The sequence below is a fragment of the Amia ocellicauda genome, chromosome 17 (genome assembly GCF_036373705.1).
Source record: "Amia ocellicauda isolate fAmiCal2 chromosome 17, fAmiCal2.hap1, whole genome shotgun sequence".
NCBI classification, from domain to species: domain Eukaryota; kingdom Metazoa; phylum Chordata; class Actinopteri; order Amiiformes; family Amiidae; genus Amia; species Amia ocellicauda.
In genome coordinates, this window is record NC_089866.1 from 19901715 (window position 1) to 19961876 (window position 60162).

At 42.6% G+C, this 60162-nt stretch overlaps 1 protein-coding gene across 1 annotated transcript; it reads left to right on the forward strand.

Moving 5' to 3' along the window:
- Positions 1-40646: 40646 nt before the first annotated feature.
- ggt5b (gamma-glutamyltransferase 5b) lies at positions 40647-58751 on the forward strand. Its single transcript, XM_066688952.1, has 12 exons — positions 40647-40886; positions 48664-48791; positions 49264-49359; positions 49830-50025; positions 50275-50435; positions 51150-51296; positions 51874-51986; positions 53145-53332; positions 53678-53769; positions 54209-54321; positions 56349-56459; positions 56788-58751. Exons 1-12 carry the CDS (start codon positions 40714-40716, stop codon positions 56932-56934), a joined length of 1665 nt encoding a protein of 554 aa, XP_066545049.1. The 5' UTR covers positions 40647-40713; the 3' UTR covers positions 56935-58751.
- The last annotated feature ends 1411 nt before the right edge of the window (positions 58752-60162 follow it).

Here is a 60162-nt window from a genome sequence, read left to right on the forward strand (position 1 = left end):
TGGTTCTGGGAATCTTCCTCAAATTTGCTGAAAATAATTAGCACAGTGAGGAGCAGCGAGGATGTGGAAACATGTTTTGGTTTGGCTAGGCCTGTTTGTCATAGAATCACAGTGTTTGAGAAAAAGGGAAGAAACCAGCTGTTCTATGGCTCCTTTTTCCTGTGAGGTATTTTTGGAGTTACATTTACCTTGTAAAGCAAAATTCTAGTCCAACTAGAATTACTCCTACACAGTTAATCTTTTTCGGTCACTGGATTAAGGTTTAGAGTTTCAGCTCCCTTTCTTTTATTGCAGAAAACAAATGTAATGGAGGTTACCGAAATAACTTAGATTTATTTTGTGTTCTGTTTTAGTGATGTCAGTGCTTTGGCTATACACCACTAGCATCCTCTCTGTTGCCTGGTTAAAGAAACACTTCCCGTGTGTTTTGCAGTTATTCACAGGGGACTGGTGCTTCTGCAGGTGTTGGATTTCCACTTTGCATTCAGGACAGATAAATGTCGTCTCTGTCCACTGCTCTTCCCGGGAAGTGACTGAATACCAGAGAAATTTGCACTCATTCTCTGTGTAGCTTCTTTACTAACTCCCAAGTATGCAAACAGGAGGGGGGTGGGGGATTCTGTTTAAATGTAGACTTAGATTTTTAATCAGGCTTTAACCTGTAGCAAATTGAATAATTACAGTAAATAACAAAATTGCAGCAGTAACACTGCACTGTTCTATTGCATATAGGTGGCAGGTGATTTATACTATTATATTCCAGGTCTACATGCTATTGTCCCTTCTGAAACTTGCTACACAATGAAGCAGCTGGTAAGAACTTTATTCTGCTTGTTCTTTGAACACCTCAGAAAAGTCATAGTTTACATGCATGATAACAGAAATCACAGACAGATTCTTACTTGTGAATAATTTATTTGGCGAAATAATGACATTTTAAAAGCTCAGTCAGTGTGTATGTGATACATACAGTGGACAAATACAGTAGGACATTTATTTAAATATACATGTATATGTACAGTGAGGGGAAAAAAGTATTTGATCCCCTGCTGATTTTGTACGTTTGGCCACTGACAAATAAATGATCAGTCTATAATTTTAATAGTAGGTGTATTTTAACAGTGAGAGACAGAATAACAGCAAAAAAATCCAGAAAAACACATTTCAAAAAAGTTATACATTGATTTGCATGTTAATGAGGGAAATAAGTATTTGATCCCCTATCAGTCAGCAAGATTTCTGGCTCCCAGGTGTCTTTTATACAGGTAACGAGCTGAGATTAGGAGCACTCTCTTAAAGGGAGATCTCCGCTAATCTCAGCTCGTTACCTGTATAAAAGACACCTGTCCACAGAAGCAATCAATCAATCAGATTCCAAACTCTCCACCATGGCCAAGACCAAAGAGCTGGCCAAGGATGTCAGGGACAAGATTGTAGACCTACACAAGGCTGGAATGGGCTACAAGACCATCGCCAAGCAGCTTGGTGAGAAGATGACAACAGTTGTTGCGATTATTCGCAAATTTAAAGAAACACAAAATAACTGTCAGTCTCCCTCGGTCTGGGGCTCCATGCAAGATCTCACCTCGAGGAGTTTCAATGATCATGAGAACAGTGAGGAATCAGCCCAGAACTACACGGGAGGATCTTATTAATGATCTCAAGGCAGCTGGGACCATAGTCACCAAGAAAACAATTGGTAACACACTACGCCGTGAAGGACTGAAATCCTGCAGCGCCCGCAAGGTCCCCCTGCTCAAGAAAGCACATGTACAGGCCCGTCTGAAGTTTGCCAATGAACATCTGAATGATTCAGAGGAGAACTGCGTGAAAGTGTTGTGGTCAGATGAAACCAAAATCGAGGTCTTTGGCATCAACTCAACTTGCCGTGTTTGGAGGAGGGGGAATGACCCCAAGAACACCATCCCCACCGTCAAACATGGAGGTGGAAACATTATGCTTTGGGGGTGTTTTTCTGCTAAGGGGACAGGACAACTGCACCGCATCAAAGGGACGATGGACGGGGCCATGTACCGTCAAATCTTGGGTGAGAACCTCCTTCCCTCAGCCAGGGCATTGAAAATGGGTCGTGGATGGGTATTCCAGCATGACAATGACCCAAAACACACAGCCAAGGCAACAAGGAGTGGCACAAGAAGAAGCACATTAAGGTCCTGGAGTGGCCTAGCCAGTCTCCAGACCTTAATCCCATAGAAAATCTGTGGAGGGAGCTGAAGGTTCGAGTTGCCAAACGTCAGCCTCGAAACCTTAATGACTTGGAGAGGATCTGCAAAGAGGAGTGGGACAAAATCCCTCCTGAGATGTGTACAAACCTGGTGGCCAACTACAAGAAACGTCTGACCTCTGATTGCCAACAAGGGTTTTGCCACCAAGTACTAAGTCGAAGGGGTCAAATACTTATTTCCCTCATTAACATGCAAATCAATTTATAACTTTTTTGAAATGTGTTTTTCTGGATTTTTTTGTTGTTATTCTGTCTCTCACTGTTAAAATACACCAACCATTAAAATAATAGACTGATCATTTCTTTGTCAGTGGGCAAACGTACAAAATCAGCAGGGGATCAAATACTTTTTTCCCTCATTGTACATGTACATCCCTTATTGCCACCAGAAAAATGAGCACAATGTTGCATGTAATTTGGAAGCACACAAAGCACACAAACATTTTGTCTTCTGCTCATTATACGATTTTAATTATGTGAATGCAGCCAATTGTATAATAAGTGCTATTTGTAAACTTAAACCAATGTCTACTATTTATAACATGACAGGGTACAGGTTTAGACTGATTCACAGATAGGTCAAAATGCAGTATGTTGTGTAAGTTTACATGCATGTGTATTATACTTATTTATCATATGATTCAACTATGGTAACTTAAACATTGCATTATAAGTAGACATAAAAATATAAGTCAATGCCTCTAGCTGCACTGAATGCACAGCTGTGTGTGTTTTAGGAGAATTACATTACAACAATAATTGTGTCTAATCTTTTCCCTCTCCGTTTCTTCTTTTGCACCTGCTAAATTCAATAGACTAATTCATGGACTGATGTTGGTATCAATGTATACTAAGTCTCTTATCAGACTGGACCCCATGAGAACTCAGGTCTGAGTAAAACATTCAGAATGGTCCTCCCTATTATAGTCTGTGTATAATCCCAAAGCCTTTTAAGGAGAACACAGTGTTTTTATTCAAATCCTACTGAAATGGGAGTACAGTCCAGGTTTCCGGTTGTTCCTTCAGGCCGACGTGAAGCTGAAAACAAGGAATCAGCAGATTTGCTCGTGTCACAGTACCTCCTGTCTGAGTCGAGCATTAAGACTGGTGTCCCTTCTGTTGAGCAGGGCTTGATTACAATCAGGGATATTTTGTGGCTGAATTCCCCAATCTTGCTTTGCTCCTGCTAAGCCTCTTGTTGTTCCCACGGAGAGACGCAACTGCCGGGGGTAAAGTGCCCGAGCCCTTGCAGAGCGTTGTGCTGTGAGAAGCAAGAACATGGAAATCCTGACTTTCCAGGAGGAGCAGGCTGTTGCTGTACTTCTCTCTGGAGATGTCCAGGGTCTCGGATTTGGAGCGCGGCCCCATGGAGGCAGGCAGGGCGGTGTGGGGGGTTATGGTGGTCATGGTGCGGGTCAGGACCCGTGCTCGGCCAGGGAGCAGGGACGGCACGGAGAGAGACTTCCGCTTGTCGTCTAGATTCTTATTACTGGGCTGGGGGGGCTTCGCTGGCTGGGTCATTTTGTGCAGGACGCTCTTCCAGGGGTCTGTTTTGTGTGCCGAAGCTTGGGGCTCCAGATTTTTCACAGCACATTTGCAGTAGGCTTTCAGCTCTAAGCGCAGCTCAGCTATCTCTGATTTAAACTCAGTCCTCAACACCTCCATGCTAACCAAGAGTTCATCTCTCAAAGCAGTCAGTCCTGCAACCTCCCCTTGCCCCTCCACCCCTACCTTCTCAGTTCCACCATCCTCTGGAAGTGCCTCCTCACTGCCTTCCTCAAGACTTGTACCCTGGCTCATCTGCTCAGATTCCCCCTCTTTAGATTTTTCCAGCTCCCTTTGGGTGGCTCTCTGAACCACATCTAAAATCCCCTTTCTGTGTAACTCTATGCCGGCCTGTGCCCTTATCTGTTTCCGCACCTGTGTGAAGAGTGATTGCATTCTCACCTGCTTCGATCCCAGGTGGGAATCACAGTCCTCCTCAGTGCTCGGCTCAGCTGTCTTGTCTGCCCCAGCATCAAGAGCAGAATTGGTGCAGGAGCCATTTTCCATCTCCTCAGGGCTTGGATTCTCATCTTCTGCAGACGCTCTATCCGATTCCGGTTGGTTTTCTGCAGTTTCTTGAGGTGCTTCTTTGTTCATATCCGAGTCCATGCTTGGTTACTGTGGTGTTTCTACAGTATCAGACGGCAGCTTCATACTAAAATAGTGACGGGCTGCTGATGAGGTGAACCTTCAGTTCCAGAAGGAATTCCCTGCCATCCAATAAAGCAGAGCTCGGTGCCTCCACCACCCACCACAATCACACCTATGAGCTAGAGGGTGTCTGTACACTACCTGGGGAATCTGTCTGTAAATGTACTAATGAGAACTCATCTCTGCAACCTGTGAAGTCAGCATGATGTATTATTTAACTCACAGAGCAAGTTAACAGCATAAAGGAGAAAAGCTACATCATAATTAGAAGACACAGTAGGCTAATGGCCAGTGAGGATATGTATTTTATGGGCGGGGGGTTGAACTTTGTAGGCCTAATTTAAAAGTTACACAGAATGTTTTAATTTCCTTGAATTAAGATGACAGGTTTGGACAGAAGATGCAAATTGTTATTTTTCAACTTGCAGTGCAGTACGCAATAAAGTTCAGCCAGCTGAGAAATAAGTTGAAACATTCCTAAATGTTAAAGATTTTAGACGTTCTTTTGTCAGTTTTTGTTTTATATTAGTGACTCAATCAACAAAAATCAGATGCACTCATCTATGTTCAATAGAAAGTGAATGTGTGAAGCCACAAGGGACAAATGCACATTGGTTATAAAACGAATGGTTGATAAACTTGATAAATTGAAATCCAGAGAGATTTGGAAATAAACACATCTAGTAAAACTTACATAAGGATTATAAATGATATATACAAACACATTCTGATGTATTCCTTTATAGACTGATTAAAATATAATCAGAGTTAGACCCAATCCACAAAGACTTTACACTTGAGTTTATGATATGGTTACTCATTCTCAGTATTAATATTAATTCTGAGAAAGAGTAACCATATCAAAAACTTGGTGGCATAAATCATATACTGCTCAAGTTTAAAATCTTTGTGTATTGGGCCTAGTAACTGAGTTCAGGTTTTAATTGCATCTCTTGGTACTTACACCATAACAAGAGGTCTCAGGGCAACAGGGGTAGAGAACACACAGTCTTTCTGAAATGACTGCACAGGGAATAGTGTCACAAGAACCATTCAACAAAGATAACACTACATTTTTAAAAAGGCATTCCTTCCCATTTTGTTTAAACGTTTGAACATTTTCACTAGATTTCTGCTAGATGATATAATGCTGTTTGCAAGACTTTTAATTCTACTTCCCTGTGCTAAAAACAATTCACATAAATATGAAGAATATATCATTGTATTGCATTTAAAAGCAGTATCTACCTCTCTAATATAGGATCTTTTGCATCTTTGTGCTAGGATGTATGCTTTGTATTTGTTTTATTAACTGTACTTGTGCACTTTTGTAATTCTTTAATTGTCCTTTGGATTAATGCTTCATATGAACTTGTATTGCATTGTATTCCTGTTCTTTTGTACATGTAACCTGTAAGTCACCCTGGATAAGGCTGTCTGCCAATAAGTTACTAACTAACTAACTAAATAATACTAATACTTAAGACAATGCCCTCTTCTCCCCCCTGCTAAGCGAATCTTTCCCCCACGCCACCAGAAGTTTATTGGCATGTGGACTACAGGTAAGTCAAAGACCTCTCTTTTTCCACCCCAGCTATCACCTTTTACAGCAGGTGGCAATAACCACCGGGGGGGTGATGCCAGTGTGTAATTTTTTTATACCCTGCTCAATGGAGCTGCGTGACTGCTTAATCCAGCGCAGTAACGGCTGTTCCCTGTTTAGTTCAGGTAATGAAAAACATGCAATTAATCAAAGGAACACAAGAAGTTTGGAACAATAAGTAAATCAAAACCCACAATAATAAGCGACTACAAAGGAAAGAAGAACAATGCGATCGATAGTGAAAAATAAATGGTGCACACAATAAGTTGGGCAAGTCAATAACAAAGTGTCATAGAGTGAAACTCAACTTTAAGTGGTGGAACAACTTTCCCTGGTCACAGTCCCTGAACACCTTCTAGTATCTTCTCAAGACACACCTGTTCAGACTGTACAAGTGATACGGCACCCTGGGCGCCTGGACAGCTCAGTACTCTTGCTCTCATGCCCTTTCTAATTGACCTATGCTCCATCCTACTCTCAATTTCCTATATCCTTTTAGAACTCCATCATTCAACCGTTGCTCCTCCTGTGCCTACCCCACCCTTCAGCACATACTGGGACATAACTGTATTACGTCTGCACTTCTTAGCTCGTTTGTATTAGGATGTATGCTTATTGTGTTGTGTACTGATTGTATTACTCCACATTAAAATGCTTTGAAAATGTTTCTAGTGTTAACTATAAGCTGGCCTGGGTAAGCGCAACTACTAAGAAAGAAATGTAATTCATAATAGGACTGATGTGCGTCAATGGTGTCTTTTATTTCTTTCTCTTGGGAATGATAGGTGGGGTGTGGACGTTGAAGAGATCATTGTTGTGTTCAGACTACACAAGGATGGCAATAGAGAAGGCTTCATCACATGTTGACCCTTGGCATCTACTCCAGAAAATCCTTTAACAATCGTCTCCTTGACTATGCATTCACAACTGCTATGTTTAATCTTAGCCGAGAGTGCTGTAAGAGGTCCTTGAATGGAACAAAAGTGAGAGGGCTGAATATCCCTTCTGCCGACAGTGCAGGTATTTGGCTTTCAGAGATGATGTGCTTTTTTTTGTCTTAACATGGAGCTGATTTACTGTACACACCACACACAGGGAACCAGAACTTGCCAAGCGTGTTGTCCAGAAGCCGCGTGTCGGGCTGTTGTTTGACGAGAGTGTAACACCAGACAAAGAGGAGGAACAGACCGCCTGTTGGGAATCGCAAGCAGGCTGTTAGCTGAGATCAGACACCGCTGAAACACAACCAAGACACACACTTCGCAGAGCTGCAAGAAGATGCAGCATTTATATGAAAGAGACTGTGTAGAACTGAATTTACGGCAGAGTTAGGAGGCCTACCTCCAGAAGGCTGTCAAATCTGATTGCTTGGCTGTGTTTCAGTTCTTCGAGGTGTTGTACTGTTCCTTTGTTTTTTCTAAACAGTTAGTGAGTAGATAGTCATGTGTGCTGTCACTTTTCAACAGCGAAATGAGCGAGGACTACTCTTTCTGCTAGTTAGTTACATTGTGCCATAATATTGTGCAACAGCCCCACAGTACAGGGACGTGAATCTTCTGGTGATACCTGTATTAAAGCCAGCCTTGCCAAGCAAAGTATTGTATTCCATAAAGGTATGTTTATCTTTCTATTTTGCAACAAGCTGAACTTGTAAGTACAAATACCGTAAGTACTGACAAATGTAATGAACTTGTGTGCACCATTGTTTTAAAAATGCAAATACAGGTTTCATTATTGCAAGTTCAATTTCACCATAGTGAACCTTTGTACAATGTCTAAATCACTCCTGCACTATTTATCTTTCAGAGCTTTTGCATAACCCAGAGTGAAAATGAGTGTCTAAATCTCTCAGAGCCCGTAGGTAATATATTATAACACATGTATGGCATTGAATGAGGGGAATATTGCATTAACTAAGTGTGTGTGTGTCTGTGTTTGTGTGTTGAGAGGGGGTAGGAGGGAGTTTTGTGTTCCCTAGGGTGCTCTCAGTAATTAAGCCCCTTATCGGTGCCTCCTGTGTGGGGCCTGTTTTTCCAGGGAATTATTCTGAGATGGACATGTCCTTTAAAAGTCAAGGAAAGTTTCCCACAGTAATGACCTTCATTCCCTAGATTGCAGCTGGCAGTAGGCACTGGGGCTGACTAAGTCTGAGCTCACTTCAGTGATAAAGGAGATGAGCTCTCCCCACAGCAGGCTAACTCATTACAGCCATTATAGCTTGTGGAGTTGCTCTGTGAATCCTTATTCCCTGCAGTGGTTGGACAGTTGTGAGTTGTCCCATGTAGAAGTTGGGCTATATAATGTTTTATATTAACTGAAGAAAATTATACTAATATTAGCATTAGAAATAATAGCATGTATACAGAATTAGCAAATTGGATTTATCAAGCTACCAAAAGCTATTATTATTATTATTATTATTATTATTATTATTATTATTATTATTATTATTATTTATTAGCAGACGCCCTTATCCAGGTTGACTTACAAAATATAAGCACAATACAAAGTACAATAATACAGTGCAGTTCAAGGCATAAAACATTACAAATTCCATTTTACATATTACAGTACAATTCAAACCATAATACATTTTACAAATGTTAAGGTACATACTCTAGAAGTTCCTCTCTCAGCTTCCACTTCTGTTTTTCTATTATAAGAGAACACCCCATGGACGAACAGCCCACACGTTTCTGCCAGTTTGCTTAGTTTCTGTTTGTTGATTTCCTGTTCTTCTCTCAAGATGTTACCTCTTTGGCCATCATTAAAGAAAACCGTGAGATTGGGCAGTTTGTATGCCATGACAGGAAGTCACCTGGTTGTGTGTTGTTGCCACGAAAAAAAAACAAAAAAACATTGTAGTCAAAGACCATTTGTAGTTCTTTTGGGTAATCTTGCAATACGACAGAACTGGATAATAACTGAACCTATATCGCTCCTGCGAAGACTGATATATTTCATTTGTGTTGTGATTAAACAAAAAACAAATGCTGCCACAAAATATACTATTTAGAAACATGTACCAGACAAAGTGCTAATAGCAAGTGTTGCCGGAGTTCCCTGCTCGGCATTCGAACCACCAACCACAGGAACCGCAGCCACTCCAGCACAGTAGAGTGTACTGTACTGACTTTTTTGATGAGTGGTTAGGTCACTTGTAATGTGCTCATATACCATATGAGCCCCAGTTCACTAGCTAATGGGAACTGCAAGTGTGTCAGACATTGTCCACATTTACTTTAACCTTGGTCTTAAGCATAAACATATATTACAATGTTTGAGCCATGTAAACAAAACTGTGCACAGTATGAGAATGATAGGTTGCGAATGCAACCCCGGTTATCTGAAAAAGGAAGCACTGCCCAAGGGGGAGGGGTCTATGTGCACTGCCGTAGGAACCTGATCGAAACGTCACTCTATCAAAGCTGCCACTAGCCAATGCGCTTGTCACTCAGAACAGGTCCCTTCCCACATCCTGTTCCATAAAACGTGACCTCCTGTAGGGCCACACCTTAGCTCCCCAGTAGCGAGGACCGTAGTCACGCTCTTACCGGGAACTGTCTAGAATCAGCATATACAAATGGGGCTACAGAGGTTAACTCTTACGTCCTCCGCTTACAATAGCAAGGCCGGCTGCTCTACTAGTGCAGCTAGGAATGAGGCCCTATCTACTTGCACAATATCTGGCGCGGGCAATCAAGCAATTTGTGCGGCCTGCGCACATTATCATGGCAGTGGAACCCTGAACCATAGGAACGGGGCAACAGACCCAATGAAAAACAACAGAATATATAGCCAGCTAGTCAACAGAGTAGCCGAGCTGAACAACAATATGCAATATGTACATATCGCGTGACAGCAAGACCTTCATGCTGTCAGCGTGCAGCATAGGAGCATCCTACTGAATACTGAATAACTACACTGAATAGTGCAGAGTGGAAGAGCTCTATTGTGCTGACAATTAGATTTCATACAAACTAACTATATACACCATGGGGCGCAGGAGCCTGCTCATGCGCCACACGTGGGACATCAGAGTGGTGGCCACTTGCTCCACTAACAAAGCTAAGACCGAGGCCAAACCAGCTCTATAATGTCATCACAAATGAAAACTATATACATTGCAGGGAGCAGGAAACTTTTCATGTGCTTCCTGCACAACCACAGAAGCGCTGACCGCCAGCCCTGCTAGCATAGCTAGGAGCAAGGCCACACCAGCTTGACTGTGTCGTGACAAACAAATTATTTACATCACGGGGCGCAGGAGCTGGCTCATGCGCCACATGTGGAACACAGGAACAGTTGACACCTGCTGAATAGCACAGCTCCCGCAGGGCAACTACAGCTTTTACCGTGTGAATAAATGAACTATGTACAAAGCGGGGCACTGGAGAAGCTCAAGCGCCCTCCGCTGGAGGACAAGAGCAGCGGTCCCTTGTGTACATAGCCAGAGCCGGCCACAGACCTGCTGACCAAGGAACTATGTGCATAGCGAGGCAGCGAAACTCCAGCGCCATCAGCCTGACATGAGCTTTCAGTCGGAAAAGGGAGAGACACGTGCGTATGAAGGCAACTCTCTCTGGCACCAAAGGTGCAGTCCGACTAACTGTGCCTGCTGAGTTGGCATCAGACGGCTCTTCTCTCGATTGACCCAGAGGCCCAATTCGGAGAGGTGGCCTAAAATCAGGTTAGTGTTTCTGAACCTGCTCCCTTGAGTGAGAACAAACCAGCCAGTTGTCTAGATAATTGAGGACGCGGACTTGGAAAAAGTGCGTGGGGCTAGCGACAGGCCAAAGGGGAGAACAGCAAACTCGAATGCCCGGTGCTCGAAGGCGAAGCGGAGAAACTCCCTGTGCTGCCCCGGAGGGGGAACTTCGCGGATTGCTAGCTTCTCCAGGAGAGCGGTGATTTTGACACAAAGCGCCGCACACTGCAACGGGTCCCTCACTTGCATCCACACCACGCCCTGGAAGGGGGGTGGACGTGTCTGAAATTGTAGGAAGTAGCCAACTGATATAATTTGGAGCACCCAATAGTCTTGGGTGTGGAGTTGCCAATTTGAGAGTTGCTGGGGGGTGTAAGGGTGGGCCAAAGGCTGCTGGAATGCCTCATGGACGGGGCTCGAGTGGTGGAGGAGGTGGGGTCAGGCCAGGTCCCCTCCTACCATGAGATCGGTCTGGCCTGTGCCCTGGGCTGTGGCCTGGGAGCTGTGGTCGGGGGGCCGCCCCGCCGGCGAGCTGCCGCTGACTGCCTGTGCTGCTGGGGCTGGGGTGGAATGGGATAAACCCGTGCCAGCTGCAGGGACTGCTCCCTCTCCTGGAGGGTGCATGTCAGAATCTCCTCAACAGAGGGGCCAAAAGTGAAGCCCAGCGAGATTGGGGTGTCCATGAGGCGAGTCCTGTCCGCCTCAGGAACCCGCCATGAATGGGACAGCCAGAGCTGGCGGCACACCACCACAATGGCTACCAGATATCGCCCAGTCACCCTTGCCCCCTGACGCATCACTTTGACGAGCTGGTCAGCTGCCGCTGCTATCTCAGAGATAGGACTCGGGTTTCCCTCCAATTGTGAGAGAAACCTTTGTCCAGCAGGGGGCATCGAACTGTATTTGACAGTCTTTTTCTTTTCCTTGCAGGGAGCTGATCCATCAGGCCAGACCAGATGAGACGGGGAGGTGCCGGTTGACAGTGCTGCAGAGTCCTGGGTCCTTGGAGCGGTCCGGAGGCCGAGGCAAGCAGAGATTGGGACGGACCGGGAGCGACAGGGGACCTAGCCAGAGGAGTCGGCGGACTCCTCACGGAGTGGGTCCCATCCAGAAGCCCGGCCGACCATCTACCCAGAGCCCGGCCTGACCAGGACTGCTCCCCGCTGACGTCACCAGCCAGGATCCAGGAGAGGCCTCGGATTCCAGGGACCGACCAGGCCGATCGGCGAACATCCCTGAGGGAGGCCTCCTGCAGCCAGGGCCCGGACTTCTCCCCGCAAGGCCCGCTCCCTGCAAGAGCCCCGGAGGTGGAAGCTGCTCCCCAGCCAGGTGGACTTGCCCCGACCTCCGGATTGAGAGCCTCTGGACCCTTTCCCAGGTAGGAAAGTGCAGCATGGCCCAGCGAACCGCCGGTGCGAGGCGCCACAATGTGGTGCGCTTCAGCCGTGAGGCTGGAGCCGAGACCACGGCCCTCACCCGGCTGGAGTTCAGCAGGTCCGTGCTGCAGAGGGGCCTGGGCTTCGTCCCTTCTGAGCTGAACTGCGTGGTGAAACTGCCTGGACCTAGGGTTGTGTTTGAGGTGAGTTTTAAGAACCCTCAAGTGCTGGAGTGTTTTTGGAATATCTATAGAGAGAAAAAAGAATGTATGCCCCTGAGTGACTTTGTGGTCGACGCCCTGACTGATAGAGAAATTAAAATCGTTACTATTCAGTTTTATAATGAAGCAGTGGCAGAGTACGATGTAGAGGTATGGCTGAGGAGACACTGTGAGATCCTGTCAGAAAGCAAGAGAGTCAATGACGAGGATGGGGTTTGGACCGGTGCTCGACGGTGGCAGGTGCGCCTGCAGGTGGAAGTGGCCGCCATCGGCGGAGTATGCCACCTGCCGAGCACCGTAGTTTTAGGTGCAAATAGGGGGCTTGTCTTCTACCATGGCATGCCCAAATTGTGTAGGAACTGCGGGGCCCTGGGTCATTTAGCCGCAGCCTGCACTGTTATTAAGTGCAAGGTCTGTGGCGGAGAACATCTGACCAGGGCCTGCAAGCAGGAGAGGGCCTGCAACCTGTGCGGTGGGGGAGGGCACCTTTTTAGGAATTGCCCCTCCTCCTATGCAAATAGGGCGCGGGCCCTCGGGGGTGGTGGAGAGACAGAAAACCAAGTGGAGGCTCCTTTAACGCAGATTCCCCTAGACAGGGGTAGAGAGGAAACAGTCCTCAGGAGTCTCATAGGCTCCCTCTCCGACTCTGGGTCGGAAGTGGAGGCAGAGGGGGAGTGGACAGTTGTGGCGGGGAAGAGGAGAAGGATGGACAAGAGGAGCATGGGTGGGGGGGGTGCGAAGAGCAAGAGGTTCAATTCTGCTGGCTCTCCCCCCCCCGCCAGCTCCCCCCCCGCTGCAGAGACCTCCCCCTCTCAGTTTTACACGCCCCACTCCGAGTCCGGAGCGGAGAGTTGTGGGCCTTCTCCACTCCCCCCAGTGGGCAGCCTGGTGGAGGACAGGCCCCAAAATAGTAACATCCCTCCAGCCCCACAACCGAGACTCTCTCAGGGGAGGGGACAGGTATGCCCTCCCGGCAGTAGTGGGAGAGCCGCAGGTCCTCAGGAGAGGAGAGTCAGCGCCAGTGTCTTCTGCCAAGAAGACCTCAGGGCCGCAATGGCAGAGTCACTGGTGCTGAGGGAGGAGGCCTGCGGCAACAGACAGCCAGGAAGGGAGAAACCACCCCTTCCCCCACCCTTAGTTAAAAGAACGACTAGCGGGGTCTATCCAGTCCTCTCCTCAGTCGCACACAAGGCCTCTGCCCTGCCATCTGCTCGTCGGGCCTCGGCTACAAGGGAACCAGGGAGAACCTCCAGCACCGCGGGCCCTGAGCCCTGAAGCTCCTGAAGAACCCATTCATAGAAGTAAAAAAATGTAGGGTGATAGAGGCGGGCAGGTTGGCCAGCCTCGACCTTAAATACAAGGGGCTGTATTGAGGCTGGTCAATGTCTATACCCCACCAGCCAGAGAGAGAGAGTCCTCTTTCTCCCTCAGCTACGCCCGCTCCTGATCGGCACCTTACCGGTTATCATTTCAGGTGATTTCAACTGTGCTCTGAGGGATGTAGACCGGAGTAAGCCCCGCAACGATAGATCCAGCAGGGACCTGGCTGCGTTCGTGGAGGACTTTGAACTTTGCGACGCAGGTCGGGACCTGGTCCCTTTGTTCACCTGGGTGAGTTCTTCTGGCTCCTCCTTCTCCAGGATAGATCTCGTCCTCCTCAGTAAGCCACTGGAGAGGACCGCCATGTCTTCGGTGGTGGTCTTCTTTTCAGACCACAGGCTCCTGACGACAGAGGTGCTCATTCCGAGCACACGGGAGTCGGGGCCTGGGGTCTGGAAGCTCAACACCTCTCTGCTCGATGACCCTCGTGTTATTAAGACCTTTAGCAGACGCCTCGAGGAGTGGAGGACCCTGAAGGACCTTTTTGATTCTCCCATAGAGTGGTGGGAGATGGTGAAGAAAAGGACCAAGGGCTACTTCATTCAGCTGGGGAAACGGAAAGCTCGCGAGAGGTGGGCAAGATATTCCCATCTAAACGCCCGCCTCCAGCACCTGAGTCTTTTACAGCTCAGAGGCTTCGACCTAGCTGAGGAGGTGGCCCGGGTCAAACTGAGTCTCTCCGCCCTCTATCGGGAGGAGCAAGAAAAGATCAAGGTCCTTTCCAGGGTCCGCATCATGGAGGACGACGAGAAGTGCAGCCGTTTCTTCTTCAAGAAAACGAAGGAGAGGCGGCCTGCAAATGCCCTCCATGATCGACTCCTCAGGGCAGGAGGTGGAGGGCAGAGAGGCTGTTGAGACAGTGGTGCGGGACTTCTACAGGGAGTTGTACGATCAGAAGGTGGTGGATCAAAATCTGATCCATCACTTTCTGTCCCTGTTGGAGTCCCGCAACGAGGGGGACGAGGAGGCGGAGGAGGATCCAGAGATCACCACCACTGAACTCCCCCAGGTGATACAGAGTCTTAACTCTGGAAGGACACCTGGTCCCGATGGGATCCCTGCTGAATTCTATAAGATCTTTTGGGAGGTGCTTAAGGAAGATCTGGCTCAGGTCTTGGGGTCGATGTACAGAGAGGGTAGACTGGCCCCTTCTATGAAGAGGAGTATCCTCTCTCTTCTTCATAAGAAGGGAGATCCAAAGGATCTGAGGAACTGGCGGCCGGTCAGCCTCCTGTGCACCGACTACAAGATACTGGCCAAAGCACTGACGCTCCGTCTGCAGCGGCCACTCCCTCAAGTCGTGGGTCCCGACCAGGTCTGCGGTGCCCGGGGGAGATTGGCGGCCGACAACGCCATGCTGCTCAGGGATGTCATGGCCTACTCGAACGAGAGAGGGCTTCCCCTGGTCCTAATCAGCCTGGACCAGGAGAAAGCCTTCGACAGAGTGGGCCACGAATACCTGCAGCTCGTTATGGAGAGGATGGGTCTCGCTCTTGGCCTGAGGAAGTGGGTTAACCAGGATTATATTTCGGTTTGTCTGGGGGAGCAAAATGGAGAGGCTGAAGAGAGTGCAAATGGTGAAGGGTACCCTGGATGGAGGCAGGGGGGTCCCGGACAGTGTGGCTGATAAAGGTGCAGGGGCTGGCCTACGTGGTCAAGAACATCCAGGCTGCTGGCAAGAAAGTGAGTTTTATGAACCGCTTCTACTTTGCCAGCAGCCTGAGACCATTCGGCCTCTGCGCCATGGACAACACCAGGCCGAACTCGTGGGATCCCCCGCCGTTCTACAGGGCGCTCCGAGCCTTTGCGCTCGAAGTAGGCCTCCATAAAGTCGTGACCAGCCGGATAGAAGATTTCCCTCCCGAAACCTGATGGTTTATCTGGGCTAACGCTACGCACGTTTGCCTCAAAAATACGCAGAAAGATGTCTCCTGGATGGCTGTGAGTCGGTGTCTCCCCACCCGAGTGTTCATGCACAGAAGGGGCCTAGCCCCTTATGACATCTGCCCCTATAAGGGTTGCCTTGGGAAGGAGATGGAGGCTCACATCTTTAGAGATTGCCCCTCCGCCTACAGGGTCTGGCTCCTGTTTTCCCCGTTCCTCCACAGGTTTGCCGTTCCTGCGCGGGCGACCGCCCAGCAGATCTTATATGGTCCTGCCAGGGGATTAACATCTTCCAACCTGAGGTGCTGGTGGCGTGTCGTCTGTGCAGTGAAGCAGGCCCTGTGGGAGGGACGGAATATCTGTCTATTCAATAAGCAGGAGCTGGACCCAATCGTCATCGCGCGGAGGGGCATGGTACTCGTGAGGGACTATGTCAATCTGGAGGTCCATCAGAGGGGCAAGGAGGAAGCCTATAAGAACTGGCATATACAAGATCTGGGGGAGCTCAGGATCCCATGATGGGACCCACCTCCGTGGACGGTCATCTCCCCCTGCTGGAGCCCGAGTCCAAGATCTTTTAATCTTTTTATGAATGATTGTCTTTTAAAATGACTTTTAAAAATGAATTTTAACTGTTTTTAAAGATTTAGTTGTTTTTAAAACACTAGTTGTTTTGGTTTAGTTTTGTTATATTTTTTTTGTCAAATACATTGACCGTTTTTGGATTTAATTTTAAATGCATTGGACCGTTTTGTTTTGTTTTTTATTTTTTACCTTTTTAATTGTTTTTTTAAATTTGTCCAGTGCATTTTCAGTTATTTTCAATGTATTTGACTTTTATGTTGGTAGCAGTTTGCTTTAATCACGTTTGTTTTGTTGTTTTGTGCACTTGTTTATTTGAAGTTTAGTATTTTGTTTTCGTTAAATCACTAAGATTTTAAAATTTTTAAGTGATTTTAAGAATTGATTTTTAATTTTTTTTAATCATAAGTATTACAATTTGTTAGAATGTTTTTATTATTGACATGTAAAATACTCAAACCAATAAAACAGTATCTCAGAGATAGGGGGCGGGGTTGGTGATGTGCCATAGTGCTCCGAGGGATCTGCCAGAATTCCTGAGGCGAGCCACTTGGGGAGACGAGAGCGGCTATGGTGGAATTCACCCGGGGAAATTCCACCAAGCCCGCTTTGGCTGCGCCATGGGTCCTGGCATAAGCCTCCCCTCTCCTGGCTAGGACGGGGGCTGTTGCCGGATGGTCCCAGGTGGCCTTCAGTTCCTCAAGGAGGTCAGTCAGCAGTGGGAGGGACCGTGTGGGCCGCTGCGAGCACTGACTCCTCTCGAATCTGGAGCATGGCAGGGCAGGATCAGAGGGCCAGGGGAGCTGGAGAGACTCCATAGCCCTCTGGATCACTGCCCAGAACTCCATGTCCTGTCCCGTAGGAGCAGGAGGGGTGTCCACGCTCAACGGAGGAGGAGGGGTGGGAGCAACAGCTCCTCCTCCATGAGCTCCGCCTCAAGCTCTGAGTCCTCATGGGGAGCCAGAGACAGGCGGTCCTACACCCAGGTGGCCCGTCCACTGCCCTCGTCCTCAGATGGGGCAGACAGACCCCCCTCAGACTCTAATGGTGTGGTGTGAGCCGGCGGTGGAGCATCATGATGTGGGGTGGGGTGGCACCTGTTGCGCTGCCTGTGCGGCCAAGAGAGCGCAGATTTGGTCCATCCTGCTGTTTAAGGCAAGGATGGCCTCATCATGCTCCCTGTCCACAGAGCCTGACCTCCGTCACCAATGGCGCGGCGGGGAGGATGCAGGTGCGGTAGCCAGCGTGGCAGCCAGCGTGGCAGCAGATGCTGGTGGAGACGCATGCGCGGGAGGTGCGGCTATCTCCATCACTACAACCCTGGAGGAGGAGACGGAGAGGCTCGGGGAGAGGCAGAGATCCAGCTCCCCCGAGGCCCCCCTGTCACTCGCCGGAGTGGGAGACCTTTGGGCGCAGTGGCGATTGCGGTGGCGCCTGGTGGAACAGTGGACCCAGAAGTCGCTGCCAAATTGCACCTGCTGTCGGTGCCCAGACAGACGGGGCATAACACCTCCCAACTCCAGGTGGGCAAGGTGCGTTGGCCACAAGTGGAACAGTGCGCATGCACAGGGAAATGTGCAGCAGAGGCGCCGGTCAATGTCTGCACCAGCGGCACACAAGAACTGAAACGCCTCTGCAATAAGTGCAGCTCAGGCTGGGCAGCTGGGTTTCAGATTTTACTGCCGCTGCTAGCGCTCCTGCTGTGGAGGAAAAACACAGCAAGCAGTCAGAATATATAAGGCACTATATAAACACGACTATTATTTTCAAAGTGTAATATTTGTAGCCGAAACTGAGGCCCGGAGCACAGACGGAACAGAGTCGGATTAGCTAACAATAAATACTAATAATAATACAAATAGACACAGAATAATAAATGGTGGTGAACAGCACAGCTATGAAGCCAACCAACCGAATAATAATTGTTAAATAACAATAAGGGTCTAATGCACAGACAAGACACAGAAAGCTCATGTTCTTGGGTCCAGGCGAAAAGAGGACGAACCTGCGTTGACGTCACGTTTATTGGTACAGGATGTGGGAAGGGACCTGTTCTGAGTGACGAGCGCAGGGGCCAAGGGCAGCTTTGAGTGACGTTTCGATCAGGTTCGTACGGCAGTGCGCAAAAACCCCTCCAGCTTGGGCAGTGATTCTGACTTGAAAGATAAGATGAGTTTACTTGAAGTAGCATTGTTTGTGATGACAGAAATAGGTAAACACGGGAAGCTACATGGGTATAAAATGATGCACCTGAAATGCCTTCAACAGGGCTTTGTGGAAACTCAAGCCACCAGATGCCTTCTCCACACGCTGGATCCTGAAGGAGTCATATTACAGTGTCTCACACAAGCAGTATGTTAGTTTATTAACTTTCTATCCATCCTAGCCAGTTCTGTTGTATCACAAGGTCACCCATAAGAACTGCAAATGGTCTTGGACTACCTTTCGTGGCAACAACAAGCCAATATATATATACACAGCAAAAAAAAAAAAAAACGTCCTTTTTCAGGACGCTGTATTTTAAACATAATTTTGTAAAAATCCAAATAACTTTACAGATCTTTATTGTAAAGGGTTTAAACAGTGTTTTCCAAGCTTGTTCAATGAACCATAAACAATTAATGAACACGCACCTGTGGCACAGTCATTAAGACACTAACAGCTTACAGATGGTAGGCAATTAAGGTCAGTTATAAAAACTTAGGACACTAAAGAGATCTTTCTACTGACTCTGAAAAACACCTAAAAGAAAGATGCCCAGGGTCCCTGCTCATCTGCGTGAACGTGCCTTAGGCATGCTGCAAGGAGGCATGAGGACTGCAGATGTGGCCAGGGCAATAAATTGCAATGAGGGCTTGTAGGCCTGTTGTAAGGCAGGTCCTTACCAGAAATCAGGGAGGGGCTTGGGGGTGCCGGAGCTACCCCTAGGATAGCAATAGCACCCCCCTAGCACCCCCAAGAAATTTCTGTGGTTTATTTAGATTTTTTTATTTTTAATGTGTAAATACTATAATTTATAATTTGTAAAAGAAAGAAATGCATTAATAAAACAAACCGATTATTTTTAGACTATTAAACATAAAACCAACGGGTAATCTGATCAGCCAATTGGTGGCGGTGGCACACACATTGAATGTTTGACCTTACCAGCTAGTTTCACCTTCTAGCCAGAGGTAGTGAGTTAGTCGAATATTAGCGATTAAGGTACAAAAATTGATAGTTTTTTAGTAAACAAACATCCACGTGTGCAAGGAAAGGAGAGTGATGAAGGTGTAGACACCACGCCAAAGACAACTGGGCTAGTAGTCACTGAACAGGACCAAGAAAAGCCGGATGGTAGAGATGAGGAAGGAGAACTGCACCTGCCCACCACTTCTGCTGAGGATGCTAGCATTGTAGACGATATTAGCATCCCCAAGAGGGCCCAAGATGGCCAGTTCTTCAAAAATACCCCGCATGGCCATTTGGAAGTCAGCAGAGAAGTTTTAACAAAAGCTGGCTGGATCAATATGAATGGCTGGAATACAGTGTGTCCAAAGATGCAGGGTTTTGCTTTGCTTGTCTGCATTTTTTAAAACGAGGGCACGGATGTCATGTGGGGCCAGCATTTAGTGACAATGGATTCAATAACTGGCAAAAAGCATCAGCATCTCTGAAGAGTCATCATGAAAGTGTGGGACACAAATTTGCTATGGAGACATGGAGTGAGTTTAAACAAAAACAGGCAAACGGCTCAAAAATAGCAAACATGCTTGACAAGGGACATTCGGCGTTGGTTATGGAGAACCGAAAGTACATGAAGGCCATGGTGGAAAGCCTACGCTATACGGCTTGCCAGGGGATCGTACAGCAAGGTCACAGTGAGGGTGAGCAGTCGTCAAATAGGGGTAATTTTCGCGAGCTTCTGCGTGTCATTGGAATGTTTGATGCAACAGTCGAAAAGAAGTTAGCCACCAATTCATTAAATGCCAAATACATTCACCATGACATACAAAATGAGATAGTTACTTTAATGGCTGATATGATACGAAAAGAAATACGTGATGAGGTAAGGGATGCAGTGCACTTTGCTGTTTTGGTGGATGAAAGTAAAGATGCTAGTAAAAAGGAACAGGTTTCAGTGATCGTGCGGTATTTACAGCCAGTGTCAGAAAAAGTGCAGGAAGAGTTTTTGCATTTCACCGCAGCAGATGGGTTAGATGAGGAATCACTACTAGCCAGCATCAAGCGTACATTTAGTCAGTGTAATATAGACCAAATTTTTTGTGTTGGCCAGTGCTTCGACGGATGTCAGACATCGGTAATGTTGGGATGTAACAATGGAGTGCAAGAAAAGTTTAGGAAGGAGGTGCCACAGGCAATTTATATACATTGCCATGCACATAAGCTCAACTTGGTGTTAGTTGATTGTGTGCATATTGTCAACGCTGCAGCAGAGTTTTTTGAGACACTACAAATGCTCTACAAGTTTTTTTCTGGGTCGGTGGTGCATGATCTTTTCATGAAAAAACAAAAGGAACTTGAGCCAACAGTGCAGTCGGTAGAACTCAAGAAGCTATGTGACACTCGCTGGGCATGCCAGTATAATTCAATCTGGGCAGTCAAGAAAACTCTACCAGCAATCCGGGCTACCCTGCGTGACATCATCGGCCAGTCAAACCCGCACCGGAGGGCAGAGGCAAGAGCAATCAGTGCAATCATCGATGAGAGGTTTGATTTGCACCTTATTCTTTTCGAGGATGTATTTAGAATAACCAAGTTTATGTCTGATCAGATAAAGTCCCCCACTTTTGATCTTGTAGCGGCAGATGATCTGGCCCAGTCTGTAATCACTACCATCTCAGAAAAGCACACAGAGGACACATGGAAAGAAATCCAAAAGCAAGCAGAAGGTCTGTGCGCGAACACAGGAATTGCAACACAGACTACACTACGTGAGAGAAGGCAGACCCAAAAAAAGCACGCTTAGACAGCATGGACGACCTGAGAATGCACTCTTTCTATCCTGTTATAGACAGGTTGTTAATGGAGATGAAATGGCACTTTTCATCAGAGACAAATTATGTACTGAGCGGTGTGACAGCCCTAAGCCCCAAACACACATATTTTCTAGACCAACAACGCATACTACCCATGGCCCATCATTATGGAATCAGTGAGGAAAACTTGTCTGCAGAGCTCTACCAGACTCGCCAGCTACTGCAAAGAAAAGAGGAACAGGGACACTCTATCACCAGCACTCAGGAGTTTCTGTACCTCATGAGGCCGTACAAAGATGCATTTATAGACATGTACAAACTCATATGCATATCTCTGACACTTCCCATCACATCAGTAAGCTGTGAGTGCAGTTTTTCTTGTCTGCGTCATTTGAAAAACTACTTGAGGAACGGGGACTGGGGACTCTCGAACCAGTGACCTGGCACTGTTGGATATAAACATTGAGAGAACAAGGGCCATGGACAGCGACAAAATAATTGACGCCTTCGCGATGAACCACAACAACAGACACATCATCTTGTTATGAAGACGTCTATCGGTAAGTTCATGATAATTTTAATACATTTGGCAGTTGAGGTTCCAGCTAAACGGAAAACAAGAAAATATGATGAAGATATTTTAAAACTGAACTTTACATGGAGTTTCTCAGTATTAACTACAATTCAAACAAAATATCTCCTCCGGCTTTCCGTGGAAGATGACTTATGTGTCTAAAATGCAACCCTGAATCCCACTAGTAGTACTTTGTGCATTGAGGAAACAAATACACCCCTCCCACTGATAAGGTAGGAATCATGAATATTGTTACGTGGATTTGTTGCACTCAGTGCATGTTATTATGTGGAACCTTCCTGGTAGTTAGCCAATGGAAGGTTACGTATGTAGCGTAATGTGGGAAGTCCCAAAGAGAGCTAGTGTTCCCCTGTTAGCAGGGTTGGCAGATTGGGGTGGAATTGAAGCCATGGGGGGAAAAGGGGGGGAAATGTTGCATGGGGGGAAACATGGGGGAAAAGGATCTGAAACAAGGGGCGAAAGTAAAAAAACGGTCACTTCACTGGCATCCCCCCCACCCCCCTCCCCCTCAGTTCATCAGGCCTCCCCCTGGACATCACTTGATCACCCTCCCCCCCCCACCTCACTTCAGCAGCACCGTCCCACTACACCCCCCACCCCCCACCCCCGGTCCTCACTTCACCCTTCATCCTTCACCCACCCTCCGGACATCAGTTTCTGAGTATTGGGGGGAAATTATGTGATTTTGGGGATTTTTATGACCAGTTTGGGGGGAAATTAAGGAGAGGACCTGGCAACACTTCCTGTTAGTCACTTGCTTGCAGGTTCACAGTCCAGATGTCTTGGCTTAGGTTCTGGACTGGGGCAAGAGCGTCACACCATATTCTACTCCAACAGGTATTGGTGTGCTATCTTGACATTAATTAATAAAGAGTTAAACTGGATACTTTGTCATGTGGATGTAATTCAACCTCACCTCCAAGATACCCTTAAACTGCACGAATACGACAAGTTGTAATAAATATTGCATGAAGCTGCTGTAACCTTTCGGACTGCAGCGTTAAAAAAAAAAAAATGATTAAGTTTGTAAAGACAGAAATGTACGTGGATGCTATCTTTGCATGTGAAGCTACATCATTTAAAGGAGACGGACCATGCCGAAAGCACCAAGAAATTGGCACAGAGCCAACTGCAGGAAGGGGAGCTGCTGTTAACTGTGTTGTTGATTGTGCTGCTGCATTGCCTGTGTACTAAAGACTAAAATAAACTGTGGAAAAAAAGAATAAATAAAAACAAGCATGCATAACAAAAAGAGAGGAAAGAATGAAAATAAATTAAACACAAATAATAATAATATGGAGTCAGCAGCAGCAGCAACAGAAGCAGCAGACCAGCCTGAGCCTGCGCAGCCCCCAGCCTGGCTAAAGACTTTACTGGACCACCAAACCCGGCAGTTCCAGCAGATGTTGTCTCTAATTCTACATCACCTAGATGCAGAAACTGGACCTAATCCTGGAGCCAGCAGCCCCAATGCCAGAGAGAGCTAACTTCAGCCCTGTCCGCCCAGTAAACGGTTTGGGGGCCACTCCTACCTCACCAGCGCCCTCCTTATTGTTTTATGGCAGTGCACCCAGGCCGTCAAACATTTCTGCTAACAACCAGTTTGCTGGTTTGGAGGTTATTCGACAGAGGTCACACAGCTCAGGCCCCCAAAGAACACTACTGATGTAAAAGTGCAGCATCGAGGACCTGAATTGAGACCCAACCCCTTTACTTCTGCAGGACCAACAAACCATGACAGCAGTGCCCCCCATAGCAGTTCTGGGCCTAGCAACTATTATGACTGGGACAACTCACGTGACTCTGCGGCCCCAAAAGCTAAGCTTGCAACTTATGATGGGAAAGAAGATTGGGAGTCGTTTATTCTTCCTTTTGAACGCCAAGCACACAAGTATGGCTGGAATGGGGGCAGAGAGTGGACAGACTGCATTAATGCCTTCGAGGGCCTGCTATTCATTATATTTGCTCCCTTCCTGAAAACATTAGAGAGGACTACCATCTTTTAAAAGAGCAGCTGTCACAGCATTTCAGACAGGTGAAGGAGTCATCTGCAGAGTTTGGTGAAGAGGTGCATCGCCTAGTCACACTAGCCTACCCTGGAGTGGAGTTATAGCTACAGGACCAGCTAGCAAGTGACGCATTTCTCAAGGGAATACAAAATCAGAAAGTGGCTTATGAAGTCTTGAACCGAGAACCAGGCACGCTGGCTGAAGCACAAAGGCTGGCAGAAGCCCATGTACACCACTATATGGCTACTTTTGGCTGTGACGCTGGTTTAAAAAAGACCCGACGTATGTCATGAGTAGATATCGATTGTGATGTGGCTGACATGGTGCCACCGGTCTCCCGCAGGGTACATGAAGCCCCTTATGTTACTCAGGAACAGTTCTTTATTTTGATCCATGAAGTTGACAAGCTGCAACCAAAGCTGAATCTCCTCAACCCAATGGCCAGGGGCCCGATGAACACAAATGACACAAGACAAGGTCCAAAGCAGCACGGAGAGGCCACTCATGATATGGAGAGAGGAAGGAGACCAGTGCGGCAGATACCATAGACTGAGACCAGGGCTAGGGGGTGGTCACCAAGCCTGAGCAGATCTGCTAAAGGCCCATGTTTTCGCTGTGGAGAGGAGGGACACTTTCATCAGGAATGTTCATGATCTCCTAGCCCTGGCCCTTCTCTGAAACATGGAAAAGACTCAACTCCAGACTCAGCATTCAGTGCAGCTGGCCACACCAGTGATAAGGACCTGGCACCCATCCTACAAGTTGGAAGAACCACCAGTAAGGACCCCAAATTTAAGTCACTGTGAATGCCATAGCAGTTAATGCTGTAGTCGATACTGGAGCAGAAGCTACTGTAATTTCAGAAGAAACATACAAGTTGCTTTCCTTAGAAAATCAAACCAGTCTCATAAAGACCTGCCTCCGCAATGCTGAGTCTGGGAATGAAATGGCTGCTATGGGAGGCTTGAGTGTGACTTTCCAGATTGGAACAAGAACATTTGACTGGGATGTATATATAGCTTAAATTCATGATCCTCTTCTATTGGGACTTGTTTTCTTAAGAGCAGCACACATTACTATTCATGCTTGTGGCAGAGTCTACATTGAAGAGGAGCCAGTGCCAACACAGATAGTTGGGGGTGCTGGGCCAGACTACTCAGTGGCAAGGGCTGTGTTAGAAAAGGACACCACTCTGCCTCTGTGAGTGCCTTGTCTGGGGAACAGTTGACCATCCTAGACCTGGAGTTCCCGCTGTCTTGGAACCAGTGAGTATAATTGGGACAGTCTCCTCAGGCAGTGTTGTCATTACCATGGAGCGCAGGGTCCCAGTCAGAGTGTGTAATCTCTCCTCTGCAAAAGCTGCACTTTCAAAAGGAATCTGTTTAGGCATCTTAATTGAAACTTTTCCTGACACTGTAGTTGACACCCACTGAGAAAACCACCCAAAAACAAGGGGAACTCTATCCAAAGGAGGATCCTACAGCTTCTCCACTGCACCAGATTGGGAGAGTTAAATCAATGACTGCATTGTACCTGCCTAAAAGTTTCCAGACTTTGTACACAGCTTCAAGTGAAGCACTTAGTGAAAACCAACAAGAGCAACTGATTGTTTTGCTTTTAAAGTACCAGTCCCTCTTTGCAACCAGTGACGTTGATTTAGGCCTCTTCTCTGCTATTGTGCACATCAATGACAATGGAGAAGCTAGATCTGTACACCAGCCTGCATGACGAACCCCCCTGGGTTTCTAAGGAGAGAAAGAGCACCACCTCCAAGCCATGCTGGATACAGGTGTAGTAGCACTCTCCAGCTCTGCATGGGCGTCCCCTGTGGTTTTAGTACGAAAAAAAGATGGTGGAGTATGCTGGTGTGTGGATTATAGGCATCTCAACAGCCTAACCCGTTAAGGATGTCTAACCACTGCCGAAAATTGAAGAGTGCCTTCATGTCCTGGGTAACTCCACTGTTTTTTCAACACTAGACCTGCAGTGCGGATACTAGCAGATCGAGGTGGCCAAAAAAGACTGTAACAAGACAGCATTTGTCACCAGGTATGGACTGTATGAATATACAAGAATGCCATTTGGATTCTGTAATGCCCCCAGTACATTTCAGAGGTCCATGGAGCTGGTGCTGCGGGGTCTGCAGTGGGAGACACTCTTAATCTACCTTGATGACATTATCAACTTTGGAGACAGAGCTGATCAAAGCCTGGAGCGTCTGGCTACTGTTTTTGAGTGCTTGCACAGCTACGGCCTGTGCAACTATTACTGAAGGTTTGTTCCTGCTTTTGGGGAAATTGCATACCCTTTAAACATTGGACAAGGACTGAGTTCGATTGGGGTGGGGCACAGCAGACTGCAAACAAAAACTAACAACAGCCCCAGTCCTAGTGTATCCAGCAGCAGAGGGCAAGTTCATCCTTGACACAGATGCCTAAAACTGGAGCATTGGAGCTGTTCTGTCTCAACTCCAAGGGGAGGAAGAAAGAGTTATCTCATATGCCAGCTCTCATCTGACATCTGCCCAACAACGATACTGTGTGACAAGATGCGAGCTTCTCCCCATAGTGCACTACACTCACCAATTCCGCCTCTACCTCCTTGGGCGGAAGTTTTTTTTACGAATAGATCACAACAGTCTGACATTGCTGTTCAGATTCAAGCACCCAGAGGGCCAACTTGCTCGCTGGCTTGAGGAATTAAGCCAGTACGATTTTGAAATTGAACACCGAGCCGGCAGTCATCATTCAAATGCAGACGCACTGTCACGAAGCCGTCAGGAGGGTCCCAGCGCCTGTGACTGTTATCAAGCAGGAAGGGATGTGATTGCATTGCTGTGTGGAGGGTGCACTCACTGCAGAAAACTCCATCAACAGTGGGCAAAATTTGACAGCGAGGTTCACGTTGGTGCATAGAACTGGATGGAACACTGGGACCCAAGCAGGGAGAGACCAACACCACAGCTGAGGGCGACAGTGCAAACCAGCACCAAGCAGAAGAGGAGAACCGCGCAAACAGGTTAGAGGTAAACTGGATGCAGCCCCTAAGTCTCCAGCAGCTGACTAAAGAGCAAAAAATGGACCCTGACCTCTCAGTTTTGCACCATTGGAAGGAACCTGAGACTTTACCTACCAGAGAAGACGCAGCCCTGGAGAGTCCAGCAGTAAGGAAGTACTGGCTGTGCTGGGCCCAGATTGAGCTTCACCAAGGAGTCCTTCAGTACTGGTGGGAGGGTGCTGGTGGATCTAGTTAATCTTTGTGGCTACTCATTCCTTTATCACTACAGAAAATGTAGTTTTGCAGGCTTGCCATGACCCGCCTCAGTCTGGTCATCTAGGGCAGTGGTTCTGGGTGGCACCCCCCAATACCATTTGGGTCACAGGTCGCGATAGCCCTAACGTTTACCAAGGATGAATATACTTTAAAACTTTTGCATTTCACTTTTCACAATTTTATTTGGCTGTTTACTTTGGAATCTCTCTATGCATGAACCTATTCTTACTCCATCTAGTACGGATGAGCCTGAATCAACATAGTTACAGAAGATACAGTAACACTTCCTTTCCATTTTATACAATTTTACTAGTTATTTAATATATAGGATATATATATATACACACTCACCTAAAGGATTATTAGGAACACCTGTTCAATTTCTCATTAATGCAATTATCTAACCAACCAATCACATGGCAGTTGCTTCAATGCATTTAGGGGTCTGGTCCTGGTCAAGACAATCTCCTGAACTCCAAACTGAATGTCTGAATGGGAAAGAAAGGTGATTTAAGCAATTTTGAGCGTGGCATGGTTGTTGGTGCCAGACGGGCCGGTCTGAGTATTTCACAATCTGCTCAGTTACTGGGATTTTCATGCACAACCATTTCTAGGGTTTACAAAGAATGGTGTGAAAAGGGAAAAACATCCAGTATGCGGCAGTCCTGTGGGCGAAAATGCCTTGTTGATGCTAGAGGTCAGAGGAGAATGGGCCGACTGATTCAAGCTGATAGAAGAGCAACTTTGACTGAAATAACCACTCGTTACAACCGAGGTATGCAGCAAAGCATTTGTGAAGCCACAACACGTACAACCTTGAGGCGGATGGGCTAAAACAGCAGAAGATCCCACCGGGTACCACTCATCTCCACTACAAATAGGAAAAAGAGGCTACAATTTGCACAAGCTCACCAAAATTGGACAGTTGAAGACTGGAAAAATGTTGCCTGGTCTGATGAGTCTCGATTTCTGTTGAGACATTCTGATGGTAGAGTCAGAATTTGGCATAAACAGAATGAGAACATGGATCCATCATGCCTTGTTACCACTGTGCAGGCTGGTGGTGGTGGTGTAATGGTGTGGGGGATGTTTTCTTGGCACACTTTAGGCCCCTTAGTGCCAATTGGGCATCGTTTAAATGCCACGGCCTACCTGAGCATTGTTTCTGACCATGTCCATCCCTTTATGACCACCATGTACCCATCCTCTGATGGCTACTTCCAGCAGGATAATGCACCATGTCACAAAGGTGGAATAATTTCAAATTGGTTTCTTGAACATGACAATGAGTTCACTGTACTAAACTGGCCCCCACAGTCACCAGATCTCAACCCAATAGAGCATCTTTGGGATGTGGTGGAACGGGAGCTTCGTGCCCTGGATGTGCATCCCACAAATCTCCATCAACTGCAAGATGCTATCCTATCAATATGGGCCAACATTTCTAAAGAATGCTTTCAGCACCTTGTTGAATCAATGCCACGTAGAATTAAGGCAGTTCTGAAGGTGAAAGGGGGTCAAACACAGTATTAGTATGGTGTTCCTAATAATCCTTTAGGTGAGTGTATATATATATTAAATAACTAGTAAAATTGTATAAAATGGAAAGAGAGTGTTACTGTATCTTCTGTAACTATTTATATATATATATAGTCGAAAATGCAACTATTCGTTAAAGATGGCCACTATCGACAGGTGAATCTAACATTTGATAGTTAAAATAATAATAATAATAATAATAATAATAATAATAATAATAATAATAATAATAATTTCATTTTAAAGCCTGTGCGGTTGATTGGCTCTCTGTGTAGCTGTAATGAAAATTGACGGGAGGGTGGGATTTGTTATTTCTTGTCTGTGATTGGCTGACAGTGACAGATCTGGGAGACTCCGCCAATGGGATCAGTGGAATTCTGCAGATCTGCGCAGATCTGCAGCGCTACAAGAACGCGACCAATGGCTTCCTCTCAGAGAATTTCTGCGTGGAAATACTTTGACAAAGTAAATTAAAACACTGTTAAGTGTATAATGTGTGCAGTGCAATTAATATACCACAAATCTACAGCTGTTAGGTTAACCCACCTAAAAGCCAAACACCCTTCTGTGAAACTAGCGATGACAGAAAAGATGAGCAACAAACAAACTGATTAAAACGCACACAGCCAGCTATTGCTATATATTTTGTTTTCACTGGAACTTGAACGCACAGGTATGTTTCCGAATGTATGTAATACAGTTATTGTGTTAGATGAGTATTTTAAAATAAAGTTCAGAACTTCTTGCAATTGCAAAAATACCACATTGCATTATTTTGCCTTATTCGCTATATATTTTTTGTTAATGCGTTTCCATAATATTGCAGCAGAGAGTCGTGGCGAGCTCCTTTCCACTCGATGACATTTTGGAGCTGCGAGTTATTCTTATGTATTTATTTTACCGTAATTATCACCTCATATAAACTGCTGTGTATTTTGATCTGAAACTACCAATCAGCGTCTCACAGACGCCGCTACCTGACATCCTCTACTCTGATTGGCCGTCTTATAAAAAGAAAAAAATGAATGCATTCGACTGTTTTGTTTTGTTTTGTTTATTATAAATTATTACAATTTTGAATGTTTTTTATTATTTGCTATGTAAAATACTCAACCTAATAAAATAGTATTTTTGTTTAGAAGTGTCAACAATGCAGGGCCCGTAAAATGGCTGGTCCTACAAACAAAGCCAGACTGCAGCACTACCAAGCAGGAGCACCCATTGACCGCCTACATATGGACATTCTAGGCCCATTCCCTTTATCTGTCTCTGGGAACAGATATATTTAGGTCATAATTGATCAGTTCACCAGGTGGGTTGAAGCTTTCCCTGTGCCAGATCAAGGAGCTGAAACAACAGCTGAGAAACTTGTCTACGATTTCATTGCACACTGTGGGGCCCCTCTACAGCTGCATACTGATCAAGGGTGTAACTTGGAAAGTCTTTTGTTTAACGAAGTGTATCGGCTTCTACAAATCTCCAAGACCAGAACAACATCCTACCATCCAGCTTCCAATGGACAGGCCGAGCGGTTTAACCGTACCCTTTTACAGATGATTTGCTGTTACGTTGACCAGAACCAAAAGAACTGGGATGATCACTTGCCTTTTCTCACAGCTGCATATCACAGTGTGCCACATTCAAAAACTGGCTTCAGAGCAAATATATGGATACATGGCTGTGTGCTACAGAGCAGAATGGTGGTGAACTTGATGTTCCAGAATTTCTACAGAATCTGGAAGAAGGCCATAAAAACACTCATAATACAGCCCGGCAGCATCTCCGTATGGCTCAAGTGCGACAGAAGAAGACGTACAACCTGCGAGCCAAGGAGAAGGCATACAGTGTAGGGGAATTGGTCTACCTATGGGACAGTACCAAGAAGAAGTGTTTTAGTCCCAAGCTCCAGGCCCCTTGGAAAGGTCCATTTGTGATTTCTGCATGCCATGGGCCAGTGCTGTATGAAGTTCAGGGTTGCCGCTGCAAACCTCTGACCACAGGAGACCTACCAACAGACTCTGATAGCAGTCATAATGAGTCTGATGTGCCTGGAGCAGAACAGAAGGCCCAGCGGAGACCCAGAAAGAAGCGCCAGCCAGCTGCCTGGCGTCGACGCCAGTCTTTAAAACCGAAGGCCCCTACATCAGATTCGGATGGTGTCTCTGAGACAATGGATGGATGACACAGAGCTGAAGAAGACCAATAGTGGACAACTTGTACACCCATCAGCTCGATTTAAGGACTAGAGTGACTGTTCTAATTGTTTTCAGAATGTTCAGTCTATAAGTTCATTAAAGTTTGTGTTTGTTTTGTATTGGGAATTAACGGGAGCTCTAGTAGCAGGAGTGCCAAAGGGACTCTGCTGGAGGGGGGTGGTGTTACGCAGGTTTGTTGCACTCAGTGCATGTGGAACCTACCTGGTAGTTAGCCAATAAAAGGTTATGTATTTAGCGTAATGTGGGAAGTCCCATAGAGAGCTAGTGTTCCCCTGTTAGTCGCTTGCTTGCAGGTTCCCGGTCTGGACGTCTCCACTTACGTTCTGGACTGGGGCAAGAGCGTCATGCCATATTCTACTCCAACAGGTATTGGTTTGCTATCTTGACGTTAATTAATAAAGAGTTAAACTGGATACTTTGTCGTGTGGATGTAATTCAACCTCGCCTCCAAGATACCCTTAAACTGCACAAACTCGACAATATTATATGGAATTAATCTATCATTGGTTTGTGTCATGTTTCTTAAATGGTTGTACATTTTTATTTTAACTGTTTCAATTTCTACTGTTTTTGATCTCAAAATATATAGGCCCTACATCTGCAACTCATAGGCTACTGATCTCTATATTGATCAGATCCCTACTTTTTTATTCATGATTTTGCAACATATAGTTGTATTGTTTTAGTAAACTATGAGGACTTCAGACACATGATGGGATGCTGCTGACTGTGACTGAGCCTGGGGAAAAACATTTATAAACCAGTAAATATGTGTCATTGTAAACAATGGGATCAGGAAACAACATGGGGGGGTGGGGTCCCAAATAAAATCCTGCTTATGGCACTCAAAATGCTAGAAATGGCCCTGACTACATTCTAGATTTGTAAGGTAATAATTGCAGACAAGATGTGAAGTCATATGGGCATAGGGATTAGATAAGGTGCAATTTAACAGGGAAACTGAGCCCTGCAGGGGAATAACAGCTAAGTTATAGGTACAGTCTGAATAGGTGTATCTTGAGAAATCGCCAGAAGGAGATCAGGGACTCTGCTGTCTTGACTTCAGTGGGAAGGTCGTTTCACCACTTAGGGGCCAGGGATGAGAAGGAGCGGCTCTGGAGGAAGGAGAGTGGAGTGGAAGCAATGCTAGTCTGTAGGCAAACAAACAAGAAACACATACAATGCTAAAAGGCACAGGATCCAATGCAAGCTTTGTTCATTTTTTATTTCTAAACAAAAAGTATGAAAGAGTATTTTAATTAAGTTTCTTATCTCTCTTTTTTCTCTTCATTCCATGTATTCTCTTCAAACCTTTTACAGTAAATGTGCTGGCAGCAAAAAGCGGGGATTAGTCCTCCCAACAGTGTATTGGCCAATGCCAAGAAACAAAAGCAAGTCTTCTTGAGATGGAAAAATATGCTTTCTTCACAAGTGCATAACAAAAGCCAGATGCAAATATATATATTATGTTGATATCTAAGAGAAGGTTAGTCTTCAAAACACCCTCCAGTGCTTGAATAGTGAAGTCAGTTGCCTGGGGACCAGCATATATATAGTTATAACAGTAATAGTTGTCATGAGGAGAATTATTCCAACTTTACCCTCAATGCCTGTGTGCAGAACTGGGAAGGCCATATAAAGCCATTGTCTGCTGGAGAGAAAGAGCGTTTCCTCTGAATTTAATTATACGGTGATGAACTTCATTTCTTCCCCTGTGTGTCTGTGTAAACAAGGTCACTGTCTCGCGGCCTTGCTGTGCTACGGTCCTGTGCCATAATGCAAGCCTGATACCCAGAGGAACAGAGTCTGATAAGAACCAGTTTACTCCTGCAATTTGTCTGGTCTGCATAAGTGCCTGTAGTTTGTAAGACTGTTCTTGAGATCGCCTCTTGAACCTCTTCCTTGCAGCTGATTGCAATAAAAAGCTGGGGCTTTTAGTATTTTGTTTTGTTTGTGTAATGTATGTATGTATTTATTTATTTTAATTTCCAATGGTGTTTATTTGAAACCCACCAGATCCTTCTGATGAATAATCATGGATTAAATGCCAGTATCAGATTTTGGTCTGGAACCAGTTTTACAAATGTTAGCTTTCTTTCACCTGTATAAGTATTAAGCTGGTATTGAAAGGTCTCCGGAAAGTCCAGCGTGGGGCTGAGACCGGGGAAAACCATCATTCAATCTGCTGTGACATCATTCTCCTGTCACTCAGGATTTTTTACCTGTACCCATCCTGACCAAAGACAGACTGGAGCTGTGAGACAAATCGTTTCAATAATCTTAAAATCACATGCACGCCCAGCACAATCACTCCTGTTGAGTGGACTGACAGTGTTAAATTAATTTACTACTGGTGCTTTTGCTGTGCAGTCTAACTGCTATCAGGGCCAGCTAATTAATTCCTGCTCTCTGTGTTTCTATGCCACTTTCACTGTCCATGTGGCTGCTGTAGCTCGTAGTGAAGTCAACACGGAGCCTGCCAGATCTACACGCATGTCTGCGGTACTGCTTGTTATTCAACTCCCTGCTTTATTGCAGAGGGAAATCTTGTGCATTCAAGGTGTTAATGATGACAGCTAAAGGCAGCTGAAGTTCAGAGGATTTGTGGTGTTATGTAACAGACCAGGTTTCAGAAAATATCCTTAAACAATCTTGACTTTTCATGCCATTAGTCAGTGCAATGCAGAGCAGTACCTGCTGATTAATTTCAGTGACCTTTTAAATGAAGCCTTTAAGATCACATCGATCTATTTTGGTGACTCATTCTTCTTGTTTTACTGAAGTGGTTTACAATTAGTTGTAAGGACAGGATAAGGACAGCTTGTGCTTACTTTCAACAATATCCTGATTAGATACTAATATGTATAATACACTCATTATTATACACTAATTATGACATAGAATAAGGACAAAATATGTATACTAAATTCAAAATACATTACAATACATTCTATTTATTTTCTACTTCTATTACTATGACTACTAATAACGGTACAGTCTCTGCTACTTCTGCTCCTTATAATAAAGTGACAGTGACAAAAGTTCTGTACAATACAGAGAGGATCGTTTGTACAGTGCTTCCATAAAAAATACTCTTTGTTAGATCACATGTGGAATCTGGATTCAAACTGAGGTTAAGATGGGAGAGGAAGCCTTAGGGATTGTTAAACTCAGGTTACAAGCCACATAAACAAGCACTGCACTGTCTCCAGGTTTAAATGGCAAAGAGGCTCCGATCAACAGATCAGCTTCAGCACAAAACGTCCTTTGCCGTGCATTGTGGGGAGCTGAGAGGGTGCTTGAAGTCAGAGAGAACAGCTAGAATCTGTGACGTGTGCATGTGGCCTGTGCGTCCCATGGGGAGCTTGAGAGCTTCTTCCATGTTTTCACACAGAAACAGATTTATCTGATGCTTAAATCTGACGACTTTTGAATTGATGAATCAAGAGACAACACTTGCAGAGAGATAAGGGAAAGAGGTAACTGCAGACAACAATAACAGCAATACTACTACTACGACTACTACTACTAATAATAATCATAATAATTATAATTTATGAACAGAAGAGACTGAAGTAGAGGACAGAACACCCATTCATGTTTAGTGGTGCAGAGAACAAACCACAGGATTTGACAGGCTTTGTAGAACATGCCTATACCTCCCTCTACTGGAAGCAATGCAGTATTACAGTGAAACAGAATCTCAAAAGACAAAACTGATGTCTGGATTACTGTTTGGATAAATGCATTTTATATTAATATTATTTATTATTAAATCTGAAACAATAAAATAACTGTGTTATTTGTGTTATTCAGTTATAAATAATTGAGGTTTTATATTAGTCAATTCATATTATTATTATTATTTCTGTGATGAACAGTATGACATATTACACCTGTCTGAATGAAAATATAATCTTTATATATATTTGCCACTAGATGTCAGTCCAGTCACGTATAAGAACAGAAGGTTTGCTCTCTCAAGTATGAAAAGCCATGTACATTTTGTTGACTGTTGTTGCAATTACAATATCGGGAAGTATAATATCTGCAAAACTACCTTGATTTTAATAGACATTAAATGCATAATTGCCAGTGATTATACTTTTTGGTCTTTTCATTGGTGATGCTGATGCTAGGTCCCCATGAACATGACAATCAGCTTTTTGTGACTCAGAAAGTGAAGCAGGAGATGCCATTGCCCACTTAAGAGCCACCTTAAGAAAACATAAGATTTATCTCTGTACTATCTTTGGCCCAGTGCCACGATAAACACCTGCTTATCTTATGCCAATAACCCTGAAGTGTTTAAAGTCTTTGTTCAAGAGAAAGCTTGACAGCTCATAAACCACCAACCAGCTTTACAGCCCTGCTAATATTTACACATCAGCCTAGTTTCAGTATAACATGATATCACCTGTGATAACCTTTAAAACACTATTCGTTTTTTAGTTGTTTAGGCCAGGTCTGCAATGCCATCCTTCTGTTGCTGCACTCTGACCATGCAGCGGCTATGGAACTGCATTGCCTTCTGCTCCACTTGGTTCTGTGTCAAATGACTGAGAAGATCCTGCAGGACAGGGGTGAAGTAGGAGGTTCTGTGAATCAAATGTAATTTCTGTAATGGAAATTAAACTGCCTAGTGTCGTTTGGCGGCAATTGATTGAAAATGTGAACTATAAAATGAATCTAATGTAATGTGTTTTTATGAGACAGGCGCTGTCAAGTACTCCCTGGTGCAAACTACTCTAAATCAGTGCTGATACAGAGGTGCAACTGAGTGGTAGTATCATGTATTTTGTGTTTTATATACGACATACATCCCGGGTTCGGGGAACCGTAACAACAGCATCATAAATAGAAATAGAAACTCAGAATGCTCATTATCAGTTTTCAACAGGATTACATAGCAGCAGACTCTATATAACCCCATCTTTTTAAATCAGATTAGAATGTTACAGCACATACAGCACAGGTGACAATAGAATAAAGGTATTGTTATTATTATTATTATTATTATTATTATTATTATTATTATTATTATTATTATTATTATTATTATTATGCTGATTCCTTTGTAATTCCTTAAAAGTGGTGACAATTCATATTTAAAAGATGGAATTCAGTATAAGACAAAGATTTGGTCTGAGAAGCATTATTTAGAAGCCGCTCTACTGATTTCTCTGGGCTAACAAATGTTTTCACAGCCTCGGGTATATTTTTGGTATCTGCATACAACTGAATTGAAAACAAACAATCAATGCTTGGGAAACTGCTTTTACAATTAATATTGACTTTGCATATGAAACATACATAAAACACCTGGAACTATGCTTGTGTGTTCTTAGATCCATTCCCATGCAGAGATTGTGTTTTGTTTTTTGTTTTAAGATATTCAGTGAAAGAGTAGAAAAGGGCTGGTGTCTTGTTTTCTTGGAAATACGGGTCAATATTTTTTTAAATATTTGATGTGGTGCTTTTTTGCCAAACACAACTAATTGTTTCACGGAAAGATCAAAAAGAATCAGATTTATGTTTAGGTTTATAAAAAGGCTAAGCTTTATCATTAAGCTGACTTTTATCAAGACTTTCAGGAGAAAATAAAAGTAATTTCCGTTATCAGTACTTTTAACTTCCTTCTGCTTTATCTCAGGGACTTATGTGAGAACATTCCAAAGCAAACACTTTAGAAACAGTTGTTATCCAACTGGGTATGCCCAGTGGACATTGGGGTTACTCTGGGTTGGGCTCTCCTCAGCCGATCTCCCCTCATTTCTCCAGGCAAAGACACTCTCAAGGAGTTAAGTCACTTATTAGCCATTTGTATTTTCACCATTCACCTCCTGGAGAATTATTAAACTTTAACAAACCCAAAGAAATCCCTTTCAAAGTGTCAGTTTAAATTCCACACAGAACCGTATCCCCTGCGCTGCATCTCTTGCAGCTACTGAACAAATGTATCCATGCATCTGTTTCCATTGTGTTAGGGTGTGGAGACGCATCTTACACCAGGGAGGCATTTCATTTCCTCCACCACATTTATGACAGGATCTCTAGGATGTCTAAAACTGAAACAGTTCCAGTGTGGCCACAAAAGACCCTCCCCTTCATTCATTTCCTTTGAAGATGGGAGAAAATTCCACAAAACTTCAACTTTCCAAGAATTTCAGCCAAAATACAACACCCCTCTCCTGCACAAACATGACACAACAGATAAGCAAAGGTTTTCCTTTTCTCCTACCTTTTGTTAATCTTACCCACAAACACACACAAATAGCGCCATGATGTAATTTGATCAGATACACATGGCAAATATCCCAGAACTCTGATGTGGGGAAGGGAGGGGGTGAGGATAGCAAGGCTACAAAATAAAATCATATGTGAAGTAAGAACAATTACAGGAAATCATTTAAGACTGTGCTGAGAATAAATGTTTTTTCCCAAGGAATACATGGAATTTGCATTGTATCACTTAAGGATCCCTACAGAGAAATGTTCCATAAACTTAACAAAACATAGATATTTGTGTGAACTTGAGTGTGTATGTGTGATTCAATATTAGACAAAGAAAACTCCATATAAGGTTCATATTTGATTAACTACAAATCAGTCTACATGAGACACAGAATACATTTCAAACTCCAAGTCATTTTAATGCTTAAGCAAAGTTTACAGTCACTTGCCCTGTTCTCTGGGAAACTGGTTTGTTGCAGAAGAGTTCTGAAACAAGGATAATTTGGTAAGTGGCCACCTGTAGCCCTTCTGGCCACTATTCCATAAAGCCCAGCTCTGTGGAGTGTACGGCTTAAAGTGGTCCTATGGACAGATACTCCAATCTCCGCTGTGGAGCTTTGCAGCTCCTCAAGGGTTATCTTTGGTCTCTTTGTTGCCTGTGATTAATGCCCTCCTTGCCTGGTCTATGAGTTTTGGTGGGTGGCCCTCTCTTGGCAGGTTTGTTGTGGTGCCATATTCTTTCCATTTTTTAATAATGGATTTAATGGTGCTCCGTGGGATGTTCAAAGATTCTGATATTTTTTTATAACCCAACCCTGATCTCTACTTCTCCACAACTTTGTCCCTGACCTGTTTGGAGAGCTCCATTGTCTTCATGGTGCCGCTTGCTTGGTGATGCCCCTTGCACAGTGGTTTTGCACACTCTGGACCCTTTATTGAACAGGTGTATATATATTGAGATCATGTGACAGATGATGTGACACTTAGATTGCAGACAGGTGGACTTTATATAACTAATTATGTGACTTCTGAAGATAATTTGTTGCACAAGATCTTATTCAGGGGCTTCATAGCAAAGGGGGTGAATACATATGCATGCACCACTTTTCCATTTTTTATTTTTTAGAAATTTTTAAAACAAGTAATTTTTTTCATTTCACTTCACCAATTTTGACTATTTTGTGTATGTCCATTACATGAAATCCAAATAAAAATCCATTTAAATTCCAGGTTGTAATGCAACAAAATAGGAAAAATGCCAAGGGGGGTGAATACTTTAGCTAGGCACTGTAATACAATAGTATGCCATGGGTTTCAAATCTGGCAAGATAAAATGTTGCTTCCTAAGTATTTTAAAAGCCTGATTTATGTGACAAAACATAAGTACCTATTATATGTTTAGAAAGGGAACCATTTTAAAGGAGTTTATAAAGTGAGCTAAATGTAAATGCCATGTGACCACACACTTCGAGTCTGCGTCTTTCACAGTCTATACTTCTGTCGTGTATTGGAACATTATTACCAGCTGTTGTGAATACTACATTTAAATTTGATAAACCTTAGGCAAATGCTAAGTGCTATTTAACACCAAAATTATGCAACAGTAAACAAATATGCAAAGGAGAAACATCTGCTAGAGGCACGCTACAATGCAGGATGGAAAATCCCGTTCCAGAAAACACTATTTAATATCATGATTACAATATGTATCAAATATCTTTATTTGATTTCCCTCAGGATTACCAAATGGCCCTCTTCTCCCCCTATAGCTAAAAAGTTCATTTTGTAATTCATAGAGGTCATGTATAAGCAAGACAGTTGATATGGATTGCCAATGAATTGGGAAGTGTAGAAAAGGGCATGCAGGTTTTAGTTTCTCCTGTGCTTGATTACACAAGTAAAGGAGAAAATAACATTGTGTCTGCTCTTAGCGAGGGGTTGTCTTTCATTGTTTACACAGGTATGCAATACTAGTACAGTCCTAAGTGACAGAAAGACAAACAGAGTACTAGTTTAAAATAACACTCCCCAGCCTCACTGGTAAACAGTCTGCAGCTTGAAATTAAGAAATAAAGGAACAGGAAAAGTGAGTATTAAAGCATCACAAGCACGCTGTCACAGGCAGACAGCCAGGGAAGAAGAACCCAAGCTGGGAGTGTAATCAAAGCCTGAAAACAGTAGAGTCCATGGAGATCCCTAAGACGAGGTGGAAGAGGCAGGTAAGGGCCCTAAACATCTATGTAAAGATTATTTTCCCATTAAATATTAATATATTCTGGACAAAAGTGTTGATGCAGGACAGTGCACTTTCTAATTCCCAAATATATTCGCACTGTTGTTGCAGCAAGGTTGTGTAACCCATGTATGAATTGAAGCTTTGTGTATCGCTCCGGAGAGGCCAGGTGCGGTAGCTCTGTGTAGATTTTTAAAAATACATTTTCATCCAAGCCCATAGAGAGAACAGAAGTCAAAGGAAGAGTGTGATAAAGTTTGGGGTGCCCCACTGACGTTATCTAGTTGCCCAGCAATCCAAAGGGAGTCATCTTGTATATGATAACATGTTTTTTAGTAACACTTTAGGTGTGTCATCCCGAGTGGCCATCTCCGGAGTGCTTCGTTTTAGCTGAATAAACCATTTTGGTATTATTTTAGTTAAATCGGGCCCTGAGGATTCCTTGAGGGAGTAAAATTTCTCCCTATCAAGTGTCATGTTTTTCTTGTTGATTTTTTTTACCAACCCTATAAAGGTGAACAGTTGCCTTCTGTCCTTTTGCTACCAACCATGATTCTGTTGATGTAATGCAGAAGAGATGTTTGACACAATTTAAACTGTTCTCAATATATGTTTTGAGAGATTTTGTTCCTTGTCAGAGGCTTCATATTTTCCCCTCTAGGTGTCAGTTTCAGGAAATGCTTGGTTATGGCCCTTGCAGCCTGGTCTCCTGTGCGATTACAATAACAAAAGAATCCAGCAGCACGTCTTGCTCTTCCAGTGAGTAGGTAAGCCCCTCTTCAAAGAGTTTCACTCCTTCTGACACAACATTTCACAAACGACATTTTAGCAAACAAAGGTACTGTACCTTGAATCAGTTATTTATTTTGAACTACTTATGAACAAGAGACATTTAAATGACCCACTAACTAACTAGACTTATGCTTATGATTATAATAAGCTCTTGATAAAGGATACAAACATAGCAAGTTTTGTTAAACAACAAAAACTGTTGTTTGTTTTTTTAAATATGAATTACATATCTGTTCTTAGTACTAGAAAACTATTAAGCAAGACATACCTAATACACGTTGTGAATATTTTATATTTTACTCCCATATATTGTTCTGTTTTCTTGAACTGTCCAGTACAGTTTTATTAAGGAAAAGCTTAATGATTTATGTATTTATTGCATGCTTTTAATTTGAGTGCACCGTTAATCCAGCAACAAAACAAAACTTCTTCAAACCTAACAAAATCAAAATCACTATTAATACTCGGAAGCTGGAGCGGGCAGCTAGTTGACACCTTGGCTAACAAGTTGCGCTTTTGCAGTGACGATGAAGGCGGGGTTTCTTTGCTCTCCTCCCAGTTGGGTGAATACAAATGAAATCTCACAGCTGGCAATGAGGGTCGCAAGAGAGTCGATTCAAGCGCACATTGGCTGCCTGGCTGTCGGTGATGGCTAAATCCAAGTCCAGATTGCGCTGCTGCGTGTGCGTCTTCGCCTTGTGCTTCATTGCGATCATTATTCTCTTATTCATTTTCCTCCTAAGAAGTCCGACATGCGCAGAAGGGCAGTACAGCCGCGGCGCTGTGGCTGCGGACTCTCAGATCTGTTCTTTATTCGGAAGGTAACACGCATGTAATTGTAATATGTGTGTGTGTGTCTGAGAGAGAAAGTGTGTGTTAGTGTGTGTGTGTCTCAGAGAGAAAGTGTGTGTGTGTCTCAGAGAGAAAGTGTGTTAGTGTGTGTGTCTGAGAGAGAAAGTGTGTGTTAGTGTGTGTGTGTTAGTGTGTGTGTCTGAGAGAGAAAGTGTGTGTTAGTGTGTGTGTCTCAGAGAAAGTGTGTGTGTGTTAGTGTGTGTGTGTCTGAGAGAGAAAGTGTGTGTTAGTGTGTGTGTCTCAGAGAAAGTGTGTGTGTGTTAGTGTGTGTGTGTCTGAGAGAGAAAGTGTGTGTGTGTGTGTGTGTTTGAGAGAAAGTGTGTGTGTGTGTGTGTGTGTTTGAGAGAAAGTGTGTGTGTTTTCCAGAGAGAAAGTGTGTGTGTGTTAGTGTGTGTGTGTCTGAGAGAGAAAGTGTGTGTTAGTGTGTGTGTCTGAGAGAGAAAGTGTGTGTTAGTGTGTGTGTGTTAGTGTGTGTGTCTGAGAGAGAAAGTGTGTGTTAGTGTGTGTGTCTGAGAGAGAAAGTGTGTGTTAGTGTGTGTGTGTTAGTGTGTGTGTCTGAGAGAGAAAGTGTGTGTTAGTGTGTGTGTGTTAGTGTGTGTGTCTGAGAGAGAAAGTGTGTGTTAGTGTGTGTGTGTTAGTGTGTGTGTGTCTGAGAGAGAAAGTGTGTGTTAGTGTGTGTGTCTGAGAGAGAAAGTGTGTGTTAGTGTGTGTGTCTCAGAGAAAGTGTGTGTGTGTTAGTGTGTGTGTGTCTGAGAGAGAAAGTGTGTGTTAGTGTGTGTGTCTGAGAGAGAAAGTGTGTGTTAGTGTGTGTGTGTTAGTGTGTGTGTCTGAGAGAGAAAGTGTGTGTTAGTGTGTGTGTGTTAGTGTGTGTGTGTCTGAGAGAGAAAGTGTGTGTTAGTGTGTGTGTCTGAGAGAGAAAGTGTGTGTTAGTGTGTGTGTCTCAGAGAAAGTGTGTGTGTGTTAGTGTGTGTGTGTCTGAGAGAGAAAGTGTGTGTGTGTGTGTGTGTTTGAGAGAAAGTGTGTGTGTTTTCCAGAGAGAAAGTGTGTGTGTTTTAGTGTGTGTGTGTCTCAGAGAGAAAGTGTGTGTTTGTGTTTTACTTTTATGACGTTGCCGCAGTGGTAAATAGTTTTAATGGTAAATATTTATACATCACAATAAATATGGATTATGATTCGATAATGTGTTTTGTGTTGAAGCTGCATTTTGCAGTTTAAGATATTACATTATCTCCTTGCAAAGGAAGTATTAAAGCATACTTTGATAAAGCCAAGTAGTTCTAGTCACAATAAGGTACTACTGCTACTTTTTTGCAAACATAAATACATTGTAGCAACATGGGTGAAACAGTTATAGACTAATCTTTCAAATGGAAACGTTTAAAACACAGTGTGAGATGCTGCTACAAAGCAGTTTAAGAGCTTAGTTCAAATGAAGTCGTTAAGATATTACGCATATAACTGAGTTACACGTTAGCTACACTACAAGCCACATGGATTAAAACATAAATAATACATACTGATTGGACCCTTACAGGTTGTCTCAGACCATCTGCTTCTCATTTAAAGCTTTTTTAAAAAAAATAAAGCTTACCAAAACATCAATTATTGCATGCAGTGGATTCCTTCGGGATATCAACCTAAGAAACAAGTATGTGATAATAAGTGAGCTGTTCTGTGATATAGTTGCAATTAAAATGTATTCCAGTTTGTCAAGGTAAAAGTACAGCTGCAATACCTGAGTCCAAGTCTGCTTCACATCAGTTCCAGAGGCAGGCATTCAGGAATTTGTTGTCTTTGTGCGTCTCATGGCGAGGGCTGCCTGTTTGCAGAATTGAGTCTGTAGTGTTTGTAATGTTCAATGTTGTAATTTAGGTTTTTTGTTTTATTCGAATGTCTTGTGCTTTATAGGTGTCCACAGTCAGTCTGACAATTAACAGGACTGGACTGTTACTTTCTATCTTTCTACTCTACATGAACTAATTGAGTTTATAAGCAAGACTCTAAAACTCAATTTAAGCCAGTTCGTTTTCTGTTCCCCCACCCCATTTCCTATTTATTTCCAGTTATTGTGAAAATGTCACAACTCTGTCAGTGGGTATGCACTGGGATGAATCCGTTAAAAAAGGTATAACTATATTGTATGTAAACGTTGTCACAAATTCATACAGAAAATAGTCAGATGTACTGGTTGGACTAGTTCTGTGGTCCCATGATGCTTTATTGAGTTATGTGTATATCAATGCATGCTGTATTTCTTGCAAATGGCCTCATTGTTGTAGTTCATGTAAACTCACATATGGGCTGCATTGGAACTGGCAATGTGAAATAGTTGTCCTTCCCTATATATATATATATATATATATATATATATATATATATATATATATATATATATATATATATATATATAATTTTAGTATTTAAATTCATTTAAAGAAAATGCCAGGTTGTAACAATGGATATGTTTTAAAGGAAGTTTGGAAACTAAAGTTAAAATGACCCAAATTCCTGTGTTCTAGAGACTTCCTCCATCTACTCATTTCAGACCAATAGACAATTAATGTGCGGTTGAACTTGTATGTCATTTAACTGAGTCCTACTGTACGTTAGACAATGATCCAGATTCTATTATTGGCCAATATACCAAAAATGTCCAGCTTTTAGATTAGCTCTATCATTTGTAATTAAAGGGTTAATAAATATGACTCAATTTCCAGGCAAGAAATGAGCCATTAACCTCGGAATAGCTTGGTCAAGAAGCTACTCGTAAGACTCTGTAGTTCTCCAAATGTTTTCTCATTGACCGTATTTATTTTCTTGGCAAGCATGCAAGAAAGCAGGATCATGAACTTGTATGGTGTTCTTGAGGCACCGAATGTGGGATATGTGTGCCAAAGTAGAAAACAATAAATGAAGATTAAAGGCACCATGTTGTCTTGGCTTACATTACATTACAATGAAGGAGAAATTGAAGGTGTGCTGTAGCTGCTGCATGACTGATTGATGTGCTGGGATTTGTTGAATTAAAGTGTGTTTTGGTATGGAATTTAAAAGCTCTAAAAGGTTTGACTTGACTACATGTTGAGATTCAACACAAAGGTTAATTCTAGAAAAATGACCCTTTTAAACAAAGTCAAACTATCCATCAAGAAACAGCTGGAAAAGCTTCAGTAACTAATTTAGAACTTCAGCCATTTCTGAATTTTTATAATGATTTGTCAAAAGTTCAAAATTGATGCAGATTTTGGATTGATTCCAGTTCTTGGGTCATTTACATTATGCAATGCAAAAATATCTCTTGAGATCCATACATGGATTGTGCAGACCTTGCACGTTCTTCATTTATCCCCTCAAAACCCTTCACAGGCCTATCCAACTCACCTATGTGCTAAAACCCTCTCCGGATTACGGAAATCTGCTCAGAGATCATGCTGCCCTATTCATGGGGCAGGAAGCAACACGCATTAACCTTTTTGGTTGGAATACAAATATTTGTCAAATGAAGGGAAATTCCATAATTAATTGTGGAGAGTTTTTAAGTGAGTGTGGATTGAAAACATGTACTGCCTATGCTGTGGACATAATTTCAATTTCTAGGTTTCTACTTTGTTTCCTTAAAACAAGTTACAAAATCTGCAGGCAATGAGAACTTCTCTGTTGAGAGCTCAATTGTGGGTATAGCCTTGAAAACCTATTCAAATGCACTGTTATAGCTGACACTATTTTGCAGATTAAAATGACTTTACAGTTTTGCTTTAGCCCCCCCTGATATATTTCCTCATGCCTCCTTGTGTTTCTGTCTTCCAGGAAGGTATTTACTAAAAATAGTTGTCAGAAGCATAATTAACTTGAAGCATGTCAAAAATAGGCTGATTATATTTCCTGTAAGCTTTTAAGAGATTAAAAAAAAAACAGCTTATCTACAGCAGATAAAACTGTAAAGAGGGACATTGGTCATGTGATCAGGGTGATGTAAACCATTACATGATACGGAGGGATTTTAGATTAATAAAGCGAATCTTTCTTGGTTTGTTTTCATTGAGAAAGACTGAAAGCTTACATTTGAAATTAAATGTCTTAGAAAATGTCTTTTTTATTAACTCTGCAGAAGTGTCTACTCATAGTCTGGCATGTCTTTGCAGGATGTTAGAGCTGATAACCGAAAGCTGTAATGGCAAAGAATGATAAGGAACAAGTTCTTGGAAGAAGTTAGGACGTACAATTTATTCTAGGTTGATTGCTGTGGCTTTTCTATGTGTAGTTTACTTTAACTACCAAAGGAAAGTAGGAATACATATATTATGGATACCGTATAATCACAGCTTTGAATATTTGATCTGCTCAAAAAGCGTTTTGTGCATTTAATTTACACTACTGAGACTACACTTTTGCACTGACCTTATCTAGTCTATGTTTCTTAGATCAACACAGGGATGTAAAAAACATTGCGATGGAAGGTTTTCAACTTGGAATTTTAGTGCTCTTTATATGAACTACTTAAATTAGTAGTACAACCGAGCACATCAATAAATCACACCACGGCTACAGCAAATTCATGTCTTGTCAGGTTTTGCTTTTTCAGCTCCCCCCAGGTCTGCTTTATGCAACACCACTGCCAAACACTCACATCTTGAAATAAGACAAGACTGCATGTCCCTTTTCATCTTGAAATAAAAGCTTTCCATTTGAACACATTGAACCTTTATAATGAAAGATGTTAAAGTCCCCTATTAAGGACGTTCTTTTGAGGAAGGCCAAAGATTGTAACTGGTGGAGTCCTGTGTTCTCAATCTATACATTTATTTTTGTGATTCACTTCAGAGATAAGTTTGAGAGCATGCCCCTGTGTCCAGTACTCTTACTTCTATCTCCACAAGCTTCTGCAATAAAAGCTCATCTTTATGAACTCCACATGTGGCTCTTTGAATCGCCCTACTTGTTGAAGCAGCTAAATTAATTGTGTGGGAAACTTTGAATAAGACCACAACTGGATAAGTCGAAACCCTTCCTTCACAATATTTTTTTTATATCAGTGTGTTGGTATAAGAAAGGTAGACGAGACTAGTGTTTCCAGTCCGGGGACCTGGGGCACCGAAAACCCAGGCAATCCGGAAGATTGCTCAACCCCGCAAGCCCGGGTTTGGTATGGGTTAAAAAAAAAGAAGTACATGGCCAATCAGCCAAATGCAAAAAGTATGCAAACAAGGTATTGCAAAGAGAGAGAGAAAGAGAAATTGGAAAAGAGGCGCAATCGGAAAAGTTTAGAGCAGGGATGGCGAACCTTTTTTTTCTGTAGTGCCCAAAGTCTGGTTATATACTTTGCCAAGTGCCAAAGGGTGTCAATGATAAAATATGGATATAAAAGTTTATACTGGGGCTAAACAGCATTTTTTAAACCAATATTATATTATGTTTTTGTTGTAATTAAGTTATTAAGCAAACATGCTAACAAAATAAACCACAATACAGCCACATCGCTGGGGAGTTTGTTCAGATTGTGACGCCTCTCTGTGTGAAGAAGTGTCTCCTGTTTTCTGTCTTGAATGCCTTGAAGCCCAATTTCCATTTGTGTCCCCGGGTGTGTGTCCCTGCTGATCTGGAAAAGCTCCTCTGGTTTGATGTGGTCGATGCCTTTCATGATTTTGAAGACTTGAATCAAGTCCCCCCGTAGTCTCCTCTGTTCCAGGGTGAAAAGGTTCAGTTCCTCAGTCTCTCAGTAGGACATTCCCTTCAGACCTGGAAAAGTCTGGTTGCTCTCCTCTGAACTGCCTCTAGAGCAGCGATATCTTTCTTGAAGTGTGGAGACCAGAACTGTCCACAGTATCCAGATGAGCTCTAACTAGTTTTGTTTACCCTTGCACTCAGTCATTAAAAACGCACCTTCGTCTTTTTCAGTGTATATTTACTTCATATCTACATTTTTTAAAATAACTAAAACTGGTAGATTAATATACATTGTGTGGCACTGATTTTGTTTTTTAAATACAGTGCTATCAATGTACCATGAGTATGAGTGTGCACAAATGTACTCTACAAATCAAAGGCATAATCTATTTATTTTTGAGAATTTACAGCTTTCCTTTGCCAACTTTATGAAGTTTTTCAATTGTCGGAGTGTTAAATATGAATGTGTGGCCATTTGATACAGGAGATACCGGTAAACAAAATGCTTTCCCCCAGCGTGTTCAACAGGCACGTCCATTGCTGACACAATGAATCACAACAGCACAGACTTCTGTCATGTTCCTCCTGCTCCCTGAGCATCATAAACATCATAACATCACTAACATCTCGTCCGTGAAGTGCAGGTTATCGCAGTTCTGGGCGGAACTGCGCTGCTCCACCAATGGGAGCGGAGGATCCTGCAATTCTGCGCATAACTGTGAACATCTGCGCACAAGAACCGAACTAAAACATGAATATTCAGACATTAACGTGAGCGCTGCGCAATGACTGCCAAATACACTGACTGGTTTTATAAAGTGACAATGAACTGAGGGGCTGCTGGCAAAAAACAAACGAACAATATAACAGCACATACACAGCAAAATCTGTAGTGTTGAAATCCCAGTGTTAATAATATAGTGTTAAAATAATTGTTTTATGCTTTTATTTTTTTCTTAATAATTGTATAAATGTTAATTATTGTACATTAATTATTGTTTGAGGGTAAAATGTATCTTTACCCACCAATGTATTTATATTTGTGTTGTCAGATTTTTCTATCCTGAATTTGAACCAGAATATTTGGCTATTTATCTTGTGGTGGTGCTTGTCAGCATTACCTGTATATGCGTGACCTGTTTGTGTGTTTGATTGGGTCTGGGTATTTGTTTACTAAAAAGTAAATTGTAAACCAATATATATTTTCTCTCTGTCTCTAACAAAGGACTGCTAGATTTTAATACACAGTATCAATTATATACATGCACACACTTTTAAACTAATTTTAACACTGTTGGAGTTAATTCAACACTGGTGAATTTACTGTGTAGTTGCTTGCTTTGCGTGTCACAGGTTCACCATCCCTGGGTTAGAGTGAGCTTAGTGTTTTATTTAATTTTGTGTCCATATTGATTATTTTTTCTATTTATATGCCTTTGAAATAATCTGGCTTCAAGCCCGGGTGCCCCAGGTTTGTGAAGTTTAAACTCCAAAACCCGGGCCTGGAATTTTCTCCCGGTTTTGGAAACCCTAGACGAGACCAATTAAAAATGTAGTCTCGGTGTAAAAAATCCAATAACAGCCCAGCTGTAAAAAAACTTTGTGTTTAAACTTTTTATTTTAAAACCCTCGCATCCTGTATCATATGCCAGAGTGATTGGGTGTTCACCCATGTTGAGCAATGTGTGATAACAGAGCTGGTACATCCGTTACCATATCTGATAGATAAAGAAGTGATAATCTTCGCATTAAATTTGCAGTAAAATTGTATCTCCAAATGACTACAGCCTGTTAGATGGAGAGACACCCTTTACATTTTCCGTTAGATAAACCACACCAAGACCCTCCTGGGTGCTTCTCTAAATGCCGATATTACATCAGTGAGGATTAGCAGTTTAAACTTCATAAGAAAAAAATGAACAATTTCGAAGTGATCCTACACACCATTCCCAGCCGAGGTCTTGCCCATTAAGCTATGCATTTCTGACAAACTATTGAGCTTCTTTCTTGTGTTGGCACTTCTGTGCCCTGTGAGAATGAGGTGACCGTTTATGTTCATGTGTTGCTGTTGCGTCCATGCAGAGACATACTGAAGGAAGGGGGCTCGGCAGTAGATGGTGCCATTGCAGCACTTCTGTGCACCTCCTTGATCAATCCACAAAGCATGGGAATTGGTGGGGGAGCAATATTCACAGTTTTTGAAAAGACAGGTAAGGTTACAGCCTCAACAACGTCAATCCCACCCCAAACAGTGTACAGGGCATCCTCCATATTTTTGTATATATAATATAGTAAACACTGTAGGTATGCATACATCATGCCATTTTCAAAGTGATGCATTTTTACGATGTGATCTGCAGACTTACATAGAAAACAGGAAAAGGGTGGATTATTTGATATTACACTGTTTTCAAGTGTAATCAAGTGTCTTCAAAAATAAGATACAAATTTTGCTGCTGATGATAATAATAACTCACAGATCTTTACATTTGGAAATACTCACATTTATTCCTTTGTGGAGCACTTGTGGTAACCCTGTACTGTGTAAGGCAATACGGAGATGTCACCATTGTAGTTTGCTCCTGTCCTGAATCGTGGGAGCAAACAAAACACACAGGACTCCAATGTACTAGTCAGAAGTATGTTACAGATTATGTCAGTTGTCCTTCTTCTGCTTTGTAGGCAAAGTTAAAGTCATAAATGCCCGGGAAACAGTTCCAAACATTTTCCAAGCTGATCTGATGAAGGACTGCCCCATGGGATCCCCATTAATTACTGGTAAAGCTATTTCTGTACTCTATCTCAGTTTTAAGTCCTTTTTTTGTGTATAATAATAATCCATCCATGCATCCAAGCCTAAACAAGTTAAAAAGGAACTGTGGAGCTGTATTTAATGAACTAAGAATATTGAACTTACAAACTGTCGCTGTTTTTATGTATCTCCCTCGCTACATGTAATTAAAATATGATTTTGCTTCTGTTTTAAGGTTATTTGAATCTGATGTTTATGGATTTGATTTAAGGATGGATAGTGATTTCATAAGAGACTGTATGTCAGACCGAATTTATGCCAGTATTACAGTAAAAAAAAAAAAAGTACAATTTTCTGACTGACTCAGAACAATATATCTCCGTCATTTTGTGCTTCCATATTGAATACATTCTTTCACCCTATTATGATCCAGTGGATTTGAATATTAAATTATGGACTATTGCTTAATTGTGATTTGTTTTTGGTCGCATCCAAGGCAGTAAATGGATTGCTGTGCCTGGGGAGATTCGTGGTTATGAAAAGGCACACAAGATGTACGGCAAGCTGCCCTGGAAGAGACTGTTTGAACCGACGATCAAACTGGCCAGAGATGGGTTTAAAGTGCCTCAAATACTCAGTCGGTACCTCCAGTTTCCCATGATAAAAGGGAAAGTGGAAGGCTCGTCTCTGTGGTAAGGGAATAACAAACTTAATATTAACCAGCATTGCAGGGGGACTGTGATGTCAGCATAAACCACAGTAACAAAGTGAGCAACTGGGTTTTGCATGTCTTTCACTAATCAAAATGGTTTTGCTTCATGTATTTTTCTTTAAAAGTGTCTCCTTTAAACTAAAGTACCGGTGTGGTGTTGGCCTTTGCTCCTGGAGATCTATCAAGCAAATGCATACATTTATTTTGTTGTGTTTAACTTTCTTTGAAGTGCCTTGTTTTGCGATGAAAATAACAAGACTCTAAAGGAAGGGGACACGCTGCGTTATGAGAAGTTGGCAGACACGCTTGAAGCAATTGCCAATAGCGGACCTGATGCATTTTATAAGGGCAAGCTGGCTGATGATTTGATCACGGACGTGCAGAATGAAGGTACTGTAACGACCTCCTTCCTGCATAACTATACTGGTCGAGTGTGCTGCTGGGTAAACTGACAGCGAAAGAGCAACAGACATTCAAGGTTTCACAAGAACGATGAGATGTTTTGAGAAATGTAGGATTCCTTTATGTGGGAGCGCAGGGCTGCGAACGGTGGTGTGCTGCTGCTTTAATTTTTTACAGCCTTTGCCCACACTTGGAGTTAAGCTGGTACAAGTACAATCGCACACTATGGGAAATGCCTTATAGTGGCTTCCATGTTGTGTAATAAAGGTGACTGACACATGTCATTAATGTAGTCTGAAATACAGTAAATAGGACATGCACAACTTCATGCGTGGAATACAGAGGAAGACATTTTTCACTTCCTCCCTGTAGTGTAAAACATCTTGTTTACTGTCTTTGCAATGTAATGCATTGCTTTTATTTAGTTGTTTATTAAGTAAGGATATATATAATATATACTCTATAATAATATATACTCTTTTGTTTGGACTGTGTAGTAGAATTCGGATTTAATTTTGTCAGATAGAATTAGTTTCAATTTGAGATGCCCAAGAACTGGTTGAAATGTCTGTGTTATGTTCATGATGTCAAAAGCTGCTTTTATTGAGCTTTTAAAAAATATATAGTGCTATTTATTTCATTTTTGGAACCAGAACGGGCTTCCTATGCTCTTCAAGCACATAACATTCCCGTCTGTTTCAGGTGGAACTCTGTCAACTGCAGATTTGGAGTCCATGCAGGCCGAAGTCTCTGATGCATGGACAGTCCAACTGGGGACCTACACTATGTACTTACCTCAGCCACCAGCAGGGGGAACTATTCTGAGTATTATACTCAACATTATGAAAGGTGGGTATGTTCTAGGTGTTCTATTCTGCAGAGCTTCTGTTTTTAAAGGCCAGGTGTGCACTGCTCCTTTCTAGTATCTTCTAATTCTCATTCCTCCTAATCTCTTCATTACATGATTGTATGTATGGATTGAATCAGTGTGGTTTCGCCCTGTTAATAATTTAAAGAGACCCATTAAACCTCCTGGAATGTGACCAAAGAACTGCACCACGGCTAGAAAAGTCCTAAATGAGATATTCCGATAAGATGGCATTCTTACAGGAAACTCAATCTCCGCCCTGAAAACTTTTATATTGTCTTTATGCTTTTATGATGTATTCCTGCCTTTGAAAGCTTGCAGACACACTGCCAAAACAACTTCTTGAAACAAATGCCGGACACCAGATATTTTTACATTTCATTGGGCACTCAAAATAGTACATACAATAAAGTGGTAGATAATTTACTTCCTTCAAGGAACCGTGGAGGTATTATTCATGTCCAATATAAAAAAATGGTTAAAAGGTTTTGGTTTTTATGCCAGAAGGGTTCTCAAGGAAAGGGTCCGATGCTAACATGTTCTTCTCCTTCTGTATAGGGTACAATTTAAATCCCAGTTCCTTGGAGGGAGACAATAAATTCCTGACCTATCACCGCTACATTGAGGCTCTAAAATTTGCAAACGGACAGAAGAGGAAGGTCTGGGATCCTGTAAGTCCTGCAGCACTAGGGCCTTGAATAGCAAGAACAAAGATGGAGGGAGTCTTTAAAACAGTTCAGAAGAGTGCAAAGACAGCCACAGCCCAAACCACTGAACCCTGAGATCTCTGTGCTCGTGCTCGGTGTATCCCAGCCTGAAGTAGTAGGGTCAAGAGAACGACAATCCCTTCTGACTCCATGAAAATGGGTGCAGATATTTATTATGGGTAGGACCCTGCGTTTTGCATGAGCTGGCTTTATACACTATATTTCAGTCATGCAAAACACCATCCCTGATTCTAGACCCTGAACATGAATCAGATGCAGGGACACTTTTTCTTTTCATATTTCCCTACCTCACAAAACCTGGTCATTGTAAGAAAGTTATGAAATGATCTTGGTAGCAGATTGTTTTAGAATTAAGCGTTTTCTATTTCCTCATACTGTTCTGCCCAGGAATACAAAAACAATAGTTGGATTCCCTAACTATTTAGCAAAGACGCAACTCTTCTTCCACCTACGTTATGTTTAATGCAATTTGCCTCCCACGCACAACCATTAGGATCCCTGAAAGCTTTATGTCTGATCCCAGGTGGAGTAAAGCGAATGCTATCACTTTTAAAGCAAGCTTCATTAGTTTCTTATTATGTGCCACTGAGTAACGTACAAGCTGCTGCAGTGCTTGAATGCCACTTTAATAACCGCTTTCAGCAAAATTAGGTCATCAGTGATAAACTCGAAAATACATTTGTCCTTTTTGTTATTGCATATTCATTAAAGTTTCCCAACCTCGCAGGGATCGCTGTAAATGTTTCATCAGCTACAGCAATTGGGTTTAATTAATTAAATCTCAGGGCTTTGGTTTAAGGGGTAATGGAAGCTGAGCATGTTTTCTAACACTTTTGAAAAGGAGCTCTTTATTAGTTTGTGGAAAACACTGAGCGAGTCCTCGACAGCGAACCTGCAATTATAGTTTATTCTGTGATGACCGTAAAGTGATTATGTTCTTGTTCTTATTCACAGTGAGAAGCTGAATATTTCTTACATGTAGCCCAAGCTTCCTGTCATGTCTCCGTGTTTTGTGCAGAGTCAGAAAATGTTTTGTATGAACAGAATCTTTATATAGGTGACTAGTTATCAGAGAAACTTTTTCTTGTTGTTTTTTTAAAGGCAGTAGCTGAAAGGTTGATTAAGGATGATTTTGCAGCCTATGTGAGGTCGCTAATCAGCAGCAACCAGACCCACCCTCGCCAGTACTACAATGTCAGTATCTCTCGCGACGGAGTGGGTACCACCCACATCTCAGTCCTGGCTGAAGATGGCACCGCTGTCTCTGTTACCAGTACCATCAATCAATTGTAAGTGGAGAGTGTTCCTCACTGCCTACTGTTGTAGCAGTTTTAATTAACCTTTTAATTAACTGGGAAATCCTGCTGCGTTGGAGATCCCTTTGGCGCTGGAGACGAGGCGGGTGGGGGAGGGGTGTTGACAGGATCCATGATTCTTTCAAGAGTCTAGAAGTGGGAGTCTGACAAAGCACACGCATAGTAGAAGGGGACAAACTAAAAAAATATTAACTTATTTTTTTAGCTTTATGTCATGGATAAAAGTACTGTGCACTTCCAATGCTGCACCAGACTGTTAGAGGCCACCAGTAACCCACTTCTCTACAGTAATAGTATCTATATTTTACCCTCTGCTAGATTTGGCTCAATGGTGTATTCTCCGAGCACGGGAGTCATTCTCAATAATGAGCTCGCTGATTTCTGTGGCCTGGTGGACAGCATCTCGACAGGTACTATAACAAACCCAAGGGACTAGATTATAATGTAAAAGTAGAGAAGGGGAAAAGAGATGTTTAACTTCAGAACTTGAGCTTTTGACAAGTATCAAAAAAACGTCCCTTCCTGAGATGAATGTGGCAGTGCTTTCCAGGTTATTCCTGCCTGCTTTTGCTTGCTTCTTTTTCCCATCCAAGGTTGAAACGGTAAGCTTTCATGAGTACCTTTAACCACTGTGTCTGTCTGCTCAGCTGAACATGTGCTGTTAAGTTTATGGTCAGTTTAGTTATACTAATACAGTACGAGTAAAATATAATGTGGTGTCTAATTCGTTGTCTCCGACATTTAATATGTGGAAGAATGCTTTACAGAGAGCGGTGGAGGAATGGGATAGTTAATGCAATTGATCAAATCTGGAATCTGATTCAAGGTTGTGGTGCCTTTGTTTTGCAGGGGAGAAGCCCCCCTCATCCATGACTCCAGTAGTGTTATATTCCAAGTCAGAGAAGAAAACCCTGGTGATAGGAGGCTCTGGAGGATTCATGATCACTAGCAGTGTTGCCATGGTATGTCCTCATGCAGACTAACACGTGACCTGAGCAGTGTCCCGTCATATCCTCATCCGTCCGTCTCAGGTTTCCACTTCTCTATGAAGTCCGAAAACAATGTGGACCGCCTCAAAACAGGTGCACAAGAATAATAGACAAAGTAGTTTAATAGTTCTGTTGATAATGCATGTCTTGTCATTGTTCCAAGTATTTGGATTGGATCAATAACAAGTAGTGGACAGTTACATATAAATATACCTTGTTTGTGGAGTATTAGGAAAGTTTGTGAAAAGGAGTAAGCTGTTAAATAATTCAATCTAGCTCCCCCCCCCATTTCTGTTCAGGGTACATCAAATATATTCAAATAAATTTAGAGACGTGGCCGAAAGTATTGGTACCCTTCCACTTAAAAAAAAACAAAAAACTCCCAATTTTCTAAGTAGAAATTGACAAAGGTATTTGGTATCCAGCATTCTTTATTTCACATTCAATAGAACAGAAACTTTGCTTTTGATTTATGACATATTACTTTAAATAGTAAAACAAAAGAAAATGGCATGGACAAAAATATTGGGACCATTAACCTAAGATTTCGTTTCACAGCCTTTAGAGACAATAACTGTAATCAAGTGCTGTCTGTAGCTCTGAATTAGTTTTCTCCACTTCTCCACTGGTAGTTTGGCACACTCTTCTTGAGCTAACTGCTCCAGTTCTCACAGGTTTGTTGGGTGCCTTTTCCCAACTGCGAGTTACAGCTCTTTCCACAGATGTTCAATGGGATTTAGATCAGGACTCATAGAAGACCACTTTGGAAGGGTCCAATGTTTTCTTCTCATCCATTCTTGGGTGCTTTTTGAGATATGTTTCGGGTCATTATCCTGCTGGAAGACCCATGACCTGTGACTGAGACGCAGCTTTCTGACACTGTGCAGTACGTGCCTTGATAGTCATTTGATTTAATAATGCCCTGCACAGATTCAAGGCACCTGGTGCCAGAGGCAGCAACATAGCCCCAAAACATCACTGAGCCTCCTTCGTGTTTCATGGTACGGATGATGTTCTCTTCTTTGAAAACTTAATTTTTTCCCCGGTAAACATGGACTTGTTATGATTTTCCATATTCTCCCAGAAGGACTGTGGCTCATCCATATGCATTTTGTCAAACTTCAGTCTAGCTTTTTTGGGTTTCTCTCTTAGAGAGAGGTCTTCTACCATGGAGCTCATTTTCATTCAGACAGTGACGGATGGTGCGACTTGAAACTGTTACACCTTGAACTTGAACGTCAGCTTGGATCTGTGTTCAGGTTTTCCTTGGTTCTTTCTCCACCATTCAAACAATCCTTATCTTCATTCTTGGGTCAATTTTCCTCTTGTGGCCATGTCTAGGCATGTTGGCTATAGTCCCATGGGCCTTAAACTTCTTAATAGTATTGGCAACAGTGCTCACAGGAACATCAAGCTCTTTAGAGATGGTCTTGTAGGACCATGCTTGGCTATTACCTTCTTTCTAACCTCCTCAGACAACTCTCTGGTTTTCCTTCTCTTTTCCATGTTCAGTGTGATACACACAGCAACACAAAACAGCAGAGTGAGTACTTTTCTCCATTTAAACTGGCTGAATGAGTGATAATGTGATTGAAGACACCTGTGATACTAATTAAAAGAGAATGGTCTGCTTGATGTATCACAACAATACAATGATTTCATATAACTTCTAAAGGGTATCAATAATATTGTCCAGGCCATTTTAGAATGTCTTTATAGAATAAGCAATAATGCAGTTCTTTTCACAGTTTTTTTGTTTTGTTCCACTGCGAACCAAAGACATGCATGTATGGACAACCAAATATCTTTTAATTTCAACACTTTTCAGGGCGAATGGTGCATTATTTGAATAAAATACTAGGGTATCAATACTTTCGGCCAAGTCTGTATATATATAAGATCTGCCAGAATAATTAATTGTTAATTTTCTTTTTTTTCAGTCTTTCAAAATGTTCTGTAAAAACTAAAAGGTTCCTTTCCATCTATGTTATTTGTTACAGGCTATCATGAACCATCTGTGGTTTGGAAAAGACTTGAAAGAAGCAATAAGTGCTAAGGTGGTAACTGTGAACTCAACTAATGGAGTGAATTTTGAGCACATGTTTGACCAGGTAACACTTACATTTTTCAGCTTGATGATATGACTCAACATCACAGAGTACATGGCATTCTGTCCCTCATAATTATGGCTACATGATTTCTAATTTATTTTTTAATTGAGTTTCTGGAATTGTGGATTTATGCATTTCTCATACATTTTCAATACATGCCGGTAATATTATTGCAGTTTAAGGCTGTTCAAGTCATCGCTGGTTGGTATTCCAATATTCAAGTAACCACTTAGTTGAACTTTGTGTGCAAAACACAGCATATATTTGCCCTCTGATTGGTCTCCTGACAACCTTTCCTCCTGTTGGCTCTTGTTTCTTTTCTCTTTAGACTGTGATTGACAAGATGAAAGACATGGGACATGGTGTGGGGACAATGAAATATGCCTTAAATGTGGTCAATGGCATCTTTAAGCAGGACAGCTGTATCACTGCTGTGTCGGATGCCAGAAAGAACGGGGAAGCAGCAGGTTATTAGGGAACATCCCACAAGAGCAGGAGGTTTTGACACTGGAGTGCCGGCTGTGAAGGCTGGAGGGACTGGGCCACATTTTGTATCTTCTCATTGGTTTACTAGAGAATCAATCTGCTGGGACAGGCTTCCCTTAGCTCTCGATAATGTGAACTCCTTAAGGGCCAATTTAGTGATGGATCCCAATACAGCCCTATCTCAACTTTGCCCTCAGTAAACCACAGTCTTTGTGATACGTTGGCCTCAGGTTTGAAGGAGAAGTCATGTTCGATTTAGTGTTGCTGACAATCTAGTTAAATTGTAATAGATTTTTTGTATTTTCTTTTTGTATCTGTTCTCCAAAGCATAAGTGTTTGAACAGCACAGTTCTACAGAAATCTCATAATTAATTTTGCTCAGTATTTTGCCTTTGTTTCTGTGATTTTTAATTTTAACATTCTATTCAGGGACCACACCTTTACTAGTGAAACATCAGTGACTGCTCTAGGTCGTTTAGCCATACAGAACATATTAAGGTGTGGAAGACCATAGGTGGAAACCAAACTTTGTGCTTGAGTATGTTTTACACTAGTCAGAAATGGGAACAATAAACGTAAACAATGGCAGAATGCTCAGATACGTACAAAATGACTTCAGGAGTGATTGCTGATCTTCATTGTTGGTTGACAACAAATCTCATGGAAATGCTATATATTGCTTTTTTTCCTGCATACTACATTTAATATATATTAATCTAAAATAGTACATTTTGAAAATTACTAAGTCTGCTCTCTTCTTTAAGGTGTTTTTTTTAGATTTTAGGTTTTTTTGGGGTATGGGAGGGTAATTTGACTCATCCACTAATTGCAACTTACAATTTCAATAACAGATGGCAGCTTTTTATTTGACACCACTGGATCAGGGGAATGCTGTGATTTACCCTGATATTTTTTGTCTGAAGCAAGCTTACTAAGGCACTATATGTATTCTTCATGGTGCAGTGCAGTAAAGCATACGATAACACTGTAGAAGACAGTAAAACCATTTTCAAAGTGCAATTATATATATATGTATATATGTAGTCTTTATGTAGTTGCTGCTGCAGACTGCATGCTGTTTATTAGAATAAATGGCTTTTCTGAAGGATGTGCTTCATTTCTCGACTTCTATGACTGTGACTTGGTGACATTCCATTCTACCTCTTCCTCGTACCTCAATCCTTGATGGTGTAATGCAAAACCACAGGGAACTAAATTGAACTGATTGCAGAGGAATTGTACAAGAGACTTGGGAATTTGGGGTTGTGTTGATCAGTTCCAGGTTCTATTAAGAATATTTGGAGGTTAATCGTGAACCTGAACATTGGTGTGTGTAAATCTCAATTTGAGTAGTCTTGGTTGAGATTGAGTGACCATGAATGGAATTGTTGCTAGTTATGGAGAAGACACTGCAAATAGTAGATTTCACATGTTGAATACTGACTACATGTGTCCTGGGCCAATGCATTTAATGCCCACCAGGCAGAGCTTTTTACAAAGAGGTATTTACAAATGAGAAATAATGAATCTGTGTAAAGCAAGGTAGTTCAAAGCCTCTTCTGTTTTGATGCTGTTATGAAAATATAGAAGCAGTTTTGTCAGTGAACAATTTGAAAAAAATGTAAAGACTGTTTTTAGAATACCTTTTTTTTTAATGAATGTCTTTCCTTGTATATACAACTTTTTTATATGTCAGAAACCGAATGTAAAGCTTTCATGTTTTTAGTTATTGTGAAGTTCTTTTTTACATTGTGCATATGGAGATGATCATATAAAACTAATAAAGAGTTTTTCAATTGTTCTTCACCTGATAAAGTCAACATGCCACTTTTTGTCCATAACTGCTTCAGGCTATCTACGGCTAAAACATCCTATATAGTAGGTGGACTCTGGCACAGACTCATTTTGGTGCCAGCAAATCCGCATAGCAACCCACACGTTAAATGAAGCTGGCCCGAATTTGGTAGAACTAAGCAAGCCATCTTAGCTGCGGATGCAGTCCAAATATTGACCACTGTGAAAACAGTGATTATGGTGAAAACTTTTTTTCCCCATTCTCGTCAAGTTAATCATCTTTAATCACCTGCTACAGGTAGAAATGTGTATTTACTAGAAATATAATTTACAGTTTTTCACAATTGCTTGAGCACATTTGTCCAAACAGAATTCACTTTTTCAAAACTATGAATATGCACTGAAACTGAAACAAACACACTGTCCAAAATGACATGTATCAAGACTCTCAAAACAAAATCAAATCAGTCCATCAAAACAGTATAATTTGTCATCTAATGAAAAGTTCTTTCCATTAGCAATTTCACAATGGAACAATAAACCTTACCTGTACAGACTGGAACGTAATCTCATATTCCTGTCAAAGGTACCTATACAGCTGTTTCATCCTTAGTTGGTGTCCATTCAACACCTGGTCAGTAGTAGCCAGAATGACACCATGTATATTCTGAAATATTTCATGTTCCTGTATATTTATAGTCTGGCTCTCCTTCAAACATACAGAGTTGTTGGTCAAGGAAGATGACGGAAAAACCCCTTACATGTATATCGTATAGTACTGAAATACAGGGAAGTCATATACCGTCACTTACATATTCTCATTTCAGAATATTCTAATTGATGCCATAGTTAACGTGCTTAGATTGGGTTGCCTCTCACACTGAAAGACCATCATTTATCAGTCAATGATAGTGGTGCATATGTTATTGGAAACTTCTGTTCTGTGTCTTCCCCTTTGGGCTGCTGTACCACTGCACACGAGCACCCCTCTTCCTCTATGGGCTCCCTCTCTTTCTCTCTTTTGTCTTTGCCTTCTGACTTGCTCCATTTCTCACCAACATCAACTCATTGGTGGTGACCTCTTTTATATGCAGTGATGGACTGATTTTTTTATTGAATTGAGCATTGAGGATTTACACGTGCAGTAGAGATTCACATTTGTGGGAATATGTGTTATCTGCTGTGAACTAATCTAATTACCCAATAGATTTGTGTGTCTTGTGTAGAGAGTTGTGTTTACTGCTGTGCAAAAATGTGCTTGGCATTTACATTTTGTGTGCACACAAAAATGTATAGTGTTCTGCTCATTCAGGTTATGGTTTTGGTCATGTGGACCACAGTTTCATTGACATTGACGTAGCAAATAAAGGAAAAAAATATAACTTATAATACGTATTATAAGTTAAATTATGTTTCCAGTAAA

Bases quoted from the DNA above. Each gene is read 5' to 3' on its own strand.
- ggt5b (XM_066688952.1), top strand. From the start codon at position 40,714: ATGGCTAAATCCAAGTCCAGATTGCGCTGCTGCGTGTGCGTCTTCGCC. The intron at 50,436-51,149 runs GTACTGTAACGA...CGTCTGTTTCAG, and splicing joins CACGGACGTGCAGAATGAAG to GTGGAACTCTGTCAACTGCA. The intron at 53,770-54,208 runs GTACTATAACAA...TTTGTTTTGCAG, and splicing joins GGTGGACAGCATCTCGACAG to GGGAGAAGCCCCCCTCATCC.